Source organism: Lacerta agilis, chromosome 15 (genome assembly GCF_009819535.1).
Source record: "Lacerta agilis isolate rLacAgi1 chromosome 15, rLacAgi1.pri, whole genome shotgun sequence".
Lineage (NCBI taxonomy): Eukaryota > Metazoa > Chordata > Lepidosauria > Squamata > Lacertidae > Lacerta > Lacerta agilis.
In genome coordinates, this window is record NC_046326.1 from 29505859 (window position 1) to 29558863 (window position 53005).

The following is a 53005-nucleotide window of genomic DNA, read 5'->3' on the forward strand; positions in this document are numbered from 1 at the left end:
AAGGCCTGGTGATATTTGGGGATAGTTAAATTATTCAGATATCTAGCATACCTAGGAAATTCCAATGCTGAATCAAGATATATCGGAGAGCAAGTTCTATGGGCGTATGAATATTGGCAATCAATATCCTTTGCCCGTTGTTGCAGGAAAATTATTTTGTGTGCAGGGGTAGACCACAGAGAGGCCTAATATATGCAGTTTAATAGTATACCATGAAATGATGGTTTAAAGTCTAATTTTAGATTCTCATTCCCCCCATGACAATTCCCTTGGCACGGTTGGTTATACTTAGCGGATGGCGTTGCAGTGCATCCATAGAATATTCACTCCCATCTTTCTTCCTGTGGTCCAAGGGACAATAAAGTCGCACAAGGGTAGCATTCATGGCTCCAAAGGATGTCATCAGGACCCTCTTTGTTTCTCTGAACAAAAGGGACTCTTAATGCGGAACGGCAAGCCCCAGATAGAGCCAAACAACAGGGGACCTACTGTCTGGATCCAATGTGTAGATAGTAACTGTGCCTGATGTCTTTGAATGCTCTGTCCTTTCAGTATGAGTTAATATAAATACTGGCGGGAGAGGGGAGAAAGTTTGACCTAGAAAATACAGAATAATAGAACTGCAGAGTTGGAAGGGACTCTTAGGGTCATCTAGTCAACCTCCAGTTTCCCATGGCTTTTAACTGAAAAGGTGACTGCTGCATTGTGTTTGTTGAATTTTACAGTACTACTCACTACATTTAAAGTGGCTGAGTTACTGTGATTGAAACAGTATGTTATAGAGACATTACAGATTTGCTGTCAATGTAAACTGCCTTGGGAAGTCTTGGAAGGTGGGTTTGGAAATCTCAGGGATAAATAAATAAAACTGGTTAAACAACAAGAACTCTACAAAACAATATTTATAAAATCACAAATTCATACATTCAAATAAAAAAGACACACATTAAAAGTATTTAAGACATAGGGGTTCTGCCTGTTTTTAATTTATAATGTTCAAATTGTTGCAACTTGCCCTGGGACCTGCTGTTGAAGGGCGGCTGATACATTTATTAATAAAAATAAACATAAAACTCAAGAGCAGATTGATTAAAATAAATGTCTATGACTAATTTAGGTTGGATACAGCCCATTATTGGAAGCATCAAGAGATAATAATCTAATCGGGCGACACACTTGATAGATTAAGTGGTTGATAATTTTCAAAATAAGATCATTATCATTATATTTATCTACTGCATAAATTACCAGATGGGAATTTATGCTGCTTACACAATTTAAAACAACACAGATAAAATAAGAAAAGCTAAAAACGTATTTAAAAATAATTAAAAACTGTAGTGGAATAAAAATAATACAAAAAAAACTAAAGTAACCCCCCTCCCAGGATTCGAACATAGGATTCGAACTCTCAACCCCGCCAGAATGTAGCAGTAGAGGACCACGCCCACTGGCTTCCCTTGCCACGCACAAGCCTCGCGATATCCTCCTATCTAAGCGCTCCTAGCGGTGCGGTGGGTGGGGCCGGACTGACTGTAGGATGAGAGTGGGCGGGGCCATGAGAACGCACGCGCCCGTGGTTCTGATTGGCCGGCTGGCTCCGCGTCTGAGAGCGCCACGTTCAGAGAGGAGATAGAGAGAAAGGAGGAGGAGAAGCCGCAATAAGAACCCAGGCCGAGGGGCGTGCGGGGGAGGGGGAGTGGCTCATCTCAGCCAATAGGTGGGCGGGAAGCAACACGCGCGGGCGTGGCGCGACGTAGTTTGCGTCGTGGCGTGAACTTGCGCGCGCGCAGGGGCTAGAAGTCTCCTGCCGGGTCCGCCTAGGCGAGGGCTGGGCTAAGATGGCGGCGCCCGTCCTCCTGCGAGTCTCGGTGCCGCGCTGGGAGCGGGTGGCCCGCTACGCCGTGTGCCTGGCCGGCATCGCCCTCTCACTCTACGCTTGTCACCTGGAGCGCGAGAAGGGCCGCGACCTCCACTACCGGGCCCTCTGCGACCTCAGCGACCGCGTCCGCTGCTCAGCCGCCATCGCCTCCAGGTCAGGCGGGCCGGGGAGGAGACCCGCTCGGGGGGAGAGGGTGTCCCCGAATGTGTGCAGAGTGCGTCTGACCTACTCCCCCGCCGCCCCCCGCGAGGACCTGGGGTGGCCTGAGTTATTTCCCTCCACGGTGCGGAAAGGCCCCTGAGCATGTACAGACCGCACCTGCCCCTTCTCTCTCGTCAGTCACGCCCCGACACGTATCTCCTGCTGCTTCCACCTCCTTGGGTGGTTTCGGGTCTTGCTGTGCAGGTGCAGAGGGTGCAGTTCCAATTCCGCCCATACTTAGGGCAGGACTGATAGCATCAATGAATTTGGGTGATAAAAGAGTGGGAGGAGTTGGCTGTGGATAGAGGGTCGGACTGGAAGACCAGGGTCCGAGTCTCAACTCTGCCATGAAGCTCATTGTGTGACCTTGGGTGCCAGTCATTGCCTCTTAGCCTGGCCTACCTAACAAGAGCTGGTGTGGGGATTAAATGAGGAGAGGGGGAACCATTTATGCCCCCTTGAGCTCCTTCGAGAAAAAGGTGGAAAATAACTGCAATAAGTAAATAAAAAATCTTGGGTCTCACCACTATATAACTGCCCTATGGGGTGATTAATGCTGACCAGTCTACCTACAGGGTTGCAGCTGACAGGTCTTGGAGCAAATCTTGGTCACCGCTGTTAGATCTAAGAGCTCTAGCTCATCATAGGATGTTGTGGGAGAGGTTTTGTGGACAAGAGTGTGCTTCATCAGATATGTGAAGTGGTCTTAGTTACCAGACACAGAGACAGTTTAGGGAAGATAAATATTACAAGAGTGTGAGGCCAAAAGGCCACCTGTGAACACGAGAGAGGATACTGTACACATCACATAGGAAGAGAAGCTGTCAGAAGAGTAAAATACGCAGTCAGAGTGGGTGTAGCTTTCCATAAGATGAACAATAGCTGCTAACACCTACCGGCAAATAGTGTGTTGCATTCTGGAATTTCTGCTGAGGTCATTTGGTGACAAATCTGCAACCACATTATAGTCAAATAACCCCTAAGATTAGCATGAAGAGTTCCTGTCCTACAGAGAGTGGTTTTAGGGTGTGCTTTTTGTGGAGGAACTTAAGTAAATAGATAAAACTTTTAACCTGAGGACAGGGACTGATCTTTGTAATTCTTCTGATCTACCATACTAATATTTGTAATTAATTATGGGAGCCTTTTTCAACTAAAGAGTGAGATAAAAGGCTTCAAATGTTGGAAGATTCAGTTACTGAACCAAGATGTGTTGGACCTGTTTGGGAACTTTCTCTAGCAGAGAGTGAGGAGGACAGGGAAGGCCCCCTATATGTATTCAGGTTGTTGTATTTGAACAAGTGTTCTAGATCTAGACCATTGGCTGAATGTAGCCTCTTGTTTTCTCTCCAGACCCTTGGAAGAAATTCTTTTGCAAAGAGGCTTGGGCTCCAGGATAAGAGCTATGCAGCATGCCAGGAATCTGTATGTGTTGAGCAACATTTTTGAGTAGGAGAGGGAGTGGCAGTGAATGAGTGCAGGGTGGAAGCAGAGAAGGGAAAAAAATGGGTGAGGCTGTTAGCTGACGGGTGTGTGTCTTGGACTGTTTTGATTTTGGCTTTGATCTACGGTCACTCACTTGAAGGACAGAAATTAGGCTGTGGGGAAGGAGCAGGAGGTGTCAGCTGACAGTTTTATTTGGACTGAGACCAATTTCCGCAGTAACCATGTGTATCATTATTAAAGCAGGAACTTGCATGGTGTCTCAGAAGCTAGCAGGTGGGGTGAGGTTGGGTGTGGGAAATGTTTGGGAGGTAAGGTTGGAGTGTGGGTTTGTGCAAGCAACAGTGGGAAAGGAGCTTGTCAAATTGAGGGATGAATTAAATGCACTTATCCAGATAATGTCAAAGAACCTTGTTTATTATGCAGATGCAGCCTGTGTTCCTACACCAGCATTTCCCACCCAATAGTAAGAGAACTCAGTTCTATCTTGATCTCCACTGGTGAAAGAGGCCCCAGTTCAGGGCAGATTGAGACATTGTTAAGCCTTTGGCTCAGTTGGAGATCACCCTCCTAATGCAGTGGCGTTTGCTCAAAGCTACAAATTCCATTCTCCCAAGCTCTCATGCATTTATTACTGCCTTGTATTTATCAGTAATATTGTTGACATCGGTTACAAGGAACTATATGTGGGTGATTTTCAGTGAGCAGATGGGAGGAAGAGGGACAGAGTGCTTTGACTTGCCTCCCATGGGAAGAACAACTATGCAATGGGCCAGTGCAAGCAGAACAGAGCTTTCCAGGCCTCCTCCACTAAGCTGGTACATGCTTTTGCAGGCGAGTGGTTTCTTCCTTTTATGCAGATATTCCCCAGGTTCTGCACCAAAGACCAGTGCATGATATGGACACTCTGCATTTTGCCACAGTGCTGGCTTGCTTGGTGTCATAATACTTTAATCCTTTTCAAAAAGATTTTGTAAATTCCTTGTGCTTTCATAGGGAATTGTGATCCACTTCTTAGAGCCAGAAGTGTTGTGCATGTTCCCTAATACCACAGACTTTTTTTGTCAGACATGCTATAGATTTTGCAATATTCAGATACAGTTTTCATCACATTTTGAGCAATTCAGTGAAATAGATTCACTTTTATTTTTCAAAGACACAGCCTGTGCAAAAACTTCAACTTGGTTTTAAAGCCCTGTGTCTGTCTTACGGTAATGGGGAGTGTTGTCAGAAAAGAGGCTTACTAAACATCATAAGATCCCTGGGGAAATCTTATTTGTGTGAAAGATTTTCATCAGTACACTAGCAGTCTCAGAAAGTCTCAGTTTTGCACTGTTGCTATTTATCATGTTGACTTGCTAATAGTTTGGCAGGCAGCAGCTTGGGTTTTTTTTTTGCCTGTGTTGTGTGGAGGCTGGATTGACAGCTCATTCCTGTTGGGACAGGGTAGGGGTCCTGTGGTTTGTTTTGTCAAACAAATCCTTCAAGTAAAAGCTGGGAAAGCGGCATATTTTCTCAACTCCTTAACAATAGTGTGCTGTTTTATCTTTTTAGTTATACTTTGAACTGAGTTTCCCAACCCATTGCCATGATGACCTTCAGCTCCTATTTGCTGCTAGACTTCCTGACCTTTCTGATTGACCTCTCCTGCCTCTTTTCCCGTCACATCTTTCCCTGCTGCCCTACTTATTGAGCATTGCTTGATTCCTAGCTGTTGTTTGTCAGAGTTGGCCAGTAGACAACTGATAGAGTGAGTCGTGGCACAGTTGGATTAGCTTGGCATGCAGGACAGTGTAGAGTCCACCCAGAGGGTCAGTTGCAAGCTAGAGCACTGCCAGGTCAGGGGCTGGCCCAGTAAGCCCATCCAAGGACAGTTGGGATGTGGCTGAAACGAAAGAGAAGCTAGCAGACTGGAGGAAGAACAGCTCAGTTGGTTAGAGCACGATGCTAATCATGCCAGGTCGCAGGTTCAGTCCTCCATATGGGATAGCTGCATATTCCTGCATTGCAGGAGGTTGGACTAGATGATCCTCAGGGTCCCTTCCAACTACTATTCTATGATATAGCTTGGCAAAGATACAGGCTCTGGGGAAGGGCCATAGCACAGCGATGGAGCATCTGCTTTGCATGCAGAAGGTCCCAAACTCAATCCCCAGCACTCCCAGGTAGACCTGGGAAAACACCTAACTTGAAATGTTGTTGACAGAACTGAGCTGGATGGACCAGAGGTGTGACTCCATATAAGACAGTTTGCTGTGTCACTATTGTCCCAACACCCCCCCCCCCAAGAATGAACATTTTCATTCATCTCATTAGCTGATGTGTTTGAAGCACATTGTTGCTCCTGCAAGGGAACTCCCTGAACATTGCAGGGGTCACAGGTCAAGATATGCTCCTCTGGCTGAGCCAAGCAGGAGATTTTGTGCACTGCTGGATGAATATCATTCTTCTTTTCACCTTAATTGCAGCCAGTTCTGAAATTTGATGCCCTGGTAATAATTAGAAGCAATATGGCACAGCTAAAGGGAATCAGTAATCTGGAGACTGGAAAACCAGAAGGAATGATTGGTTTATCTATTTCTTAACACCTCCTTCATTATGCTGTGCAAGGATGTCTTCTGCTCAGAATCCCCCTCAAACTTTTTCAGATGGCACACAAAGATGTCTTGCTTCTCATTTGGGACTGGAGAAGACCCAGGTGTGTCATTTTCCAGAAACAGTGGAATTTTTCCTGTTGTGTTTTCTGGCCAGTTCCTGGAAAATCAATCTTTTTAATGATTTTTTGGAAGCTGGCTCCCAGAGCAGGTGTGCTAGATTTAAACATACAAGGTGCTCTAAGATTTTCACAATTAAACTGTAGAAGTACTGTACGGGACCTTACAAAATACTGCCTAAATTGCTGCCAACTCCACTGTGTTCAACGTAAAGCTGGATAGTTGCTGGAAAAAAGGTCAGCCTAGCAGGTGTAAGTGTAGGAAAGTTACTAGCCTTCCTCTCCACATGTGCTGTATGTTAGCCATTTGTGGCCTTAAAAGGAGCCAAGCTTTCTCTGCAAGGTGGCCTAGAGATGAGACTGTTCATCATAGGGGACCAGGAAACTGATTGTTTTCGACCCTTTGCTACAATTAAAGTTGGTGGACTTTGCATTAATTCTGTTGGGGTGTGTGTGTCAGGTGTTTAACCTTGGCAGCTCCCTGCACATTATCCTGAAATATTTGCCAGCAGTCATATCTTCTGTAGGTGAAATGTTTTCTGAAGTTGTGTAATGTTTTAGAAGATTTTTTCCCAAACGCATCATGGGTTGGGCATTTGTGTGCTTAGGTGGTGATTAGCAGTGGTGTCCCAGTTTGGAATTGGGTAATGTGGGTGAAACGTAAGCGGGACTGTGAGAAAATCCTTATCTTGTACAGGAAGCCTTCCTTAAAGTTAGGCACTCATTGCACTTGGAACCTAAGAAAAGCCCTACAGCTGGATCAGGCCAAAAGGGGCGTATTAGTTCAGCATATTGTTCCCACAGCAGGCAACCAGATGCCCCAGTGGGGAGTCTGCAGGCAGGACCTGACTGCAACACCACCCTCCATGGTTTGTGATTCTTAGTGTTACGGCCTCCAGTATTCAGAGACACATCATGGCTAGTAACTTTTTTATCTCCTCCATTGAACTTGGGGCATTCTGCATGCAAAGCAGGTGCTCTACCACCAAGCTACAGCACTTTATGTTGCATCCTCCCTCCAGGGCACCTTCTGATCCCAATCATCCTCTTTGCCTGCAAGCTTGGAATGTAGCTGGATGCTCAGTAAATTTGATGGAATCGGGCCTGAATACATATGTACAATGTGCACCAGTAGGATAGCAACACAATCTAGCGGATTACCGCAGGATCCTTATCCTCAAGCCCAGCTCAGGCAGAAGTGGAGGGCCAAGGGTCGTATCCAGTTTTAGTCATACTCAGAGTGGAGTTACTGGAGTTAATAGAAGTGGTTAATGTAGAGCCATTAATTTCAGTAGGTCGCCTCTGAGTAGAACTTTCATACAGTCTTGAACTCGCCCCCTGCTTTGGACGGCATTAAAACAGGATTAGAGAAATTCATGGCAGGGAGAGGGCTACTAGCCAGGACGGCTCTGCTCTGCCTCCACAGTTGGAGGCACCAATTCTCCTGAATACAAGTTGCTGGAAACCCCAGGATGGGAGAGTGCCGTTATGCTCGAATCCTGCTTGCAGGTTTGGCACCTGATTGGTCAGTGTGAGAAGGGGGTCCTTGGACTAGATGGGCCATTGGCCTGATTCAGCATGCTCTTCTTATGTTCTTATGAACCCTTTTGCCGGCCCTGCACAATTTAACAAACTGGAATCCATGCGTGGCCCATTCATGGCCTCACTGGCTGCACTACAGTGCAAAAGGACTTGCTAATAACTGGTGTTGCTCATCTGAAACCTGAGTGATTCTTTTAAGGGCAAGTTACATTTCATCTGATGTAAAAACAAAACGAAACAACCACAAAAAACTCCAATCCAAAAAACCATAAAAAACGAGTAAAGCAGAAAAATTTAAGAGAGCAGCTGACAGAAGACCCCCAGTTCCAGTAGCAATGGAAACAACACAGCAAGTTTATGGACTTACTAATCCCCAAATCCTTTATTATCCTGTAACAAATTTAATTACTGAGCAGAGGAGCCACAGAGCATCCTGGCAAGAAGCAGCAGGAGCAGTTTCTCTTTGAGGTTTGCATAAAGGGTTCCGTTTAGCGGTGGTATGAAGCCGAAGGCTCACCACAGTTGCCTGAACTCCACAAATGAGCCCTTTTTATAGCAGCCCTCAAGGGCCGTTGAGGGCACTGCCTGCATTCCTAATGCTGCAGAAAGCCTTCCTCGGCTTGTCTGGAATCATGGTCAGAAATTAAACTGTGAGGTCATGGTTTTAATATGCTTAAACCACTGGGAGAAATGAGTCTGACAAAGCAGTGAAGTCAGGCTCAGTCTTTGTTAGGGCTAGGCAATATCTGGTTTTCAACTTCATGATATGTCACCAGGTAAACATCACAATATTTCACCCTCAAAGCCAGCCACTAGATGAAAGGGAAGCGCTTATTTCATAGCTTTATTTATTTCATAAAATTTATACACCGCTTGACTGTAGGGGGGGGAACCCTCTGAAGTGGTTTACAAAAAAGATACAATAAAATTCATTAGGAAAATTAATGGCAATAATTGAAAGCTTTCACAAAGATAAAATAATGATAGACTAAAAGCAGATTAAAACTCACCCCAACTTTCTGAAGATCTGTGTGGCCTTGTCTAAACAAGAACGTTTTTAGCAGGTGCTGAAAAGAGTACAGTGAAGGCACCTGCCCGATGTCAATAGGCAGGGAGTTCCAGAGTGTATTTATTTGTTTTGTTTATTAGATTTGTATACTGTACTGCCCTTCCTTTGCAGATCACAACATGAAGTGTAGGTGCTGCCACACTAAAAAGTTGACTTCTTACAATGTGGAACTGTTATTATGTGGCAACTGTAACAGGGTCACCTCTGCTGACTAAATCAGTGTTTTTCAACCACTGTTCCGCGGCACACTAGTGTGCCGCGAGATGTTGCCTGGTGTGCCGTGGGAAAAATGTCCCGGCCGTTGTTGTTGCCTTCCTTCAAGTGACTGGGAAATGGACCAACGCGCGCGAAGGCGTGTCTGGTGATGGCGCTTGGTGGCGTGCGCGTGCGTGAGGAGGGCGGGTTGGTCTCGCTGCCGCCGCCGCCTCCCCCGCAACCTCCTCGCTCGGCTGCGCTGCTCGGCCGGCGCCCTGAGGGAACGTGGCGGGTAAGTAGCGGGCACGAGGCAGCTCTGGTGATCAAACGAGGGAAGAGGTTTGAAGGCGGTAAGAGGGAGGCTGGAGCGGCGGCGGCGGTTTTCTGAAGGGAGCCCCGTCGTCCCCAAGTCTGCAGGAGGAAGCAGCAGGCTCGCTTTCTGAGGCCGCCTTAGCGGGGCTTCCCTTTGGGAAGGGCTTGGCCTGGGGCTTCGCGGGAGGGCGGAATGAGGGGCGCTTCTCGCCGGCTGGTTTGCGTTTCTGACCCGCCCTGAAAAGGCAGCCCAGCGCCAAAGCGAGGCCCCATTGCTTCCCTAACAACACTTCCCTGTTTCCCACTTGGCGTGCCCCCCCCCCCGCCACTCCCAGGACAGAGAGTGTCAGAGGGACACCAGGCTCCAAGGCCTGGAGCCGCAGCTCGAATGGTAGAGTTCACTGGGAATTCGCCCACCTCCAACGGAGGTGGCGCTGGGTCCTGTGGGTGCGGATATCTTTGGCTGCTATTGTATTTTTGCTCGGTTTTTGTTTTTGTGTCGATTTTTCTTAGTCTTTATTGAACTGTTAACATTGGCACATAGGTGCATGTGTAAGAGAAGTAATAAACTGATTCAGCGTGTTCACCTACTGCTGGATAAATAACGCCCATTCACAAGGCAAGCAGATGGTGTACAGGTGGCAGTTTAGGAATTGCGAGATTGCCATGGGTGTGAATTCTGAATATACGATATTGCACAGGTATGTGGACAACCACTGCCGTGAATTGTACACAAGATCATCACAAAAAAGGGAAACACCACATTGGCTGGGCTCTCAAGTGTGGCATGGCAGTTAATTATATCATGTCAGGATGTCTCAGGAGCTTCTCCACTCATGTCTTTGTCACAAAAAAGTCAGTCAGGTACAAGACTAGAGTCCCTCAGACCTTACTTGGGGCTGGACTATATTTTGAAAAAAATATGAACAAATTCCTATGCCCCACAAATAACCCAGAGATGCATTTTAAATAAAAGGACAGGTTCCAATTCTGTAAAAACACGCTGATTCCTGGACCATCCGCGGGCAGCATTTAGAAGGTGATTGGGCCACATCCGGCCCCCGGGTCTTAGTTTGGGGACCCCTGCTCTTAAGTCCAAGAATTATAAAATACTTTCTTTGTGTTTATTTGATTCCTATTCAAGAGAATTACGTTATATATAGTCAATATAGGCACAGAGTTAAATTTTTTAACATTTTCTAATGGTGGTGTGCCTCGTGATTTTTTTCATGAAACAAGTGTGCCTTTGCCCAAAAAAGGTTGAAAAACACTGGACTAAATGGTGGGTAAATGGTTCCCAAGTTGTTACAGGCTTTATATGCTAATAGTAGCACCTAGCAAATTGGTAGCCAGTGCAGATCTTTGATCACAGGTGTTCCATGCTGTCAGCGATTGTGCCACAGCATTTTGCACCATAACTGCAGCTTCTGAATCAAGTGATTCCAGTCTTCTCTGTTGTGTTGTATGTATGTGGCAGATGTGGCCGAGCTGTGTGTGCAAGGCCTCCTTTCCCACTTGCCTGACTTACTGTAGGAGGAGGCAAAACAATCTGATTCATGCAACACAGACTAACTGCTCCACTGTCTTTCAGATGGGGTCGAGGTTTTGGCCTGCTGGGTTCCATTTTTGGAAAAGACAGTGCAATAAATCAACCGAACAGCGTCTTCGGTCTTGTGTTCTATGTTCTACAAATGTTACTTGGTAAGTGTCAAAACTTCCCTCCCTCCATTTTCCATTGTCTTTTGTCTGTGGTGCTCAGGGTCACACACCTTCTGCTGAATAAACTTGGTTCCTGGTGCAGCTGCATCCTGTATCTTCACTGAACTGCCTTTCCTATTCCATGGTCTGAACAAGCAGGTCAACAGCTCATAGTCCTTAACCACAGTAACACCCACAAATCCTAAAGCAGGGCTGGAAAGAATAGCCAATTCCCAGCCGTCAAAATTAACACACATTTGTTAGTTGTCAGCCATTCTTCGGGGCTGGGGAAAATGTCTCCGCTGCATCACAAATGATGGGGAATGTGGCGGGAACCATCCCCTGTGTTCCTCACTTCGGATTCCCTCCCCAAACTCCCTTCCTCCAGATAATCAAAAACCATATTTTCAGTGAATGCACAGGCTTGCAAATAGCCACTCACCTGGTTGCCTTTGGTGAGGCGGAATCCATTCCAGACAAAACCAGGCTGTAACTCAGAAGGAAGCTGGCCCTTCTTGTTTTCAGGCTCCCGGCGGGTTGCAAATCCTTGGAGTCAGTATAACTGATGGGGCTTCTTTGCAAGCCTGAGTGGGTGTTTCGCAGCATTTGCTCTCATTAACCCTTCCTTTCCTCCCACCCTCCCCACTCCTGCTGTTCCTGCTCTCCCGGCTGTCAAACTTCAGGTTGTCAGCGTCTTGTGGCAGTGACCACTCTGTGCTTGCATCCGCTTTAAAATGCTGTGCCCGGTGTTGGCGCTGCATAATGTAACAGAGGAAGGACTTGCACACCTTCTCTGCAAAGGTGCTGTGCATTAAAATTCCTCGCTGGATATCCCAGGAGCCTCAACTGAAGTGTTATGGTAATTGGTGGTCTTTGATATTTTGGTGGTGGGCAGCATTGTGAAGTACCTTTTTGGGGGGAATAGCTGAGGACAGGCCCCTGCTCCTTCCTCCATGAGTTGTGTATCTAATCCTCCTTGAAGCCTTCTGAGCCTTGCTACTTTTTACAGCCAGTTTCCATGAATTGAGTAAGATGGAGCAAACTTAACATCGGCACCAGGGCTTGGAGCTCGTAACCTCTGAGGTTTTAAGCATTTTAAGAATGCAAAAGTCCTTGAACAAATCCTGTTTCTCTGCCTGACAATCTGTTAGTGCTGCGGTGTCTGACCTATTTGTTTTACTTGTTTCAAAAAATTGATACAGTTACACCACTTGATTGTAGTAAAACCACAAAGCAGTTTACGAACAAAGATAAAACAGTAAAATTATCACAAAGAAAAATTAACCAAAATGATTGAAGACATTCAAAAAGTTAAAATAGCAAAGCAAAAAACTTGCATCAATTTTAAAAACCTGCATCAATTTTCTAGACATCTGGGTAGGCTTGTCTAAACAAAAATGGTTTTAGCAGATGCCGAAAAGAGTCATGTGGAAGCACCTGCCTGATATCAATAGGCAGGGAGTTCCAAAGTGGAGGTGCTGCTGCTGACTTCCAGCTTCCAGCTGGTGTGTGTGTGTAACAAAACACCTCTCCATCTCTCCAAGTCTGCTTTGAATGGTATATTAAACTTATCTTTTTTTAAATGAGAAATTGGGAATGGCCCGGCTGGGCTGTGTTGTGCAAAACTGTGCCAAGTAACTGCTTTGTCTTTTGCAGGTATGACGGCAAGTGCGGTAGCGGCGCTAGTCCTCATGATGTCTTCCATAGTGTCGGTAATAGGATCCTTGTACCTGGCCTACATTCTGTACTTTGTCCTGAAGGAATTCTGCATTATCTGCGTTGTCACGTACTTGCTGAACTTCATTCTCCTTATCATCAACTACAAACGACTAGTTTACTTGAACGAAGCCTGGAAGCGGCAACTCCCGCCCAAACAGGATTAACCCCACACACATACCCCCATGAAAACTTTTGACTGACAGTCTGAAGACCCGACTTCCGTTTCGAGTTTATTTCACAGTAAAAGAAGGTTTTTGTTGTTGTTATTTTTCTTCTCCATATCAGATGCTTTCCCCCAAGGATCATCACTGTTTTACTAACAGTGAATGGAAAAGAACCGGGTTCTGTGGTAACCTCTGTCCAATGAATTCAAGGTGGCATCGGTGGAAGTCCTAACCCAATCAAAGACCAGCTTTAACTCTGCCGAAGGAGTTCTTAGCTGCAGATTTGTTGCACCCTCCTACTCTGTCCTCCCCCCCAATATTTCAGGTTGGTAACACTTGCTAGGAAACCCCTGCATTCTATGTGTAAATTCAGTTTTGGGAATCTTTAACAGAAGATCATGATAACTTTATTCTAGACTTTAGAGGTACCGTATGGAAATGTTGCTGTTTACATTATGTGTATTCGTAGCTAAGGGGATTTCACTTAGAAGACTTGCTGCAACATTGTACATAATGCTCAGAAGTGCTGGGCAGCATCCGTGAGAAACCAGAAGCTTATCACAGCTCAAACCGTTTTTTGTTCAGAAGCTTAGCAACTTGAAGAACCTTCCAATTCTCGTTGGGATATTTTGTTTTTTAATGGAGGATGGAATGAGCCCATCTCTCTGGAGAAAACTGTTGCAACGAGGGAGAATTAGTTGAGATTCCTTCTTTTTTTCTTTGGACATGAAAATGGAATTTGATGCGGCAAGTTGTGCATGTCTTCAGAAAGTGGCAGGACTTGATACAGGTTCCTGTGCAACACGTGAGCTGTTTGGCGTGGCTGATGAAAGATCTCCTGGGAGGACACTAAGATGGGTTTGGCCTGGGGGAAGGGAGGGTCGTGGCATTGGGAGAGCCATCTTCTCAAATAGGCAACCTGTAGAAAAAGGGGAGAGCCGACCTTGCGCTCCAAATCAATGTCAGGCGGCCAAACAGTATTACTGGTTTGAGGTATATTTCAAGCTGCTGCGTAGAATTACAGCATTACACTGGATCCCAGTGACTTACTGGCAAACTGATGCACTGAAGTCTTCTTATGCAAGCCGGAATGCAATGTAGGGCAATGTCCAAGGGCACTTAAGAGTTTCCCCTGGGCGGTTTCCCTTTGTTTCAACGAGGCTGGTGCATAAAATGATTGTGACAAACTTTGTAGAGACCTCGTGGTCCCGGATACTTTTATACAAAATTGGGAGTGAAGTTTAGGGTGGATATTGAACTCTCCCCCCGCTCCTTAGATGAGGGGTAGGGATTGTGTTAAAAGAAAATCGGCAGGCCAAATGAATAGGCTCGGTTGAAAGGGAAGGCTTAGGATTCCATAACTGTTCTTGTTGGAAACTGTATGTTCAAGCAAAAGAGCGCATCACTGTGGGTTATTTTCCTTCATTCCATGGCGTCCTGAAATGCAGTGTTTCTTTTTCCTTTTTAAAAAAGTGCCTTCTGTCCTTAAAAAAGAAAAAAAGAAAAAACCAAATATCGGGCCAAGGGGGTGGAGGTGTTTGAAATTGGCAGGCAGAAGTGTTCGTACAAGTGAGATAGATATATATGAAACAAACCTTTGCAGTATGTAGAAAGTGATTCTCTTCCCATGGGGCTCCCCATATAACCAAGCACCTCAGATGGGTTCCTCCTACGATCACTTTGGCTAACCTCATGGTTTGGACTATGCTTGATGAGAGCTGTAGTCTGAAAGCGCCCAGGGGGAGGACACTAGGCTGCTGTGAAGGCCTTCCAAGGACATTCCTATGAAGCCTGGTTGGAGGAGGCAGGGATGCCAGTTCAGTTCTTCGGCCACCCCCCAAAACTGGTCTTTTTGGCCAAGTCAATGCTTGGTGCCCACTGCTGACAAGGGCAGTAGTGTGAGCTCCACAGTCCCTGTGACTGGCTTCTGCTCTTTGTGCTGGAGTATCTCCTGGCAGGAGGAGGCTACCTGCCCTTCCTTCCCACACTACATTACCCAACGGTGGAGGCTTTGCCTGGCCAGTTTTGATAGGAAGACAGGAGCCCGCCAATGGACCGTTTTGCAGGGCTCAAAATCCAGGAAGGCAGGAGCAGCTGCTAGTCTTGACACAGTGGCCGTACTCAAAAGATCCCTCCTTGGAAGTGCTGCTGTCTTTCCTACTTCCCCCACCCCCGGCAGCTTCCCGTAGCAGTGGGAAAACGAGGTTGCCACTTTGTTCTCGTAGAGGCAGCAAGAAGGCAGGTGTTTCTGGAGAACGAGAGTGTGTGTGGTAGCAGTGCTAAGGAGGGTTTGGAAGCGCAGTCTCTGCAGGTGACCGTAGCCCCTGTTGGAACCGCACAGCTGCTACAGTCACCTGGAGGCTTTTCTGCATGGGAGGACTACTTGAGGCTCCTGTATGAGTTAGCCTGTGGAATTGATATTTTCACAACTATGCTTCATCCCCAAATAACTCCGGCAGTTGCTGTGGGTGTGCGTGCCTGTGCACACTTGTGCAAAAGTATTAAGGCTAGCGGGTTCATTGAGCTCAGCAGCATGTGATCAGAGCACTGGCACCCGGCATTGTTTCCTAGGCATCTTGCAGTGCCTGTCCTGGGTGGCACAGGACAGTGAAATGTCTTGGGGCAGATCTGAATGTATCTAACCAATCCCAAGAGAAACTGAGAGATCCCTGTTCTCCTAAGCGTGTGATGCCAAAACGATAGCCCTGTGCTATTCCCACTGCCCACTCCCAGTGCAGGGCAGATTCTTTCCTGCCTTCATATCTGAGAGAGCTGAAAACGTTCTCCGAAGAACCTCCTTCTAGAAAATTCCATTCAGTCTGTGTCTAAATACTTCTCGTGAGTCTGTGTAAGAAGTCCTCGTTTTGATGTACCGTTCTCCTTTTTAAAAAACAGCAACACAAGATTAAGGTGTTAGAATGAAATCCTCTTGTGTCTTGTGAAAAACGCAGTGTGTTTTCAGTGGGATCGGCATCTGCCCCCGATGGTCTTTTTCGACAGTATTTTTAAAGCCTGCCAAATGAACAGTCCGGTTCTCACAAGGGACCACAACCGAGCACAAGATGGTGGTGGTGGAAGCCTGGTCATATGAGTACTGTTTTATATGTACTGTATATGTATTTGTGTATATGTCTGTGTGTATATATATATACACATATGCATACATGCAGTGTATGAAAGAAAGAAAAAACACTAATAACTGCTCGTTGTCTTCGTCAGGGTGGGGGAAAGTTTCTCAAAAGACATCTTGTATTAACGAGTAAAGCTGAAGCTTGTCTTGAAATTTTTCGGTGGTATGGATTTTTTTGTTTTGTTTTGTTTCTGCCCTTGCTCTGAAAGATTTTTTTTTTTAAAAAAAAAATTCTTGTAATGATGAAATGTAAGGGTTTATTTATTGATTATTATTATTTCTTAACATATCTGAGGGCGAGAGAAGGCTTTCCTTTCCTTGAACCTTTGGTCAAGGAGAAGAGTTCCATTTGTACACGATTGTAACCTCGGCCTTTGTGTTTCCTCCCTGGCTTGTGCTCTCCCTGCATCTTGGGACCAGCCTTTTCCTGCTTTCCGGGGCCAGCAAGCCTCATTGCCCCCACACATTTTGGCCTGCTCTGCCTGCTGATCTTGAATTGCAAAATCAAAACCTTGGGTGTTGACTTCATCCCTCCCTCTTCATTTTCTCCCCAATAGAAAGTGTTCTTTGCAGGCTCTGTGCATCACAGAGATGTTCCCAGCCTGGTTTGTTTTGACCCCTGTGTAACAGCCACCCAGGGCACCTGAGTTGTAGCTGCAGGAGAGTCCATCCAGCTCTCCCCCCCCCATCCCGTCACCTGGGGGGGGGAGACGGGATATGACCCTTCTCCTTTGGAGGAGCCAGGCCCCTTAACGCACTATGGTGGCTGGACCTGCCTACAGGGTTGCAAGAAGTGTGCACGCTTCCTTATTGCCCACCCCAGTGGGACCCCAAAAAAGCCCCGGCCAACTCGCCCCATATGTGTGGTTGTGATACCCAGGCCTCAGCCATGAGAGGATAGGACCACCCATGCAAAAAAGCAGTTTGGGTGCAGGATGCAACATGGTGGTGCCCCATGCAACTTGCCCATATGATTTTCTCTTGAGGTCAGCCGAGTTCATGGACCTATGTAGAATAGGGAACCCTTGCTCCCTTTTTTTCCATGCACCTGCCAAAACCCCGTCTTTTTACACAACCGTGCTTGGCCAGTTGCATCTGGTTGTCCAAGCTGCCTCATTTTATGCCTGAGAGAAACACAGAAATGCTTGTCGTCTTTCAGTGATTTAAAGGTTAAAAGTTCTTATTAGCCCCATGTGTGGGGAAGGCAGACTTTCTGGAGACCAACCTCATTCTCCTCCCTCCCCTTGTCATTCCAACCCAACCCCTGAAAACTGTGGCCAAAGGGCCTCAAAAATCGAGTGTGGCATGTCCAAGTCGTCCGGCAGACAGGGAGCAGGCAGCTTTTTGCTTAGTGGGGGATGGGAGACAGGAGGCCCTTGTGGGTTGGAGAAACCCATTTTTGTATTACACGTGGGACCCTTCACAGTAGAGTAGGGGGTAGCTGTTGCGTCCAGGACCTTGTGAGGTAATTTTGAATGAAGGCATATTATTTGAGGCAGACAACAATCCAGCTCAGCCCTTCAAGGTTTTGATCTAGATGGATGAACTGATGTGTTCATGTTGGTTTTGTGCCACCTTTGCCAACCTCATCTGGAGGGAGCTGGTGAGAGATGGGGGGGGGGGGTCCAAAACATCTAGAGAGCATCAGGTTGGCAAAGGGCGATTGGCGAAGGATGGGAGAAATCTGTAGTCCAAGGTGTGTGTGTGTATTTCTATAAAAGTCCACTGCTTATGGAAATAATGTTAGCAGACCCCAGAATCAGAACATATTTTGAAAGGGGTTTTCTTGCTGCTCGATGTGGTCTCTGATCCAAAAAGAAAGCTAGGATTTGAGCTAGCAGCTCCTGGCCTACCTGGATTTAAAAATAAAAATAAAATACTTTGGCCTTTGTTCTGCCAACGCTATTGAAACACACCCTCGCAAAACTAAGGAAGCTGAAGTATTCCGTTACCATTTTTTTAAAACAAAACAAAACCTGTATTAAGCATGGACTAAATATTCAATGTGTGTTCTGTCTCGTATGTTTTGATCTGACAATTATTATTTCTTTTTCATGTGTTTCGAACTCGCCACCCGTGTCTAAATTGCAGTCGTTCCGTTTTTCTGTTCAACCTAAGACTGCGACATTCTAAGGTCTGGGGTCCACTTTTTGCTAATGCGAAATTAAAACAGAAACCATGTAAATAATGTAAGAATGTTTTATTTGTTGCACATAACTTTTTTGGTATAAAAAAAACAAAAATAAATGTAGAAATTATCTGTGGATGTCTTTGCAGTGTTGTTTCATAATCCGTGCTGCTGTTTCATGCCCTTCTCCCCAGTAAGGACCCCAATACAGTACCTTGATGTTTAGTCACAGAGAGCTATTAGCCCCTCAGAGTTTGTGTGGGACTTTTAAGTTTAGAGAAAAGGTGAGTAAGAGTCCGCATTACAATGCATAAAGTTATGCACTGTGGAGAAAGAATGGGGAGAGGTTTTTCTCCCTCACATATAATGCTAGCACTCAACAGGGTCATCTGCTAAAGTTGAATGTTGAAAGATTCAGGACAGATAAAATACCGGTAATTCCTTCACGCAGCGCATAGTTAAACTTGGGAACTCTCTCCCACAGGAGGCAGTGATGGCCGCCAATTTGGATGGCTTTAAAGGGAGATTGGACAAATTCATGGCGGTTAAGGCCACCAAGGTCTTAAAACTCTATGATTCTATAGGAATGCTTTGATGGTGTTTCCTGCTTGGCAGGGGGTTGGACTGGATGGCCCTTGTGGTCTCTTCCAACTCTATGATTCTATGGCTATGCTCTATCAACTGCTGTGAATTACAAGTGGGAAGAGTGTGTCTGTTGTGCTAATCTCCTGCTCGGGGGGCTTCCCAGAATAGGGATCTGGTTGGCCACTGAACTAAACAAGCATTTCTGCTGATCCAGCAGCTTCTTGCTCATACACCATACTTCTCAAAAAGACCCTAGAGATTTTGGTGATCGTTACACAAAGCTACACTGGCTTTGTGTAAACCAGAATCTACAAACATGTTCAAAATGAGAATGTCATGGATGCTTTAGTTGACATTCCTCCTGCATTGCAGGGGGTTGGACTAGATGACCCTAGGGATCCCAACTTTACAATTCAATGGTTCTATAAGAAAATCTTTGTCCGTTTTCATTTATGTTCCTTTGGCTTTGTCATACCGAAGAGCAGAGCTGCGGTCCCTCCCCTGCTTTCATGAAGAAAACACATTGGAGCAAAAACAATCACGGAAATTTAGTCTCTATTTGGATGCTCAGTAGTGCCTCTCCTTGAATTTCTTCTGCTGTGCTTAACGTAACAGCGCATGTCAAGTGCACTTGGAGGCCTCAGTTTGGGGCAAACCAATGTTATGGTAATTGGGCCGCGCAAGGGGCCTGCATTCCTCAGCCAGCTTCCAGTATCTCTCCCTTAGGACAAAGGCGGCCGATTTGGGTTGCCGTTGGCGGGTGAAAATACCTTTCTTGTTACCCAAAACGCGTGTTGTGCCTGCAAGATGGGAAAGAAAGTTACAAAGGGAAGGCTCAGCGTCAACAGCTTTGTAGAGCTGGGAAGGAACTTGCAGGTAATCCAGACCAAGGATGGGGAATCTGTGATGGCTCTCCATACATTGTTAGACTCCCAATTCCTATCATCTCTCAGCACTGGCAAAGCTGTCTGCCTGGGGCTGATTGGAGTTGGAGTCCAACAACATCCAAAGGGCCATGCAAGTTCCCTGTCCCTGATCTCTGGGCCACTTCCTGTGCAGTGCAGGATGCACCCCTGCCAGATGCATTCCAGCTTCTGCTCAAATTCCTTGTGTGAATGAAAACCCCCAGCTTCACCAGGCAGTCTGTTCTCTTGCCTCAACAGCTCTTGAACACCTGGGAGCTGCCGTCTTGCATTGCCTATAGCAGGACAGTCCCAACTTTTCATACCAAGTGGGCAGCAAAAATACTTAGACACAGAATCCGTGGGCCACACACTGCCTTGTTGTGCTGGAAGTGTGAGCAAGACTAAAATTTAACCACCCACGAGGCTCTGGCAGGGTCCAAGAGCCCTGCCACTTCCTTTCTAAATGGGTAAAGTGCTAACTAAGCTTTTGGAATGAGGCAGGAGGACTTTAGGACCCTGCCAGAGCCTTGGTTTTCGAGCGTCTCGGAAGTCAAAAGTTTCGGAACCCGAACACCGAAAACCCAGAAGCAATTGCTTCCGTTTGTGAATGCGCCTCGGAAGTCGAACGACTTCTGCTGTGTGTTTTTCTTTTTTCTCCATTGACTTTGCCGACCACCCTTTGTGCCTTGGTTGTTGAACATTTCAGAAGTCGAACAGCCTTCTGGAACGAATTACATTCGACAACCAAGGTACCACTGTACCTCCAAACCAACGTCAAAAGTTTCAAGAGATTTAAGACTTCTGATGAGCTGTTGCCAGGAGGCAGCGCTGACTCTAGCATTTGTTTATTGCTGATGAAGATTCTGCAGGATGCCGGAAGCAAAACCCAAGAATTCTAAGATGCTACCACCAACCATCTTGGGTGCCCCTGCCCCATTCCCACCACACCAGAGAAGCTGGTTTGTACATTTCGGCACAAGCAAAGGTAATCAAGAACCATAGGGGGTCAGGCAGGTGTAGAGAGAGAGAAGGGGTTGGCTAGACATGGGCGAAGGAGGTTTGGGAAAGCGATAGATGGGAGTTAGCAAGGCAAAGTGAACAAGGGCAGCATCCCCTAGTATTAAATTTATGAGTTGCTTCCCAACGGCAGAGTCCCAAAGAAACTTGGGAGCGGAAGACTTTCGCAGAGGACACGGCAACTTCAGCCTAAGATGCCCGTACCTTGGTCCGTCATGAAGTCGGCGAAATTCCAGATGAGTTCTCCAATCACATAGTCGTTCCTCTTTTGGTCTAGGACAGCATGATACTCCTTCAGCACAGCCGCCTGGTATTCCTCAGAGAACATGAGAGGCGGGTCCTGCAGGAATAGGGAAAGGAAAAGGCCTCTCCAGTGAGATGAACGGGAAGGAAGGAAGAGCCCTTATGCGCATGAAACCAGTGCAGGCTGCGCAATGCATGAGAGCAGCCATCCAATATCCGGGTAGCTGTTGTGCGGAAGGTGGAACGCTCTCGTTCTCTGTTGCTTTAGTGGGGAGGGGGATCTTTGGCCTGTTTTGGGCCTCAGATTGCCTACAGGCGACTGGCCCCTTGAAGAGCTGGACTCACCATGTGGAGGCCGGCGACGGCATCTGCTCCGTACTCGCTCTGGATAATGGGCTTCTGGTGTGTTTGGTACCAGTTCTCAAACTGAGAGTTCAGCTGCAGACGGATGACCTCCAGGTGTCCAGAGTCGTGGTACCAAGAGAAGTAGCTGTTTACGCAGATCACATCCACGTAAGGGGCCTGCAGAAATTTCAATTTTGTTTTTAGCTGATTTTGAGGCACATCCGCTAGACGGCAAGCGTTCTCTCTCCCTCTCTCTGTGCCCCCTTTCCCCCATCCCCAAACATATTGGGGGGAAAGAGAAGGGTACAAGCAACTCATTCTTGCATAAGCTTCATAGAATTGTAGAGTTGGAAGGGACCATGACAACGGACAAGACCTGTATGCAGGTGGAATCAAGGTCTCACCTAATTATTCCTGGACTAGATGATGCTTTGAGTCCCTTCGCACTCTATAATTCTATGAGGACTTGGGGTCAGAGATTCCCCACCACTTGCCCTGGATATTCCATGCTGAGCACCTTACGAATTATCGGCATTAAAAAAGTGTTCTTTTTGGGAAGGGCAGAAAGCCAGCCTTAAATAACATTAAATAAGCAACAGAGGGACGCTGGTGGCGCTGTGGGTTAAACCACAGAGCCTAGGGCTTGCTGATCAGAAGGTCGGCGGTTCGAATCCCTGCAATGGGGTGAGCTCCTGTTGCTCGGTCCCTGCTCCTGCCCACCTAGCAGTTCGAAAGCACGTCAAAAGTGCAAGTAGATAAACAGGTACCGCTCTGGCGAGAAGGTAAACGGCGTTTCCGTGTGCTGCTCTGGTTCACCAGAAGCGGCTTTGTCATGCTAGCCACATGACCCGGAAGCTGTACGCCGGTTCCCTTGGCCATTAACGCAAGATGAGCGCCGCAACCCCAGAGTCGGACACGACTGGACCTAATGGTCAGGGGTCCCTTTACCTTTAAGCAACAGAGACAAAGGGATGGTGCTTACTCCAAGATCTAGAGCGTAATTGGCGTTCGTGATGAAGGTGACTGGGCGCGTAGGGTCCGTGGCTTTGGTGTGAGCGATCACCGTCCTGCGTGCAAAGGGTGAAAAGCAGACAAAACCACAACTGTTTCTCGCTGTGCAGAATTAATTCATCCACATGTGATTCCACCCTCCTGCACCTCTGAGGTTTTGCATGGCAACCTGGATGGAAGGTTAGTTTGCGTGACAAACTTTTAGTTAGACTCGAGAACATAGGAAGAGCCTGCTGGATCAGGCCAATGGCCCATCTAGTCCAGCATCTTCTTCTCAGGGTGGCCAACCAGATGCCCTTAATATGGAACTGCCAGGCGAGATTAGAGCACAAGAACCCTCTCCCCTCCGGTGGTTTCCAGCAACGGGAATTCAGACACATTACTGCCAGCGACTGTGGAGGCAGAGTATGGCCATGAATTTGTCTTATCCTCTTTTAAAGCCTTCCAAGTTGGTGGCCATCCCTGCCTCCTGTGGGAGGGAGTTCCACAGTTTAACTATGCGCTGCAAGGACTTTCTTTTATCTGTCCTGAATCCTCTTAACATTCAGCTTCCTTGGATGTCCATAAGTTCTACTGTTCTGAGAGAGGGAGAAAAACTTTTCTCTATCCACTTTCTCCATGCCATGTATAATGTTGCCTCTTGACTTACCTTCTCTCTAAACTAAAAAGGAGGAGACTCTTGAGAGACTCTTGAGAGTCCCATGGACTGCAAGAAGATCAAACCTATCCATTCTTAAAGAAATCAGCCCTGAGTGCTCACTAGAAGGACAGATCCTGAAGTTGAGGCTCCAATACTTTGGCCACCTCATGAGAAGAGAAGACTCCCTGGAAAAGACCCTGATGTTGGGAAAGATGGAGGGCACAAGGAGAAGGGGACGACAGAGGATGAGATGGTTGGACAGTGTTCTCGAAGCTACTAACATGAGTTTGGCCAAACTGCGAGAGGCAGTGAAGGATAGGCGTGCCTGGCGTGCTCTGGTCCATGGGGTCACAAAGAGTCGGACACGACTGAACAACAACAACAAACTAAAAAGTCCCAAACACTGCAACCTTTCCTCATAGAGGGCGTCCCTCCATCCTCTCTGTTATTTTGGACTTGTTAAAGACTTGGTACCTGTGGGTCTCCAAGCATCTAACAATACTGTTAAAACACACAGACATATGTATAACATCTATTTATTTAAGGGTTGAGGTACCGTTTGATTGTAAAACAACAACAACAAAACTACCCTCTTAAGTTGTTTACTAAAAGAAACATTCTAGTTAACGGATAAACAGTTAAAAACAGGTATTTGCAAATACTGAAAATGTGATCAAGAGTAGCTAAGAAGGAATACAACATGCCTAAGATACAGGTCTGGGGAGGCGTTTTCTCTACATAAATAATGTTTTAATTGGGTAGCAAAAAGAGCACAGCAAAGGTGCCTGCCCTTCGGGTCTATTAAAACCTGGCTGAGGGAAACGAGAAGTCTTTACCTGGCGCCGAAAGTAAGTCAACAAAGGTGCCTTCGCTGGGTAAGTAAATGTGATACTTGAGTTCACTTTGGGCAGGCCGAGTGCCAGGGTACAAACTTCACAGCACGGTTTTGTGTGTGGCAGATACTCACTTGAAGTAGTAGCCGGCTGGGGCCAGCGACGAGGCCGGCTCATTGGCCACTGACCACATCACGACTGAGGGGCGGTTCTTGTCCCGGCGGATCAGCTCCTCCATCACGATGAGGTGCTGCTGGAGGCTTTTGTTACCAAAATTCATGCTTAAATGGAGAGAAGCAAAAGGGGGGTGGGCACGGGTTCCATCACAAAGCACACTTTTTGCCTCTTTTCTCAATAATAATAATAATAATAATAATAATAATAATAATAATCAACTTTTATTTGTATCCCGCTGTCCCTGGCTGAAACTGGGCTCAGGGCGGCTAACATCAAATATATAACATTGGTATAAAATCAAACAGTAATTAAATTACCTCCTAAAAACAAGTCAGGATCAAATTAAAATCTAATTAGATGGTTTTCCGCAGAATTAGGGTTAGGAACAGTAAATGCTCATCAGGCCCAACTGTTTACGCTGTTATTATATGGGCCTGTGAGAAGGCTAGGAGGCCTCTTTCATATTAGTTCTTGTACAAAAAGAGAAGGGAAGTCAGGCTGACCCCTGACCAAAGGCCTGGCGGAACAGCCCCGTCTTGCAGGCCCTGCGGAAAGATGTCAAATCCCACAGGGCCCTGATCTCTTGTGGCAGAGCGTTCCACCAGGCCCTGGTCGAGGCCAGCCTAATCACCCCTGAGGCCCGGGATCTCCAAGATGTTATTATTTGCAGACCGTAAGGTCCTCCATGGGACATACCAGGAGAGAGGTCTGAAAGGAGCAACCCGGCAGTAAATCACACCATGCAAGTTGGAGTTAACTCTTCATTAGCGGAAGCAGGATCTGAACAGGAGTGTCAGGCCTAATGAGCGCAGCAACGCATCACTAATAGGTCTTGCCTCATGGATTGAAAGTCCCTTCCTCTCCAGGGTTTTCCCCAAGCAGTCGGAGACTGCGCCTGCACATTGCCCATCTCTCCACCGCCCTCTTTGTACCTCTTCCGGTCTAGACCAGGAGGGAGAGGAGCTTGTTGCAGCAGGAGGGGGAGACACCTGTGACTCTTCACCAGCCAGACCTCTCTGCCTCTTGGTCTCCTTCCTCCCCTGCTTCAGCTTCTGTCTCTGATTTTGGACTTCTCTCTGCCACAGACTCTCCCTGCTCACTAACCCCTGTTGCCTCTTCAGCTTCTGACATCTCCTCTTCCCAGTCTTCTCCCTCTGGCCACTCATTGTCGTCCCACCACCACTTCCTGGGCTCTGAGCCTTCTTCCCTTGGGGGTTCCCCAGCTGCTTCCTCCTACCATTCCTCTGCATCCAACCAGTCCACGGCATTCTCACATGCTCCTTCCTCACCTCATGCGCAGCCAAATTATTCCTATCTTCCTCCTCAGTCTCCTGCCTACTAAGTTCCCTGAGTACATCTGTTCCCACTCAACCTCTCGGCTCAGAGCATCCAAGCCAATGGGAGCCTCGGATCCATTCTGCCAGCCCCGCTCCTTTGGGACGTGAGGCCGGCTCAGCCAATCATTCCCAAACACTTCACCACCGCTGCCAAATTACCTCAGCGCGTTGCTCGATAAATCGCTGGGAGGCTCAGCAAAATCTCTCACTCACCTGTCCCTCATGCCCACAGCCGGAGACTCATCGATCACCACAATGCCATAGGCGTCACAAAGCTCCATGATCTCCTCGGCGTAGGGGTAGTGGCTGGTACGGAAGGAATTGGCGCCCAACCAGTGCAGGAGGTTAAAGTCCTTCATGATGAGGGGCCAATCCAGTCCTTTGCCACGGATCTGCCACGGGGAACAAACCCGGTAAAACGGGAGAGGCTACAAGTTACCAGGAAGTCTTTCGTCAACATCGGGCTTCCAGCTGAGCTGCCACCGAGTGATGGTCCTCCTCCTCCAAGATTACAGCAAGTTTCTAGTCCTCAAGGGTCTGAAGTGTTGATTGACATGGGAAACTGTCTCATGCAGAGCCAGACTATTGGGCCACCCAGCTCGGAACCATCTAGACCAGGGGTTATCAACCTGGTCCCTACCGCCCCCTAGTGGGCGTTTCAGGACTCTAGTTGGGCGGTAGGGGGTTCTACGGCACAAGCTGAATCCTCCCATCGAGCACTGGTGGGCAGTAAGGAAATTTTACCATCAAGAAAGATGCATTAGTGGGCGGTAGGTATAAAAAGTGGGCCAAACTGCAGGAGGCAGTGAAAGATAGGCGTGCCTGGCGTGCTCTGGTCTATGGGGTCATGAAGAATTGGACACGACTGAACGACAACAGGTATAAAAAGGTTGACTACCCCCATCTAGACCAAAGGTTCCCAAACTAGGTGTACCACTCCATGGCAGGGTGGGAATAGCTAGGGGCAAACTAAGAGGCAGGGGGGCACTAGAGAGTGTATTGATCTCTTATTACGACTGACCACGCTAGAGACTACAGCAAAGCACTTTCCTCACTTTGTATTTAAAGTTTTGCCATTCTTATCACTTCCCAAGCTATTTTCTTGGGCCATGTTTGTTTGTATTTACAATGCTTAGTTGTCACAAGATAGCCAAACTATTGATTTTCTTATAAATTAGTGACAGGTGCATGTTTGGTAAGTCATTACGAATAAATATTTTGTGCTATGAACTTCCTAGCTAAGAATGTGTAAAAATAATTTCCATACAGTATCAGGTATCATGCGATCCTCGGTTTTGTTGAATTAATTAAACTAAATAGCTTTAACTGGATTTTGAATGAATGCGCAATTAACCATTACCGTTTTGAATTTTATAGTGTTATTAGCTTCCTTAGTGGGTCGTGCAAACCACAGTTCTGAATGATGCTTTTTATAGGGTGGGGGACACTGGGGGTGAGTTTATGTAACTGTGGGGGCGGGTTGCCCCAAAAAGTTTGGGAACCACTGATCTAAACCCAAGTTGAGAGGTTTCTGGGTGAGGCCCATCCTGTTTCTTAACCCAGCCCATCACTGGTGCTCAGCAGTAACAGATCCAAAAACAAGGCGCCACTCAACTCACATCAGAGTCTTCGTGTTTGTTGACCCCATGGAAGTAGAACGGTTTCCCGTTGATTAGGAACTTGTTGCGGGTGACCTGCACAGTCCGGATGCCTACCGGCTGCGTGTAAGTGTCTTCGGAGACAGTGCCGTCCACCTCGGCAGAAAGCGTGATCTGTGGTCCGAAAAAGCCACCCTTTTTGCGTCAGCTGTCTGAGCATGCAAGCCTACACCCCAACAACCACCAGCCCCCTGAATCTGAGATGTAGCATCCGGGGAAGGAGAAATTTCTATGCTGTGCCAAGGTAACCCGTAATCTGCGCCCTGCATAATTTGCAGGAAATTTGCTAGACTTGAACCCAAGGCCTCGTTCTCCAACCCAGGAGTAGGCAAAAATGTGCTGCAAGGATCAGATGCGGCAGCAGGTAGGCAGCCAGGACCACACGCCTTCTGCCCTCTGTGTGTTGTCCTTCCCAACACAATTTCCCCACAAAACTGGCAGTGTTTTTTACTCCCACAAGGGCTGCGGATGGGAAGGATCATAGGAAGTCAGATTGTTAGTCCACCGAGCTGAGCATTGTCTACTCTGGCTGGCAGCGGTTCTCCAGAGTTTCAGGAAGCCCTGCCTGGAGCTGCCACTAGGGATCAAACCTGCTCTACCGCAGAGCTACAGTACTTTCCTAGAATTTGAGTAAAGCGGGCATGGAGGGACGCAGAGATAAGAAAAAGTGGTTTTAAGCAACGCCAGAGGTAAAGCAGGGATGGAAGGACACTTTCCCCGATTCCCTTCTCACTGGACTCAAACTGTGCTTTAAACTAAATAAAATAAAAAATTCCTTCCAGTAGCACCTTAGAGACCAACTAAGTTTGTTCTTGGGATGAGCTTTCGTGTGCATGCACACTTCTTCAGAACTGCTTTAAACTGCCATTGCTCCCTCTCCTCAGTGTCTCCCCTTGTTCACTCTACAGTACTCAAATCTCTGCCATGGTTTAAGATCACTGCTTTCCCCCTCTCAGTTTCCTTCCATTCCTGCTTTATTCAAACCTCTACTGAGGTTTAAAGCCAGTTTCCTGTGTGTCCCTCCATCCCTTCTTTTCCTGTTGGTAGAGCAAGGCAGGTGCCCTTCCTTGGATTGCTCTTAACCACTGGATATCCTATTCATCTATGCACACCTACCTTCTGGATTTTCAAGTTAGCATCCTCCCCCCTACACAACTAAGCCCTGAGCAAGGGCCAGAACATTCGTTTTCCACTGGGAGACAATGCAGATCTGAGGATCCTGGACAGGAGCCACATGCAAGATCCCTGCCTTTGTTTCGCTCCCCCCCCCCCCAAGGATTGAGTCCAAATAAGGCTTTAGTTACCTTTAGGTAGTAAAGGTACCCAGGATGTTCATGCATCAGGTATGGCCACCAGAGTAGAGGGTTCACCACTTTCATCTCGCCAGCGGACCCGTTTCCAGTTGCCACAGTGACACCATCCTGGTCACGCAGCGTCAGGGTCAAGGAGTAACGGGAGCTGCCCCGGACTGAAACCAAATACTGCACCAAGCCTGTCCCAGCAGCAGCAAAGTGGGTGAGTTGGCAAAGACAGCGGGCTACAAATCAGAACTGCTCTGTTTCGGATCCCACTCCTGCCACCAACTTAAGCATCCTATGCTAGGCCATTTTCTCAGCCGCTGCTCCCGCAACAGTTTGGGGAAAGCAACCCCGGCCTACCTCACAAAGTTGTTGTGAAGACTGTGGGATAAACCGCTTTGAAGAGAGAGAATGGGGGCCATCGCTTGGTTAAATAAACCTTAGCTTGTGGGAAGCCATTTGCTGGCTAAAACAATAGTTCTGAAGAACAAATAATTGTCGATGGTGTGAATATGTCACAGCAGGAATGTTCTAAGGTGGCAACTTTGATAAGTGAAATCATTAACAGGTTTCCAGCCACAAGAGCTTGTTCCCACGAAAAGCTTTTCCTCCATAGACACTGCAAGGAGTGTCTCTCCCCCCCCCCCCACTTTCCAAATGCTGTTTAGCTCTGGCCCTTCAGATACCTACCGACATTTCCCATCACATCTGTGGTCACGGTGATGTCATCAATGTAGGCCAAGGGGGTCGTGTACAACAGGACAGGTCGGTGGATCCCAGCGTAGTTGAAGAAGTCAAACCGTGTGTCTTGAACAAAATAGCCTTTGGGGTACCTTTATCAAGGGGGAAGGGTTCAAGAAGACATTGAGGGGGGTGGGAAATCCCCACACTCGGAAACTGAGGGTTGAAAGGCATGATGGGAACAACCAGGTCTGATTCACCAAACACCTGAGGTTCCACGCATTTACACTGAAATGGTAAGTTCTTATCTGGGGGTCATTTCCTGCAGTCTTGCACAAAATATGGACGCTACAGTTTTATTTAAGTGGATCAGGGGGTTGAATTATAGATGTGCTTCCACCGGTTCTCTGCAAATTTTGCTGTTGATCCATCTTTGAATATTCAGCGAGTCGCAGTATTTGATTTTGCTATTATGTACCCGATAATATCCAGTTTCAACAGCTGATGTATGGAAGGTTTTTGATAATTGGTCTGTAACGTTTGTAACATTAAGAGTTAAAAGACAGCTGACATGTAACAAGGCATGAAAGTTTGGCAGCTGAAGAGACTTCACAATTGACAGAGAGCAAACCAGTAAGAAATGCCAACATGCCTAAACCGCTTGGTAAAGTTGCAGCACCTAAGATTAAATTCCACAAAATTACAAAATCTGATTGAGGGAAACCGGATTGATTGTTCTTCCTGCAAATAATATGCTTAATCCTTTAAGGGAGGAGGAGGGAAAACCCAAGAAAACACCCAAGTTTATGTGCGAGAAGAAAGCCTCCTCCCTACACCAGTGGACCACAATGGAATAAAAGCAGGCAAAACCCATTTCAGAGCAACTTCCTTCACCTGTTCTAGACAGAACATCCCAGAATCTTTGGCTAGAGGGTTGCTGGGTTACTCAGTGAGGCCTTCAACTCACATGGACTCATTCTCCATATAATGGATGGTCCCCGGAGGCAGTGTGTGGGGAGTCAGAGTGTTGTTGACAGCAATGGTGATTCGGCAAGGCTCTCCTGGAGCATCGCGGAGGAGGTGGTTGATCTCGGCTTCAAAGGGGAGGTGTCCACCCTCGTGCTCAGTCACCTGGACCCCGTTCACCCACTACAACAGAAGAAAACGGGATGTCTAGGTGCAAAGTCTCTAAACAAACAATGGGGCCTCAAGGTGTAGCCTTCTTGCAGACCTTTCTGTTAACCTTGGGTTTGCGTTGCGCCAAAGGGAGGGATCAAAGGAGTCAAAAGACACTTCGAGGGGATTGCTTCAGAGAAAGAGTTTATTCTGCATGCAGAAGGTAAATGCTGTGTTCAAGCACACAATCAAGTACAAAGCTAGTCAGTTTTCAGACAGTTCTTATAGAGGTCTTTGGCTCTTCTCCCCACCCCAGGAATCTGCCTCTTGTACATAATATCCTTGTCCATATAAGGAACATTTCCTGTTCTTGCAATATTAAGGCAAAAGACCTTCAGCCCTGTGCCCATATAAGGAACAGGTTAGCTAAGCTCCTCCTTCAAAGGGAGGCATGCAGGTCACATGACTTGGAGCGGTGGGAAAGCTATGGCTGGACTACAACTCCCAGCATCCCTTGCTATTGGCCATGCTGCCTGCTGGGAGTTGTTGGCCAGCAATACCCAGAGGGCCACAGGCTCCTCATTCACATGTAATAACTCCTGAACTTGAGAAGCAGTGGTGGTGCAGTGGTTAGAGCGTCAGACTAGGACCTGGGTTCAAATCCCCACTCTGCCACGAGGCTCACTGGGTGTGTCACTTGTCCCCTCTCAGCCTATCCAACCTCGCAAAGTTGTTTTGGGGGATTAAATGAGGAAGAGAGAGAACCATACACACCTCCTTGAGCTATTGGAGAAGAATGAGGGACAGAAATGCAGAAAATAAATAAATGCAATGGAAACAGAAACCAGGCAGGCTTCCATGAGGAGCTGCACTGCCCAGGGAGCCCCATACTCACCACGATCGAGTAGTAGTTTGCACTGCCAACCCGGAGCACCACTCGTGTCCCAGGATCTCTCAGGAGCCAGCGGGCTGGTGGGAACACCTCCTTCTCGTACCAAACCCAGCCGATGTACTGACGCAGCTTTGGATCTTGCGTGATCTCGTTGAAGCTGGCGGGGACCGGCATGTCAATCACTGGCCCAGACTGAAAGAGATGAGGAAGGCATGCTGGGCATACAGGGCAGAGATGTTCTCCCATGCAGGCCTGGAATTTGGTCCAGACACAGCAACTAGTGCTCTCTGGGTTCACCCACTGAAAACATGTTGAAAAGGTTGCACTGGCTGTCAATTTGCTACGGGACAAGATTCAGGGTTTTACAGCTGGGGCATGCAGCGCTACACCAGGGGCATGATTCTTCTGGGTTTCATGACGGTTTTATGATCTGTATACCATTTTGTGTTTCATTTCTACATTTTGTTGTTGTTCAGTCATTCAGTCGTGTCCGACTCTTCGTGACCCTATGGACCAGAGCATGCCAGGCACACCTTTCTTTCTACATTTCTACATACCACTCATATATTCTCCAAAACTAGAGCAGTTTGTACATTCTGACAAACAAGCAGACTCCAGCAAACTTTTTATCTACGTTGCCAACATATTTTTTCTGCTCTTCTGCTTTCAAAAATCTGCCTGATGCAGAGCAACTTAGCAAAGTTATGATTTTTTTCTGGATAGCTCAGTTGGTTAGAGCATGGCGCCGATAATGCCAAGGTTGCAAGTTCAATCTCCATATGGGACAGCTGCACATTCCTGTATTGCAGAGGATTGGACTAGAACATGGGTAGGCAAACGAAGGCCCGGGAGCCGGATCCAGCCCAATTGTCTTCTAAATCCGGCCTGCGGACGGTCCAGGAATCAGCGTGTTTTTACATGAGTAGAATGTGTCCTTTTATTTAAAATGCATCTCTGGGTTATTTGTGGGGCATAGAAATTCGTTCATTTTTTTTCTTCAAAATATAGTCCGGCACCCCACAAACTCTACAATTCTGTGATTCTATGACCTGCTAAATCATGTCTTGGCCTCAGACTATTCCATTTAAAGTACTGTACAGGATCAGTTTGGAATATTAAATGTGGTAATCACACCCAGAAGCCAGTAGAGGGCACTAATCTACAGGCGCTGTTTTCCATTCATTGAAGCTGCAAAGAGCTCACTTGCACAAACAACCCACTATTTACATTTCTGTTTTCTTTGGCCTAAAGTCTAACGTGTAAACAGTGGAGAACTACAAACCCAATCTTTGATTTTACTCACCTTTTCTGAAGCACACAGTATGACTTTTAAACTGCTGTTAGCAAGTTACTAATGATCATGCACATTCTGCTTTTCCAAAACCTTTCCATTCCAAGGTGGTTATTCAATCAACTGTGCCTGAGTTTTTTTCCCCTCCTCCCTCCCTATGCCCTTTCCTTTAGTGTTGCATACTTGAGTTTGGAAAACTCGAAAGCACAGACTCTTAATATTGATATTTGCAAAGTGCTCTTGGAAGACTTTTTCAGCTGAACAGTGAAATAAATGTTTCCTGATTCAGAGATGCATGTGCCTACTTCCTGCACTTTGGGGAAACAATTATTTCACCAGCTTTGCACTTAACAGTTTATTTCCTCACTGTTGCACATAGAAATGCTGAGCCGCTTCCTGATATGCTAAACGTCTCCTTTCCGTTGGAGCTGAAGGGCAATCAATGGCAACCCCTTGCTCTCTCAGAGTCAGCTTTAAACTATTCCAAAGATCCCAGTGCACTGTTCACAAATACAGAAAGCCCACATCTACCCAGTGGCTGTGTGCCCAGAGAGCTAAGTTGAACCTCCACATTCAGTGGCAGTGTACCTCAGAGTACCAGGTGTTTGGGGGGACCACAGGGACTGGACTCTGCATTCCCCCCAAACACCCCCCACTTGTTGGCTCCCTCAAAGCATCTGGGCAGCCAGAACCATGGGCGTAGCCAGGACTTTTGTTGGGGGGGGCAGAACCTCAGTTTGTTATGTATTTTTATGTATTTTTATTTATTTAGGGGGGCAGCTGCTCCTCCCTGCCTCCTTGGCTACACCCATGGCAGCCTCTGTGTTGGTTATTTAGGTTAACAGGGCTTTTGGCTTGATCCATTAGAGATGCTTGGATGTTGCTATCCAACAAGAACTAAAAAACTAAACCCATAATTCACTATACTCTTTATCTTTGGTGCCTTTTTCGTTTAGTCAAAACCTACCAAAGCATGTAGAATACTGACACATGTTTCAGTTTGGTTTTTCTGCTTATTGTTGATTTTTCTTTTTGAAGTTTTCAAGTGGTTGGTTTTAACTGTTTCTTACACTTTAGCTGTGGCTCCAGCATTGCAGGGGGGTCGAACTGGATGACCCTTGGGGGTCCCTTCCAGCTCTTCAATTCTACAGCTCCATGATAAAATTATTACTTACCTTCTTTTCATAAACTGCTCTGAGGTCGCTGCTTTTGCAATCAAGGGGGATGTAACTTACTTAACAATTAATTTACTGTATTTCATAAAATTTATCTCAGCAACTTAAAAAAAAAAAATCCTGCCTCACCGTGACGGTGCCCGCCTTCTCCGCTCACTCACCTGGGAGAGAGGCTTTTTGTACCAGCCTTCCACAAACCCCGCATCCCTGCGCTCTGACCAGTCTGCCCTGAAGCTCCAGAGGCCTCCCAGCTCCTTCAGCTCCCTGGAGGGAGATTCCCGGGGGTACAGCAGCCCTCCATCTAGGGCGCCCCCTTGCTGGCAGCACCCCAGGACCAGGCACAGAGCGCAGAGAAGCAGCAGCTCCATGCTGCCAGACAGCCTGGCTGGAGAGGCAGTCGGCTGACCTCCAGCCCAGCTGACTGTCGGGAGCCAATCCGAGCCTGCACGCTCAGGTGACGCCCACTTCCCACCATGGGGAGGCAGAGGCAGCCATCTTGCTTGATGGCACTGCTAGGGCTTTGCCACTATAAAAGTTTTGATATGTCAGAGGGAGTAAAACACACTAAAAAAGAGGCATTTGGATGACTTAAAATATTTATTTCCAGGGACTAAGTAGGGTCAGGGAATATCTGCGGCCTTCCTCCCTATGTTGCTGGACTCCAACTCCCATCATCCCCAGCGAAAATTAGGAGATGATGGGAGTTGTAGTCCAGCAGCAATTAGAGATTACAGTACCAGGTTTCAGTTACAGGTGGGAAGGTAGCCGTGTTGGTCTGCAGTAGTCGAAACAAAATAGAAAATTCTTTCCAGTAGCACCTTAGAGACCAACTGAGTTTGTTCTTGGTATGAGCTTTCGTGTGCATGCACACGAAAGCTCATACCAAGAACAAACTCAGTTGGTCTCTAAGGTGCTACTGGAAAGAATTTTCTATTTAGTACCAGGTTTGTTTTATTTATTGATTGTACATCCTACCCTTTCCCCCCCAAGAAGCACATGGCTTCCCCCCCCATTTAATCCCCACAACAACCCTGTGAGGTAGGTAAGGCTGAGAAGGTCACCCAGTGAGTTTCATGTGGCTGAGCTGGGATTTGAACCCTGGTCTTCCAGGTTCTCATGCAACTCTCTAACCACTATGCAACTTTGTCTCCCTATGGAAAGCTGACTCCACAATAAACCTATTGATTCTTTTTTCTACTGTCACTCAAGTTCAGTGATCAGCAGACTGTGGAGTTATGCAGTTGTTACTTATTTATGCAAACGGTCCGAACCAGAATCGGCAGCATGGATTGCAAGGTGAGGGCAAAGTCTGTGCCTTTCATGCGTTCTTTATATTTTCCTGCTTTGTATAAGATGTGCTGTCTTTTAAAAGAAGAGAAAAGATGGTGCTTTTCAAGGAGAGAGAGATACTTTGTGTGAGCTTAAAGACACTCTGCCCTTACATTTTTATGCTTTTATGATATTTATTTATTTATTTATTGAACTTTTATTGTGGCAGTACCTACACTTTGGAACTCCCTGCCTATTAAACACCAGACAATAGCATTTACTGTACTCTTTTTGTCGACTGCTAAAAAAACATTGTTAAGGAAAGCCTACCCAGATATGTAGCGTGTTGACATGTGTTTTAATCTGGTTTTTAGTTTACCACTGATTTTAATCATTACGGTTTTAAATAGTTGCTTTAAAGTGTTTTTTCCTGTTAATTTTATTATTGTAATCCCATCATTCCCCGGGTGGTGGTACCACCCAATTCTGCTGCAATGCTTTCCTCAGACACCCATCCTGTTATATTAAAATTGCAAGTGCCTTGGGGCAGAGATGTCTTTTCAGCCTCTTGCTTATATTTTCCTTTGTGAAGCCTCATTTTTTGTTCAAGGACCCTGTTGCAATAAAGCTTCTGTACTAGGAAGCTGTTCAGCCTCATTCACAAGTGCCCTTTGACAACTAGACCACTTTTAACTCACTGAGAGAACAATTAAAAGCAGGAATAGTGGGGTCTTTCCAAAGGCAGTGGATATCCATAATCTTCTCACCTTCTTTTGAACTGAAATTTTGTTAGGTATGAATGTGAAGGCCTACATTTTCCTCAGAACACCTTTACACCACAGCAGGCTGCCAAACCTCACATTCGCTTGTGAATTAAAAAAATAAAAGTGTTTTAAACACTCATTTAAGTTGCAGTGCACTGCCACCCACAGCATTTCCCACCCCTCTGCTTCCCCAATCGCTTCAAACCATAAGGACCAGCAACTTGATTTTCTAGTTTGTTATCAAAGCCGAGATTCTCAGGTGTGGATGCTTTCCAAAATTCTCCTCAGAATTTACCCCTGGACAAAATGGCTGCCAGCAACTACCCTCAGTGAAAACTGTACAGGAGCCAACCTGAGTTTATTTTATTCATTAAACCATGAATGCGGTTTTGAGAGTGTGTGAGATCATACCCCATACGCAAATCTACCCTTCTGATAGGGCCCTCAAACTCCTGACATGTTGACTGCTGGGAGTTAGGAGTTTGGCACACTGAGAGGGTGTGACGGAAGGAGGATCCGGCTGCCCTTCCTTGTGGGAGAACTTGTTCATTAGAATCACAGAATTGAAGAATTGGAAGAGGACCTTTGGGGCATCTAGTCCAACCCCTTGCAATGCAGGAAGAGTTGTAACGAAGGAGAAAGGGAATGGGAGAAAAACCACGCAACAAAGTTTTCTCAGTGAAATCCAATACACCACTGTGTTTATTAACTCGGGATTAAACGTGATAAGCACAACCCGCAGCAAAGGGATAGTTTCCTTCCCCCACACTCAAAAGCTTAATCCTTCTGCTTCTTCAGGAGCTCCTTCACTTGCTCGATCTGGGTGCTCACGCTGCTCTTGGCCGTCCCACCAGGGGAGGTGTACTGCTCCACGCTGCTCTGCTGGTTGAACACCTGGGAGATGTCGCCTCCCAGCATGGGGCTGGAGGGAAAGAAAATTCAACCGGAGGTCAGTCAGTGGGTATTCAACAATATCCAGAGAATAAATTATATATATATATATATTGGTCACACTTTCAAGTGACCAAGAGACAGTCATGCAGGGCAGAGCTGTGTCAGGGGTGAGGGAACCTCAGACCAGGAGGCCAAATGTATCCCTAACAGGTTTCTCTGTCCAGTTCTCTGGGCCCTCCCCAGGTCACACATCTCTGAGCAAAAGCCATACCCCTTTGAAGCCCCTGGAGTATTTTTTGACAGGCTGGAAGTATCCTTGAACTGCAATGGCTCTCTTTGGCCATCTAACATTCTGCCTTAGACTCTTGGAAGGAAGGATTTTAACGCAGTATAAGATGTCGATGCAGCCGTGAGGGCTAGAAACACCAGAGGTTGGATGACCTTATGTCCTGTATGATGCAGTTGAGGTTCCTGCATTGCACAGGGTTGGACTAGATGACCACTGGGGTCCCCTTCCAACTCCACGAAACTTGGTTTTCACGTTTTGCAAAAAGGGCGACACTTACGAGATGCTCTTCAGGTCCTCTGGGGATAGATGGTTAAGAGTCACTCCTTTGGTCTCAGCTAAGTGGACCGCTTTCCCAACGGCAGTGTGGGCTTGTCTGAACGGCACCTGCAATCGCAAAAGCACACAGTCAGGAGCTTTCCCTTGCATAGACCTAGCTGATCCCTGCCATCTTCAGACTGAATCTAGAGTAGGAGGTTGCTGTGGCAGCTTCCATCCTGGGATAACCTTAACCTTAAGAGCACAAGCAGAGCCTGCTGGATCAGGTCAATGGTCCATTTGGTCTGAGGAGTATCACGCAGACAAGGAGCACCCAAACACCTTTGGGGAGGGGGGGGGTCATCTCTTGGGAAACCAGCCGGTCTTGAATCAAAAAGTTGTGCTATCTGAAACTCGGGGTGGGTGTTCCCTGCTGAATTATGTAGTGGAATGTAATGGAAACAGATGCCCACATTTACTGCGCAAGCAGAAATTTTCAGCCGTTTCTCCAGGAGACCACAGTTTTTGGTGGCCCTGCGTGGTGGTGTCCAACCAGGCCCAGATCCGCTGGGTAAGTCGCTGGATCACAGCTCTCAAGTACAAATGCAAGTGGAATCTACCACTTTGGAACAGGAGTAACCAACGTGGTGCACTGCCCCCTCCAGATGTTTTTAGGCTCCCATCATTCCTGGCCGTTGGTCCCAGCTTCTAGGGGACACCATTGAGGTGGCTACCCCTGCTTCAGACACTCACCCCCTTGCGAACCAGGAGGTTGGCAAGATCTGTAGCCAGCATATCAGGGCTGAGGGCTTTCTCCATGGTGTCCTTGTTGATCTGGAAGAGAATATTTATTTCTTTTGTTGTTTTAAAATTTTACACACCGCTTGATTGTGAAAAGCAGCAACCTCAGAGCAGTTTATGAAGAGAACAAAACAATCAAGTTATCAAATCAGCTCTTTAAAACATTCCAAAGATACAATCGGGAATAAGAAAAAAACACCCCCCAAAATGATTAAATCATACATCCACGTTCTATGTAGGTCTCTGCTTACAAATCCCTTATTATCATCCCATTGAACTTGTTGGTTGCTTGTGACAACAATGGCTTCCAAGAAACTTAAACAAGAAACTTGTAAGTGCATGAGGATAAATAGGTTATAATAAAAACACACTACACAAAATGCATTTATAACAAAAATGCATGAAATTCATTGAAAAGAAGAAAAGAAAAGAAACTCAATAGCAGCAGAAACCTTTGGCAAGAATAGTGAATGCTCCATTGCAAGACATCAGGGATAATGGATAGCCAATTTAAAATAACCAAATCCACTTTAATTGTGCAACCTGGGATTTGGTAGTATACTACTGTTCATTTGAAAAATTGTAACAGTCTGGAACCAGCCTTAGAAAGAGAGGGAGAGAGAATGGGAACGCATATGTGCTTCCCCAGCAGGTAAGGGCAAACCTTCCTAAAAATAGTAATTCTTACCTGGAGAGTAGAGATCACACCAGTGGTGACCTGAAGCACGGCACTCAGGGTGTCAATCACATCGATCACGGCCTCCTTATCTTCCTATTTGCAGGGAAGGAAAAAAAAATCAGATAAATGCTTTTATCTTTTTACATGAGAAACGTGCTGCTGGACCAGACGAGAAGGCCCACCTGATCCTGTTAAACATCACATACCCTCCATTATTTCGTCAATGAAAATAGGGACATCCTAAGGAAAAGCGGGACATTCTGGGATCAAATCAGAAACCAAGACGGCTTCTCTAAATCAGGGACGTCGCTGGAAAATAGGGACACTTGGAGGGTCTGACATCAATGAGTCAGTTTTCCCCAGGAAGCTCATGAGCAAGGCCTGATGGCCGTCCCCTGCAATTTGTCCACATCGACCCAGAGAGCAGACTCAAGCCTTCTCTCAACCTGAGCGCTGCACACATCTTGTGGCAAGAAGTCCCGCAGATCCTCTGTGCTTCTTGCGCCAGAAGGTGGCAGTTTGTAACTGGGACCTAGGTAAAGCCATTAATGCCCCCATCCTTTTACCTGCAGGTCTTTGTTGTAGGCACTGGGGAGTCCTTTCAGTACCACAAGAAGTCCAATAGTCTGCAAAGAACAAGGAAGGAATGGGATGGGAGAGGACATTTAATAACACTGAAAAAGTATGTGTCACAAATACATTCAAGTGCAGACAAATCCACTGGATTTTTCTTTTAAAGGAAAGATCTCAAGGGTCACCTGTATTTTATCCCTTTATCAACATACCCCCAATGGTCATCTAGTCCAACCCCCCCTGCAATGCAGGAATCACAACTAAAATTTTTGAGGCTTTGTCACTGACTGAACCTGAACCAAGCCTGGGCACTCACCCTTCCGACCACACGGCCAGTCTTGCTACGGATCAGTTCGAGGCTGTCCGGATTCTTCTTCTGAGGCATCAGGCTGCTCCCGGTGCTTTGAAAACAAAACAGAACATGTCACACGTGGAGCAAAGCAAGATCTGGTTCAACCTCTCAGGCCACAACAGTACTTTTCAGCCTCTCTGTGGGAGGGAGAAAAGCAACCTCTATATTGCTCTGCTTGAAATTGCAGAGGATTCTGGAACAGGCCCCATTAGGGGCAGTGGTAGGCACGGGGCTATGGGGCACAGATCTCAGAGTGTTTCTGAGTAAAATAAAAATGAATTTGGGGGAAACTGAACTGGAGTTGGTTGAGCTGAGTTACTGCCTGGCGTATTCTTTTGGGAAGTCAAAAATTTGCATTACCTTGAGATATAAGGGGAACTGAAATTATTTGGCACAAGATCCATGTGGAAATTGAACTGAATGGAAGGGGAACTGGAAGAATTTATCTGAGACGATTTGGGCAGGGCATTAAGTTTTCTTTTCCCTCCTGTGACTTTTAAGTTCTATGTTTGCTTATATTAGCACATGCAAATTTGTGCCCTAGTCCCAAATATTTTAAGTATGTCAGTACCTCTGTGCCTTACAGTGCACAGTCAGACCACAAGCTGTAGTTCATTAATTGTGCCATGTGGACTAGAAGCATGACCCCAGGAATATCCAGTGTATCCTTGCAGCTGTGTAGTGGAGGAGAAAGCTTGTCATCTTTGTGAGGGGGTGTCTTTTAATCCCCCATCAGCCATCTCATTCAGAAACTCCTGATAAGTGACCAAGGGAACCAGAGATCCCCAAATGCCTAGCTTAAAAGCCATTGGACATAGAATCATAGGTTTGCAAGGGATCCCTGCAATGCTAAATATTCTCTGGAAAGGTGGCCCTTCCACCTCTGTTTGGGCAAGACTGCCGGAGGAATCCCCGGAACAGGGTTAAGAAATTCCGAAGTGTTACCAGAATGCATCGGAGAGAGTGATGAATCCGAACTCCTTTGTGGCAAAGAGAATCAGGTCTTCGGCTAATTTGCTCAGGTGGATCATGAGCAGAGAAGAAGTGGAAAGGAACTCCACTGGAGGAAAGAGGAGGGGAAAAGAAATCTCATTGGTTGCCCTCAAACAGGGGACAAGAATAGAGTCCACCAGGCTGTCCTGTTTTAACTAGCTCACTCTTATTGCAAAGCCTTCAAGGTTCTAGTCCTCTGCAAACCTACCCCCTGCAACCGGTTCCAAATATTCAGAACTCTGCCCTGACACAAAAACAGCACACTTACCTGCAAAGTCACGGTCGCTCACTGCATCGATGCTGTTGATGCTGATGGATGCCATCTCAAGTTCTACAATGAAAAAAGACAGACGAAAAAAAGAGAGATGTCAAGGAAATCTGAGCAAAAGAGTAACAAAGTCAGATTGATTCACTTTGTACGCAGGTGTTGCCACAAGTGAAGAGTAGATTAACGGGGTGAGAGAGAGAGAGAGAGTATGTATTGTTTTGCTCTGTCTCATTTCGGAAGGAAAAATGCACCACTCACCTTTACGGATAAGTTCACGGTCCAGGCCAAGAGGGTTGCCAGCCAGAGCACCACTACAAAATAATAAAACAAAATAAATTGAGAGAAGAGGTAGAAAGAATCCCTCCTGCCAAAACAGGAACCTCTTCTAATCTCCCATTCAGAGGAAGGACAGCAAGGGCTGAAGCCGACTGGCAGGGGAGGCCCACATTGCCCAGCCAAGATCCTTTGCAACACAGCAGGGAGGTTGTACATGGGGTGGGGGCCATGGAAGTGAGAAAACACTTCCCTCCTTTCCCTATACATATTAACAATTTGCCGTCAGTAGTAACAGTATATATTGGTCCATTTCATTACAATTATTAAAATCCGAAGGAGACAGGTGTACATGCGACATCCTCAAGATTCACAGGTGATGATGATGAGCTACTGGTTTGGTCTTAGCTGGCCCAGGTGTAACTAACACCAGAAGGAGATTCAGTTTTTACCTTCCCAAAGGCAGGACGTCGATCCTCTTCTTCACCTCTGAGAGACGCTCGGAATCCCTGGTCAAAGCCACGGCGTGGCTGTTGGAAGTCAAGAGGAAGAGACTTGAAGCAGAGGAAGCCAACCCACATCTCTAAAAAGAGGCACACCCCCACCCCCACCAGGGCCAAGGAATTTTACTTATTGGATCTGTAGCCTCCTGGATCGTAGAAAGCAGATTTTGGTGACCCAGCACTCTGCACATGCTCAGAGACTACCTTTCCCTTCCCCCCCCCCTGTCAAAAGCTGCTGCAGGATGGATTGGGGCAACTTACTAGAAGGAACTCCGGAAGGTTGGGAAGACATCCATTACCTTAATAAGAGATGGCTCCATCTGATTGGCTGAGCCCTCTGCAGGTGGGTGTAACCAGGAAGGATCACATCAATTTCACTGCAAGGAAACACACAGGAGAACAGCAAGTTACATTTCACTGACTTTGGACCAAGTTTGCTGCCTACTGCACAAAGAGTCGCAGTGTTGTCTCCACCCACTCTTGGCCTCTGGCCTTGCCCGTTTCTGACATGTGGCTCACAGATGGTTGCCCAACAGGGAATGTGGTCCTCAGACTGGGGAAAAGGAAAAGATTCCCTCCTCCAGCTTAGGGCTTCAAAAAGCCAATACCAGCCATTAAAGTTGTCCCCAGAAATGAACTGGCAGCCAGAGTGACTAGTCCAAGAAGAGGGGGAAATGTGGTTTAGTGGTTGGAGTGTTGGACTAGGACAGACCAGGGTTCGAATCCACCACTCGGCCATGAAACTCAGCCTAGCCTACCTTGCAGGGCTGTTATCGGGAATTAAATGGGGAAGCACCATGCACACCACCTTGAGCTCCTTGGAGGAAAAGGGCGGGATATAAATGCAATAAAATATATATAAGTAAAATGTGGCAGGGAGAAAATAAAGAGAAGCTTACGCAGAAGCACGCTCCACCAGGGTGCGGATGAGCTGCTGCAGGTGGCTGGAAAGCACCGTGATAGAGCTCTTCATCAACAACCTCAGGTCGGTCACCACCTGGAAGAAAAGCCGCAAAGCATCTCACCACTCAGGCCTCACGAAAGAAAGACCAACAAGTCCACCTGGAGACGCTGATCTGGCCCCTTTCACAGAGGATGCTAAAGAAGGTCATGTGGGAGCAGTTTAGCCGGTCAAGGATACCGTTCCAAAGGCACGCGCCACATGTCAAAGTGGTTGCGCAGTTGCTAAGATTGGGGGGTTCACACTGGGGGGAAAAAACAGCCCTGCCCTGTGGCCCCTGGCTTGCTCACTTGCCTCTTTTCCTGATGGGCATGCCAACCACAACCGTGGCAAGGAAGAAGAGCAATGGAGGGTGTTTTGTCCAAGCCCTTCTACCCAAGAAACCTGCAAAAGGTCCTGATGGCATTCAAGACAACCGTTTCAGAATCCATATAACATTCGATTGCTTGGAGTGGACATCCTTTACCCTAGCCTCAAAGAGGTGCATTATAGGAGCACAGCCGTTATTTCTGAGAAACAGTCATTCTCTCCTCCTGGGTTGGAGGGTGAGGAGGATGGGAGTGAAGGCGTCTTAGTTTCAGATGGGGGGGGGGCGTTCCCAGCCCTACCCGGAGACACCATTGCGGATCAAACCCGGGACCTTTTGTGTGCAAAGCAGGTGTTCTGTCACTGAGCTATAGCTCTCCCTGCTGCTGCTGCTGCTGCTGAGTGCAGGGCTGGATCAAATGGGCTTGACTTAAGAGGAGAGTAGAATTTGGCTTCATAGGAAGATGCCTTGTACAGAACCCACTGGTCCATCTAGCTCAATGCCAGCTTTACTCACTTGCAGCAGCTCTCCAGTTTGCAAACTAAGAATCTGGGAGCAAAGCGTCGCTCTCCCACTGAGCTATGACCCTTACCTGTCTTGCACACATATGTTCACACACTTAAAAATAATAATAATGCAACGATGAATTCATTAAAACACATTTCTATTTCCTACAGCTTGGAAACAATTCTTCCCTGTTGAGTGACATTCTGGGCAAACATTTTCCTGCACCTCGGTGGCCAATTGGGTAAGACTGCATCCCTGCTCTGCCCCTGCTTCCATCCCCCAACTCCTTTGCCTCTGCTGTGGGTTAAAAAAAAAAATCATCGCTCATTTAATAATGTATTACCATTACTAATTTTAAAAATGCAGGTAGTGAGTCATGGAAACTTGTCTGCAAAAGCAGATTTTTTTTCCACTGAGGGTCTCCTGATAAGAACCTGGGTGCCTTGGTCCTATACACACTTACCTGGGAGTAAGCCCTATTAAACTCAGTGGGAATTACTTCCAAGTAACCATGTACGGAATTGCATGGGGCGGGGAGGTGTCTCAGCTGGAGGCCAGGTGGCTCCCTATAAGGCCTGAAGGGCCAGTATCTGGCTTTGGGGAATGCAGGAATCAAGATACAAGATATATTTGGCACAGTTCAGGTACCGCTTCATTGCTGAGTGAACTGGAGGCGGCAATCCAGTGTGAGAATAAGCAGGACTTGAACCCATGGCCTTCAGAGATGCTGACAAGCTCCTTAACCACCAGGCCACTTTGCCTCTCAACTGCAGCAGCTCTGGGCTAGAGGAGGAAAAGAGGGCTTTGGAGGAATCAGCTATGGAAGGGGGCCGCCTTGAAAGAGCAAACAGACTCCGAATTTTACACAAGCAACTGGTCCCCAAGACCAAGAACATATTTTTAATAATAAAGAAGAGACAGAAAGCTCAGTAGCTATGAATGGATAGCTCATTGTACTCAGTTCAGAGTGTTGGGTACCAGAGCTGTTGGGCTTGGGAGAAAGGCAGCTGAGATGGAGATATGGTGGTAACTCAAAGCACATTTGAGTTATACTGTGTGCAGTTCTGGTCGCCTCATCTCAAAAAGGATATTGGAAAAGGTTCAGAAAAGGGCAACCCTAATGATCAAGGGGATGCAATGACTCCACAGCACCACCCGCTCCCTCTGGTGCTTGATTAAATGGGCCATTGACCCAATTCTCTTATTTATGTTGTTACGACCTCAGCAAGGAGGAAGGGTCCTTCCCAAAAACACCATCCCCACCCCAGTGGAGTTTGCAGAAGAGGAGCCGGAAAGCTGATCTCATGCAAATAGATTCAGAGTACGATGGTGCAACTCCCGAGTTCAGAAATGTGGGATTACTGGCTGTTTATCCTCTGTATCAGAAAATCCCTAAACCTTGCACAATCTGACTTCTGCTGGACACAGGAAGGGGCAAAGGGCAATGGCTTAAATCAGGGTGTCTACAAGAATCCCTCCTCATTTCCCTACCACCTTGTGAGATTTTTTTTTGGAAGTGTGGCTTATCTGGAAAGCTTTAAGGACTAGAAACTTGACGTTATATTTTAAAAACAGAATAGCCTTTTCAGAACGCTCCCTCCCGCAATACCATCTTCTGCTACTACATTTACATAGGAAACAGGGCACACACAGAGAGAAACAGATAGGATAGCTAAAACTGCTAATAGGCCGTCTACTCATGTTTTCCTACTTGATCGTTTCTGCTTCTTCCAGTGTGAAGCTTCCCAGCCACATCACCAATCAGCTCCTGGGGGGGAAAAGGAGTCATCGTCATTGTCAGTCCAATGCTTTGGAGGAAGTACCAGTAGATCTTGAAAACAGTTATTCATTGGCTAAGTTTGCATGTAATGCTAAACCATGGTTTGTCTGAACCAATGGTTTGCCGAATGAACCATGGTTGTCTCCCCAACAAGTAAACAAGCCATGGCTTCTTACTTTAAAGCTGGGGTCCTTTGTGTGGTTCTTGCAGGCACCATGGTCTCCTCAGACAGCCCCCTTGGCACCCACTTAGGCCCCATGTCCATCCCTTTTTTATCTTCATAATTTGAGGAGTTTTGTTTTTGTTCCGCTTGGGGGTGGTTCTGAGAGGTTTGCCTGTTTGGGGAGGTAGGGCTCTGGGGATCTAAAGCTTGGTTTGTTTTCGACCTGCTTGTGCTTTTGGCCTCTATGACCCTGCTGTCCTATAGTTATCCAACAGTGTTCATAGCCCAAAAGGGCCATCAGGACACTGGAAATTAGGGTATGGATCTCTTTTGGTGGACAAACAGGAGCTAAGGGGAAGCTTGCTTCTTCCTGAAATGGACACAGCCCAAAATCCCTTAGAGCCTACAGTCCCCAGAAGGAAAAAAGGCACAGAACGTAGATTGAACAGGTGCACCAAACCTTGAGCCTGCGTTCAATGGTAGTGTGGATGTCCTCATCGGTTTTGGCGATCACCAAAGTGCCCTTGGAAATCTCCTCAGAAATCTACAAATACAGCAGAAAAAGGGCCGGTTAGTAATTAACAGGGTGGTCTTTGCTGCTTATGTTTGTGGCGGGATGAGTTAGAGAGCCATTCATGCATTTAACAGCTGAGTCCAAGAAGCTATGTTTGGGAGCCCCGCTTCTTTCCAGGAGAAAGTAAAAAAGAGCCAGCATGCATTTATAAGTGTCAGCATATTGGGAAGTAGATGACATCACACACCACAGAAATATTTTTGGTTCTGGGGTGCTCTTATAAAAGGAACTGTTCTATATATCTACATTGGATAAGTTGATTCTTCCTTCTAACAAGGAATCCCAAACTGATGTGATGGGGGGACACAAATCGCATGCTCTTTTTCTAACCTGTTCTTGGCAAGGAAAGAGGGGAAACAAACAAACCCAGGCCCCAGTTCTTAAATTCTAATGTTCCCTACTCAAGACGAAACAGTCCCCGTCTCCCAAAGCACCCATCCTGAATCTTGTAAGCTTGCTTTGAAGTTCCCGGATCAATACCTTCTCGAGCCCACCGATGATCTTCTCCACTTCGGCTTTGGATAAGATCCCAGCTTTCTCCAGAGCCTTGGCATAAGCTATACTTGAGCGGACGTCAACTTCCGCCAAGCGATGGTCTACCTCTATCGAAGAGTTGAGCTTCTCCATGATGGGATCAAGACTCCCCGTCAGCCTTCCTCCGTAAAGTTTATCACCCTGGGGAAAGAAGGAAGATGCATTGTGCAGGTTAGCAAGAACGAGAAATTAAGAAGGAATGTAGGAAATAACACCCTGGGTTTATCTAGCTCAGTATTGTTCACATGGACCGGCTTTCCAGGGTTTCAGACAGGGAGCACCTCCTAACCCTATCTGGAAATACAACTGGGGACTGAGCCTTCCTTGGAGGTTTTTTAGCAGAGCTTGGATGGCAAATCTATCGTGTATGATTCAGTCGAGATTCCTGCGTTGCAGCGGGTTGGACTAGATGACCCTCAGGGTCCCCTTCCAACTCTATAATTCTATGATTCTAAGCTGCCTTGTACTTCGTTTCACTGTTGGTCCATCTAGCACTGACTGGCAGTGGCTCTCTGGGGTTTCAGGCAAGGCACGTTCCCAGCCCTACCGGGGTTGAACCCTGGGACCGCCCCCCCCCCCAAGCAGCAGAGCTCCCCTCAAATGTTGAAGACTGATTCTGAAATCATACGACCCACAGGTCTACCTCTGGAGCTCACCGCCTCTCCCTCCCACCCCCAGTCCACTCTTTTTCTTTTATAGATGATTCCAGCTTATTATTGATCTTCAGCGGAACACTCAGTGGATCACAATCTGCTTCTGTCAGCACAGGATTCCATTGCTGCAACTGCTCCCATTGCCTCAAAACAAATAGGAGGGCAACATGTGACTGCTCTGCCTCTTCAGGAGCCAAAGGTCAGCCGGCCAGGAAATATCCTTTCAGGACCAAGCCACACTGAAGCCTACATTCAGCACTTTAAAAAAAATAAAAATGCTTCTTTCCCCCAGGTAATACCAGTAATGGAGGTTAGCATTGAGAAGCATCACCTGCAAATACTCTTTTTTGCAAGAGACAGCGAGTCTTGTTAGGGGAGGATTTGCTTTCAGAAGGAAGAGTCTCTGAATGCAGGACTGAGTCAGACCTGCCGGTCCATCCCAGCCCTACTGCATGCAAAGAAGATGCTCTGTCACAGAGCCACAGCCTTTGACCTGAAAATAAAGTAAGATTCTAGTCCTCATGGTTTTGAACCAAAGAACCCAGGAAGCTACGCTCTGATGCACCGCAGGTCCATCTAACTCAAAATTGTGTGCATTGACTGGCAGTGGCACTCCAGAGTTTTGGGCAGGGAGTCTCTCCCAGCCCTACCTAGAGATGTTATCGGGGAGTAAACCCGGGAGGTTCTGCACACCAAGCCGATGCTCTGCCACTGAGCTACTTGCCCTCTGCCCTATGGAAGTTTTCAAACAGAGGATGGGCTGCCATCTGTCAGGGATTATCTAGCTGTGGTTCCTGTGTTGAAGGGGGTTGGACTAGATGACCCTTGGGACCCCTTCCAACTCAACAGTTCTAGGAATCCATATAGATCCTTCCAATACAGCATGCGCAAGTCAGACTGTGGGTCCACCTCACCCAAGAGTGTCTGACTTGACCAGAAAATGGCCCTCGGCCATATGAGCTCCTTTGAAACAGACATGTCAGGGAGGGTGTCAGACTCCCCAGGAGCCTTATGTATGCAACACAGGTGCACCACCACAAAGCCTGGTCCCTTCCAAGCTCCCCACAACCCCTGGCCTTCTAGCATTGCAAACTCCTTACATTCCCACCCCAAATTCATTTGCCTCTAGAACATAAGAGCCTGCTGGGTCAGGCCAATGGCCCATCTAGTCCAGCATCCAGTTCTCATAGTGGCCCCACCCAGATGCCTGCAGGAAACCCCTAAGCAGGAATTTGAGCACAAGAGCATCTCTTCCCTCCTATGGTTCCCAGCAAATGGTTTTCAGAAGCATTGCTGCCCTCAACTTTGAAGGCAGAGCCCATCCATGATGGTTCCTAGCCACTGATAACCTTCACCTCCGTGAATTTGTCCTGTATCCTCTTTTAAAGCCATCTAGGTTTGTGGCCATCCCTGCCTCCTGTGGGCGGGAGTTCCATAGTTTAACTATATGCCCTGTAAAGAAGAACTTCCTTCTATGTGTCCTGAAATCTGCCAACATTTAGCTGATGGCACACTATAAATAAGAAGCATCTATGATTCAATCCTACAATGGGTAAAAAAAATGAAACTTAGATACCCAGCAATAGCCGTTGTCTGAAAACTCAGGCACCAGATGTCTAGAATCTAAGTGCTATAAATGAAATCATAAGAATAGCCCTCTTGGGGCTGTTTAGCTCAGTACTCTGCCTCCAACACAGAATAGTTCAAGGAACTCACATATATGCATGGTTTAACAGCCATGCCCTTGTTCACTAACAGCTGTGAGAGGTACACTGCCTCTAACCATGGAGGGTATACGAGTCTCATCTAACTACGCTAACAACCCCAATAAAGGGGCACCCGTATGTCTGCTCTGCAGCAATGGAATACACCATGTAGTTTATTTATTCACATCCTACTCTCCAGCCCTGGAAAAAATGCTCATCAAGCGGCTTACAAATCTCAGTAATAAAACAGCTCCTGATCTCGGGCTTATATAATGTAAAGCACACGACACAAAAGGAAAAGGGATTTGGAGGGAGGAGGAAAAAAGCAAACCCAGAAACTGGTTCTTAGCATGTAAGACCCTTCACCAGCTCTTCGGTGACAGTGAATTCCACCGTCCCAAAAATCCTTATCCCATGCTGCAACCATGCCCTCTCCAGCATGCAAGCCATCAAAATGGAAAATGAATCACAGAAATAACTACAAACCCTAATTTTGCTCAAACTGATTTTCGATGTGAATCCTCCACATTGTCAACTCTTATTGTGAAAAAGGACACTGATGGAAGGTGGGGTTTTTTTGGGGGTGCAGGGTGGGGAGGGAAGATGAACTTCCAAAAACTCCCAGCTCACCTCGGATGCCATGTCTGGCGATGTTTTCTTCTCCTCCAATCTGGTTTAGAAAGAAAGAAAGCTTTGCAAAATCTGGAAGAGAGCCAGAGATTGGGGGTAGTTTGACACTTGCAAAAGAAGCCTACCCGTCTACCATCCCAGACAGACAGACACACACACACGCAGCGAGACAGAGAGGCGGTGCATCCTTTCCCCTCTCTGCAAAGCTACCGGAGAGACCGCCAGGGAGCGCCCCGCAGCTGCTTCCCACGATGGGCTCACCTGCTGCGCCTCTGAAGCACCAGCCAGCCGATCTGTGCTGTTCCAAGCCGCCCAGGGCTCCCCTTTTCAAGCGGCAGCCTCCAGCAAGCCACGCCTCCTGGGCAGGGCTTACGGTCAGATCGGATAGCTGGCCCCACCCACCGAGCCTCTGGCTTTACCCCAACGCTTCTGGAAGGGCTGCTCTCAAATCTGTATTCCTAATAGCGCGAAGTGATTAAACTCATCAAGAGATATCAAACTCGCTCTTGTTGCAGAGTTTTGTTTTTTACCGACTCTGTCTCCAAATCTTAGGGGATAATTTAGCAAGTTATGTGTGTGGCGGGGAGAGGGAAGTATCATACTATAGCTAGATTATAATGATCCCTCCCCATCTATCTATCTATCTATCTATCTATCTATCTATCTATCTATCTATCTATTGCATTTATCTATTGCATTTATCTCCCACCTTTTTCTCCAAGAAGCCCAGGAGGGCTTAGAAAAGTCAGCGCACAGCATTGATTAAACATGTTGGTTGTAGGATGCTGACACGCGTTTCAATCTGTTTTTAATTTATTGCTGGTTCTTAAAAAAAACAAAAAACTTATTACAGTATTTGGATTTTTTAGATCACCTGCTTTTGACTGGTTTTACTGACCATGTTATGATTTTGTTATTTTTGTCGCCCTTCCCCTTTTGCATCAAATATTCAAAAATTAGAGACGCTGTGTTTGTGCAAGGCTTTTGCCATCTAAGACCCGAGAGGCAAAGAATGAAGTGCATCAAAGAATGTCACATTTCTGCTTTTATCATTTCTTATTTTGTTATGCTATGGTGATTTTAAGTTGCTACTTCTGCATTCCTACACTGCTTGACAAATCAGATCAAGAAAATGGTTTCAAAAGCAACCCTGTCCATCATGTCCAAATTTATTTCATATGTATCAATCTCTGCCTCCTCGCACCATGTAATAACCTATGTTGTTTAATGGGTTTCCCCCCTTTATTAATGACACAAATCAGATAAGGCTAAGCACTTTAGCTTACTTATCTAAGCAGGAGATGTTATACCCCCCCCCTCCCCACCGGCTTTATCTGGATTGCTGAATTTCTATAAAAAGTCTGTCCAGAAATCTCACTTTTGGGTTGCTGTTGTGATGAGAAATGCAGTTTGGCCTGGCTCAGGGAAGCAAAGTAACATAGGAAGCTTAATATTTATTTGTTGGTTATTTATTAAATTTGTATACCGCGGTTCACAACATAAAAATACAAAATGAGACCACAAAATATATAATAAAAACAAGACCCAGAAATCCCACAAACCAATAACTCCCCTCCAAAGCACCACAAAATACCCTTTTCACAGAAGGAAAAATGGGTGATGTTCAGAAACTACTACCCACAACACAATCTAAACCAGCATGGGTGTAGTGGTTAGAGCAGGGGTCCCCAAACTAAGGCCCGTGGGCCAGATGTGGCCCAGTCGCCTTCTAAATGCTGCCCGTGGACAGTCTGGGAATCAGCGTGTTTTTACATGAGTAGAATGTGCCCTCTTATTTAAAATGCATCTCTGGGTTATTTGTGGGGCCTGCCTTGTGTTTTTACATGAGTAGAATGTGTGCTTTTATTTAAAATGCATCTCTGGGTTATTTGTGGGGCATAGGAATTAGTTCATATTTTTTTCCAAAATATAGTCCGGCCCCGCACAAGGTCTGAGGGACAGTGGACTGGCCCATAGCTGAAAATGTTTGCTATCCCCTGGGTTAGAGTGTTGGACTAGGGCCCAGGAGATGAGTTCGAATCTCCATTCCACCATGAAGCTAACTGGGACAGTCACCTTCTCTCAGCCTGACCTGCTTCACAGTTTCAGAACTGTGTATTCCACCTTGAGCTGATGGCTGGGGCTGATGGGAGTTGTGGTTCAAAATTTTGGAGGGCAGCAGGATGGTAAAGGCTGACCTAAAGGAACAACTGAAGCTGTGTATCCCCTGATCGCAACAAATCTAAATTCATTTGAAACATTTTCCTTTGATATACACAGATCCTTATTTCCCCTGAAGGTACTTAAGATGCTATGATTTCTCCCTCCCTTTCCCCTGTTGTTGTGTTTTCCCCTATGTCATTTTGTTTATTGTAACCTCCTTGGGGCAAGGACCTGCCTTCTTGTCCCTTGCAAAGTGCCAGGCACATTGACAGATGGACCACAAGCAATTATACTGGGAAAAATTCAGTGTAACTGAATCTACAAATGGTTGGGGCAACGTCTTTAAGAGTAAGCATAATTGTTTTAAAGTAGTTTTTAATGTTGTGTTTTGCATTGCTGTCACCCACTCTGGGACTTTCTGGTGAAGAACAGGTAAGAAATATAAAAATAATTGTCATTTTATTATTATTCCTAGATTTGTGTATGGTGTACTGTAGTGGATAGAGTGTTAAACTGGGACCTGGAAGAGGCAAGGGCCTAAATGAAATTTTCTGGGGGCCAGTCATTGACTTTCAGCCTAACCTACCTTGCAAGGTTGTTGTAGGGATGAAATTGGAGGGGAAGAGGGGGTTGTAAGTCAACTTGAGCTCTTTAGTGAAAAAGGTAGGATATAAATGCAATAAACCAACAAATAAATAATAAACACCTGGGTCCTCATAATATAAAACTCTTTTTTTTCATTATTCTTAGATTGATGTGTACAAATAAATAAAAGTTCCTTTTAAACTGCTTTAAAACTGAATACTATAGCAATTATTCTTTATTCTTTAAGAAGCAATCATGTTTAATGAATGCGGGGTGCTGAAATGAGCTTTTAAAAAAAAGTATGTTCAGCATTGCAAGAAAGATTCTGTATACATCCTGAAACTGCTGGTGAAACGCTTGATCAGCTGAACTTGTATGTAGAGGTGTTGACATTTTTGTTTTTTTAAACCAGTTGTTTTAATGAATAGGGAATGTTTGTGCATGTTTCCTTTTTTTTAAAAAAAGAAAGGAAAAGAAAGAAAAGGAAGGGGGAGGAAAAAAGACACTTTGGTGTCATCAGCAAAATGCTGAGCGCAGTAAACATCTTTCATGACAAAGAATACAAATAGTCACAATAGCTGGCGCTGGGCCTCTCTGCTTTCAATAGTTAATACCGACATGCACACAAGTGACCCTGGGCCCCCCTGCTACCTCACTCAGAACGCCGCAGCAAAACGTTGCTATGCTGAGCACACTTTTTTGGGGAGGAAAAAGGGGACAAAGTGCTTTTGTTCCCTCTGTGTCGTCTAGCAACATGGCTGGGCCAGGGACCAGCAAGAAAGCTCTCTCTCTGTGTGTGTGTTTCTCTTTTTCTAACCAGAGGGTGCTTTCATGCGGCCACTTATCATAGCTGCTGGCATGTTTTTATTTCATAGAATCACAGAACTGTAGAGTTGGATGGGACCACCAGGGTCATCTAGTCCAACCCCCTGTAAAACAGGAATCTTTTGCCCAATGTGGGGCTCGAGCCCATGACCCTGAGGTCAAGAGTCTCTCACTATCTACTGACTGAGCTATCCCCTCTCTGATGTTCTTAAGGTGACAGATACAATAGAGTCCAAAGCTATAGATTTTGGAGATTAAGGCTCTCATGCTCTACTGGCTGAGCTATACCATAGGGACTTACGGT

General features: G+C 46.5%; 3 protein-coding genes across 5 annotated transcripts; 1 reads left to right on the forward strand and 2 right to left on the reverse strand.

Annotated features, from left to right (window-relative positions):
- The first annotated feature begins 1719 nt into the window (after positions 1-1719).
- On the forward strand, positions 1720-14439 carry VKORC1L1 (vitamin K epoxide reductase complex subunit 1 like 1). Of its 2 annotated transcripts, XM_033171489.1 has the most exons (3): positions 1730-2035; positions 10949-11058; positions 12712-14439. In XM_033171489.1, exons 1-3 carry the CDS (start codon positions 1842-1844, stop codon positions 12936-12938), a joined length of 531 nt encoding a protein of 176 aa, XP_033027380.1. In that variant the 5' UTR covers positions 1730-1841; the 3' UTR covers positions 12939-14439. The 2 variants fall into 2 exon arrangements, with proteins under 2 accessions (XP_033027381.1, XP_033027380.1); XM_033171490.1 differs by lacking the exon at positions 10949-11058 and having other exon boundaries at positions 1720-2035.
- A 4399-nt stretch (positions 14440-18838) lies between these two features.
- GUSB (glucuronidase beta) lies at positions 18839-33778 on the reverse strand. Of its 2 annotated transcripts, XM_033171747.1 has the most exons (12): positions 33562-33778; positions 30938-31126; positions 29894-30075; positions 28936-29078; positions 28252-28439; positions 26909-27061; positions 25503-25681; positions 23910-24056; positions 22274-22358; positions 21292-21468; positions 20908-21043; positions 18841-19581 (listed from the first exon to the last, which is right to left on the reverse strand). In XM_033171747.1, the coding sequence occupies exons 1-12, from the start codon at positions 33766-33768 to the stop codon at positions 19403-19405; spliced, it is 1965 nt and encodes a 654-aa protein (XP_033027638.1). In that variant the 5' UTR covers positions 33769-33778; the 3' UTR covers positions 18841-19402. The 2 variants fall into 2 exon arrangements, with proteins under 2 accessions (XP_033027639.1, XP_033027638.1); XM_033171748.1 differs by lacking the exons at positions 29894-30075; positions 30938-31126; positions 33562-33778 and adding an exon at positions 29821-29886 and having other exon boundaries at positions 18839-19581.
- A 2325-nt stretch (positions 33779-36103) lies between these two features.
- ASL (argininosuccinate lyase) lies at positions 36104-49465 on the reverse strand. The gene is made up of 17 exons (XM_033171912.1): positions 49390-49465; positions 49129-49200; positions 46086-46280; positions 45492-45575; positions 44800-44856; positions 42213-42310; positions 41613-41690; positions 41263-41340; positions 40796-40848; positions 40538-40600; positions 40222-40336; positions 39241-39325; positions 38918-38977; positions 38361-38444; positions 37625-37705; positions 36894-37000; positions 36104-36355 (listed from the first exon to the last, which is right to left on the reverse strand). Exons 2-17 carry the CDS (start codon positions 49138-49140, stop codon positions 36211-36213), a joined length of 1395 nt encoding a protein of 464 aa, XP_033027803.1. The 5' UTR covers positions 49141-49200; positions 49390-49465; the 3' UTR covers positions 36104-36210.
- Between the last annotated feature and the right edge of the window lie 3540 nt (positions 49466-53005).

Excerpts from the sequence above, each read along its gene's own strand:
- VKORC1L1 (XM_033171489.1), top strand. The coding sequence starts at position 1,842 with ATGGCGGCGCCCGTCCTCCTGCGAGTCTCGGTGCCGCGCTGGGAGCGG. Across the intron at positions 2,036-10,948 it reads TCAGCCGCCATCGCCTCCAG|ATGGGGTCGAGGTTTTGGCC; the intron begins GTCAGGCGGGCC and ends ACTGTCTTTCAG. Across the intron at positions 11,059-12,711 it reads TGTTCTACAAATGTTACTTG|GTATGACGGCAAGTGCGGTA; the intron begins GTAAGTGTCAAA and ends TGTCTTTTGCAG.
- GUSB (XM_033171747.1), bottom strand. The coding sequence starts at position 33,768 with ATGGAGCTGCTGCTTCTCTGCGCTCTGTGCCTGGTCCTGGGGTGCTGC. Across the intron at positions 29,079-29,893 it reads TATATGGAGAATGAGTCCAT|GTACCCCAAAGGCTATTTTG; the intron begins GTGAGTTGAAGG and ends CCCTTGATAAAG. Across the intron at positions 28,440-28,935 it reads AGATGTGATGGGAAATGTCG|GCTTGGTGCAGTATTTGGTT; the intron begins GTAGGTATCTGA and ends CTGCTGGGACAG.
- ASL (XM_033171912.1), bottom strand. Across the intron at positions 42,311-44,799 it reads GAAGAAGCAGAAACGATCAA|GTGGTGACCGACCTGAGGTT; the intron begins GTAGGAAAACAT and ends CTTTTCTTCCAG. Across the intron at positions 40,337-40,537 it reads GAGCGACCGTGACTTTGCAG|TGGAGTTCCTTTCCACTTCT; the intron begins GTAAGTGTGCTG and ends TCTTTCCTCCAG.